Source organism: Callospermophilus lateralis, unplaced genomic scaffold (assembly GCF_048772815.1).
Source record: "Callospermophilus lateralis isolate mCalLat2 unplaced genomic scaffold, mCalLat2.hap1 Scaffold_329, whole genome shotgun sequence".
NCBI lineage: Eukaryota > Metazoa > Chordata > Mammalia > Rodentia > Sciuridae > Callospermophilus > Callospermophilus lateralis.
This window is the reverse complement of record NW_027513853.1, coordinates 841,927-914,015: the sequence shown is the minus strand read 5'-3', so window position 1 is coordinate 914,015 and position 72,089 is coordinate 841,927. Positions and strand designations below refer to the sequence as shown.

The window sequence follows — 72,089 nt, the reverse complement described above, 5'->3', positions numbered from 1 at the left end:
GGCTTTATGTATGTAAAAAAAAATTATTTCCTGCTTTACTATTCTCCTCACTGTGCTTTATCCTTTTTCTTCTTCATGTCTCCCCAGAAGGGGACAGTATTGATTAAAGAATTGGTGGGGAAACATCATGTAATGAAGGATGTTTTTATTTTTCTGCAAAGTAGGTTCCAAAATCACCAGCAGGAAGGAGGTTCCCCTGGTCTGTGAGAGAAGGCTGAAATTAGGTAGCAAGAACCGTGGACTTTGCAGCTAATGAACTTCTTTGCCTTTTCCATGTGAACAATGAAATAAATCATATGAGTTTTTAGCGTAGCTGCCACCCACAAAGCTGTGAAGAAGACTGTGACAGCAGGTGGTATCCACACACAGTTTGATTTGTTTAGAAACCTACATAAAAAACAACATGTGTTGTTTTGTTTTCCCCCTTAATTACTCAAAGCCAAGGAGATCAGTATTCAAAGATGATATAGCGATATATCCAGGAGAAAAAAATTATGAAAGAATACAGACTATGTTTTTAATGTATCATTTCAGTTCTACAGTATTTATTGGGTCTCTGCTTTCAGTAAGGGTCTAGACTAGGCCTTATGTTGAAGGGGCTACAAAAAGAGTGGGTTAAGTATTCATAAGTTCAAAGATGTCATTAGTCCCTTTTATATACCACTGAAGTACTGGAAATAAATTAAGACAGTTTCTGTCCTCAAGGACCTAGTTTATAAAGGAATGAAGGAAATAAAGCAAAGGGACAGTTTAGTGTCATGTAGCAGGTGCTGTAGTAAGTGTGTATTAAGAAGTCCTAGAGGCTCTAAGGAAAGGCAACCAATGCAACCTGGGTGGATAGTGAGGGTTAGAGATAGGAGGCTTCCTGGAGGAGGGAAAGTCCTAATGAACAACTCTGAGTCTTAATGAGTAGGTTAAGGGATTAGGATCAGAGGCAGGAAACATATGGCTGTTTGGGAGTAATCCAAGTACTGTTCATTTTACTGAAGGTAACATCTGTGAGAGATGAGGCTTGCTGACAGGGACCAGGTTCTGGTGGAGTTTGAAGTTACCAGTATGTTCATGTTTCTTTATGTTCTTCATGTTGGCCTCTTGACTGTATGCAATGGAATATCCTAGGTTATTTGCAGAAATATAAGTCTAATCTAGGACATGGAAAACCATCATTCATAAATTATTGTTTCTGTTCAAAATTGAGATTTTCCTGTAGGACTAATACAGAATGTCTTGCATTTGGCGAATTTTCTTAAATGACACATTTTGCCAGTTTAACACAAAAACAGTGTTTATGTAAGAGTGTATGTCTTACATTGGCCTTTGGTGAGGCTTCTGAAAGAACTCTATAGTTTTAAAAGTTTGCTTATAAAAAATAGGGACTGTGTTATAATGTTGTAGGTCAATAAAGGGAGAAAATTCCAAACAAAGTAAGAATTTAGTTCACAATTACATTTTTAGGATATATTTTTCTAATACCAGTTTGAGGCAAGAATTCCCTGAGAACTCTAATACGTAGTGCCCATCTACTATCTGTGGTTGTGAGGGGCTGGGAGTGGGGTAGGTGGAGGGGGGCAGCAGGGATTTGCAGGAAAATTTGGGGAATGAAAAAGTGGAAAATATAAAAAGGGAAATTATCTTTTTTACTATGCAGGAATTAGAAAATAAAAGATGACTACAAAAACAGGCTGCCTCTACCCAAAGCACCACAGAAGTCCACTTGAATAGAGCCCTAGAAGAAGCAGAAAAGTATAAACTGGAGTTAAGTAAATTAAGACAAAACAACAAGGTATTGAAAGATTAAATAGTTTTGGTAGTGATCACTTTTGGTAACTTCCTCTTATGCAAGCATCAAAAATAATAGTTTTAGACTTACAATTCTTGATGTTATAATCAACATCTTTCTTTTTCAGCAAGTTAGGATTATATGCTGGGGCTGTTACCTAATTGGATGATACCACAGTTCTTTAGAGGATTCATTCACTTCTTTATCCAAAAGATCTTTATGGGTGCCCATATTATATGCCAGACACTTTTCTGAGCTCAGGATAAGGAGTGGGGAAAAAAAGTGTGTTTCATGTCTCATGTTGGTTATATTCTTTTCTGAGCCTCAATTTTCTAGTATAGAAAGCAAGGGGCTGTTTAACTTGGCAGTAGCTCTCAATAACTTGGCAGTGGCTCTTAAACTTGAGCATGTATCAGGATCACCTTAAGAGTTTGTTAAAACACAGATTGCTTGGCCTCAGCCTTGGAGTTTCTGACTCAGTAGGTCTAGAGTGAGGCCTGAGAATTTGGAACTTTAAAGAGGTTCCCAGGAGATACTGCTGCTGGTTCTGAAACCATAGTTCAATAACTACTGTCACAGAGCTATTAGAAAAATCCCATCTCCAAGGTCTAGCCAATGCTTGGCATAGGATTAACATTCAATGCCTTAACTAGCTGTTAAATTAATGAAGGTTCAAGTATTGATGTATATGAAGATATCTGTACATTCTGTAAATACTGGCTGTTAGTTTTTTGTTCTGTGTAAACCTGAAAGAACAAAAGTCGATACTCCATTGGAATCTCTTCCCTTAGAAAAATATTTAATAATTTAACAATGACATATGATGAAATTAGGAACCACCTTCATTTCATATGCAGATAATACATTTTGGATTATATTAGTAACAATAGGAATAAACTGGAACTGGCCTTGATTAGTCCTCCAACATGTTTAACAGAGGCAAATACATGACAGTGACTACAGTTTTAACAATATCATCTGTGAGATTGTTTATCCTATTTTGATCAAACTATTTCATGTTCATGGGCCATTAATGGCGGTATCAGATGAGCAAATTAAGTCATCTCTATGGACTTAATAATTAGCATATTAGAATATTTCCAATTTGCATTTTAAAAGGATTTTGAAGACAATAAAAGGAAGAGTAACCATGAGTGATTCAGGAATTGCAATTCTGGTTACAGATTTGATCTTTATATTAGCACACAGTAGACTAGTAGAAAGAAAAATTGGTTTCCAGTAGATGGCTCTCCTCATTGTATCTGGCCATCTTGAAAATTCAGGTGATGAAGACTTGCTATGTGAATAGCTCATTCTAAAACCATCAACACTATAAAAACAACTTGGATGCATTCAACATATAAACTTCTGACCCCAGATCTGCATATGATTGATTGATTTAAATTCATGACATAATATTTGTGAATATATTGCTTATTATGTACTATAATGTAGACACTTGTGGCCAGATTTTTAAAATGTAACTTATTTCAGAATTCCAAAAAACTATGTGTCTTATACTTTTGATTTAAAAAAAAAATTTATGTAGTTGTAGATGGACAGAATGCCTTTATTTATTTTTATGTGGTGCTGAGGATCGAACCCAGTGCTAGGCAAGCTCTCTGCCACTAAGCTACAGTCCCAGCTCATACTTTGATTTTTTAAAAATTATTTTGCCTAACATTTATCTTTGAGGGATGTTTCAGGATTATATAGTAATTCTCTTAGTGTCTAATCTGTATGTGTTTTTGTGTGTGAGAGAGAGCAGGTTTTTTTCTTTCAATTTAATTCTTTTTACTTTGCCTCTCATTTTGATTAAACATATAATTATTGTTAAATAGTCAATTAAAATTATTCAGGTCTATATGTTTAAAAAATATAACAGGGAAATATTAATGTTTCCATAAAACAGAACAAGATTACTTTGTAGTCATCAGAAACCAAAGATCTGTTTTTAAAAATAATGACAAACTTATTCTTAACAGAAATTAGGAAACAAATTTGCTTTTAAAGTAAGAGTAACTTTTGAAATGAAAAGTCAGTTAATTTAAACCAGGTGTTGTATGAATGAAGGGACCTTAGTCCTAATCACTATCATGTCCTCAGGGTCTAGCAAATGGTCATTGCTAAAGTCACACTGAAGGAAGGAATGTTAAAAGTAATGGTTTAACTGGAATTCCACTTAAAAACAGGACATTTGATTTGATAATTACTTGAAATCCTTTTATAATGTGACACCAAAGTCCATGTTACTTCATTTACAAAGAAATAATTTCTGATTCATCATTAATTCATTTAGAAATATTAGGGCCTGATAAGTACTGTACTGGCCAGATCTTTATTAGAAGCTGAAAGATGGAAGGGAGATAAAAATTGAATATATTCTTTGAAGTCTTGCAGCTTTTAGTGGAGAAGTTGGATGTTTAGATAACCCATCAAGCAAAATTAAGGGGCAACTGTGAGAAATTCTGTGGGTAAGCTAAGATCTGAATACTATATAGGAGTTAAGTGTCCAGGGAGATAATTATGGACAGAAGGAATACTAAGTAAAAATGGTTCTCTGACAAGAAAAGAGGACAAGTTAATGAAAGGCAAATTCGATGTGAAGGGAGTGATACAAAGTGAAGCTTTAAAGGGTGACGTCATCTAGATCCTTTAGGCCAGGGTTAAGGATTTTATATTTCATTCAAAGAGCAGTGCAAAACTACTATTCAGTTATTCTTTGTAGGGCAGAGAATCTGGCAAGCATGCCAGAATGGATGCAGATAGATTGGTTAAGAGTAAGTGTGAGAAATGATGATGTAGTTTGGACTAAAGCGATAGTGGTAGAAATGGGAGGGGTTAAGTTCTCAAATACATTTAGGAGCCAGGCTCAGTAGTGCATGCCTATAATCCCAGCACCTCAGGAGGCTGAGGTGGGATGATCACAAGTTCAAAGTCAGCCTCAGCAAATTAGTGAGGCCCTAAGCAAGTTAGCAAGACCCTGTATCAAAATAAAAAGAGCTGGGGATGTGGCTCAGTGGTTAAATGCCCCTGGGTTCGATGCAATAGGGCTTAGTGATAGACTGGATATAGTCTGTGGGAAAGGAGAGCTTAAGGGAGGATAGTACTAGTACTATTCACTGAATTAAGAAACACTGGAACAATTCTGGGGAAGAAAATTATAAAGTTTGAAGTTATTCTGAGGAATCCAAGAGGAAATGTTTTAAAACTTAGAGAAGTCTGCATTGAATAGGAAGACAGAATAAGTGGGAGAAAGAGAAAAGCAAGGCCAGATTGAGCCTTGAAATAGTCCAGTATTTCTAAGGAGTATTCAGTACTCAATAGTATTCAGTACTTAACCACACCAATTGATCACCGAGAAATATTTTGGTAGAATGATAAGGGAAGAAGACAGATTTAATGGGAAATGAAAAATGAATGCAGGTGAGGAAGTGGAGATAGTGAATATATATGTGTGTAATTCTTCAAAGACACAAATGAGTAGAGTTGGAAGGACAGAGCTGAGTGAATTTTTTAATGAGATAATTTACATACAATAAAATGCAGATTGCACATGTATAGTTCACTGAGTTTGGGCTCCTTGTTTTGGTCAGCTTTTTCACTGCTGTGACTGACCAGACCAACTGTAGAGAGGAAAAGTTTATTTAGGGGCTCATGGTTTCAGAGGTCTCAATCCATAGACAGCCAGCTCCACTCCTTGGGGATCAAGATGAGGCAAAACAACATGGTGGAAGAGTATGGTGGAGGCACACAGCTTACATGATGACCAGGAAGCACAGAGACTCCACTTACCAGATAGAAATATACCCTGAAGCCACATCCCACCTGCCTTCAGTTACCGCTCAATTAATCCCATCAGATGATTAATTCAATGATCGAGTTAAGGCTTTCCTAACCCCATCATTTCTTCTCTGAATCTTCTTGCATTGTTTCACATGTGAGCCTTTGGGGGACACCTCACATCCACACCATAATAGTCCTACTTATCTGTATAATGAGCCACTTTATAGAATATTTACATTTCCCCAGAAAGTGCTCTTGTTTCTGTTTCTAGGCCCCTCAGAGACTGCACTGGTCTGATTTCATTGGCTTCTTTCACTTACCATAATATAAGATTGACTTGTGTTTTTATATTTTATTGTTCCATCTTGTTAATGATTTACCAATTACTCTTTCCAAAGACTCAATTTTTGCCTTTATTTTCTTTATAATTTGTTTGCTATTTCACTGAATTCTCTTTATTGTATCCTTTTGTCCACTTGCTTTGGTTTTAATTTGTTCTTCTATTTCTAACTTCTTAAGTTGAAGGCTTAGATCATTGATTTTAAATTCTTCTTTTCTAAAGCATTTAATGGTAGTTTCCCTTAAAATTATGCTTTAGCTAACTCCCAGAACTATTTTTTTGCCTCTTTTAACTAAATATGTCTATTTTAATATACCTACTGTAATACAATTTACAAAAACCTGTACATATTTACTGTAAAATTATTGAGTTTTGACTGTATACCTATGAAATAATCACCCATTATATATATCTGTCACCCCTGAAAGTTTGTGTCCCTTTACAATCCTCCATTCCAAGGTAACTTGTTTTTACATTTTCTAGAATTTTGTGTTCTTTTAAATTTTTTTTCCAATGTGACTTCTTTTATTCAGGACAATTATTTTGAGATTCATCCATGTTGTTTCCTGTGAAAATAGTTAATTTAATAACTTTTTTTACCCATGGTATAAATATACCAGTATTTGTTCATCCATTAACTGTTGGACAAGTGGGTTGTTTCTAATTTTGGCCTATTTTACAAAAACTGCTATGAACATTCATGTATAATTTTTTTATATAGACATACACTTTTTTTCCTGCTGAATGTCTAAGTTATATTGTTAAACCTAAGGTAACAGATTTGTTTTCTTATAGAAGTTGAGTATCTTTTAGCTTTTATATTTTAGCTTTTATGTTTGGGGTTTTTCCTTATGATGCAAGACAAAAGGCATAAGGTTTTTTGGGGTTTTTTTGGCTTTTTTTGGCATTTATTCCAGCACTGTTTGTTGAAAAGATAATTCTTTTATCATTGAATTGTCCTGAAACTTTTGTTGAAAATTTATTGCTCAGATAGGTATGGATCTATTCTGGGAATATTTATTTAATTGGTCTGAATGCCTGCCTTTATGCTAATCATTGTTTTGATTAGAGCTATATAAGTCTTGATATCAGTGAGTCCTCCATCTTTATTCTTCTTTTAATAAATTGCTTGGTTATTCTGGGTCCTTTTCTTATAAATTTTAGAACTACCTTAACAGTTTCCACAACAATTTCTGTTGAAATTTTGATTGGCATTGCATTAATCCATAGATAAATTTTGGGAAATTGGACAATATTGTGTCTTAAATCACAAATAGAGAATATCTGTATTTTAGGCCATCAATTCCTCTAAGCGATATTTTATACATATTAATATGTAGGTCTTGTGTATTTTTTGTCAACTTATCACTTAGTATTTTATATTTTTGATGTCACTATAAATACTTTTTAAATTCAAATTTATCTTTGTTACTAGAATAGAAAAATACTTTTTAACTTCAGTACATTGTATACATCTGCAATTATGCTAGACTCACTTATTCTAGAAGCCTTAGGATTTTCTGTACAGACTATGTAAAATGCCAACTAGGAAATATTTTAGGTTTTGTAGGCTATGTATGGTTCCTTTTTGTGTAGTCTCCACTGGCTTTCTTTTTTAAATTCATCTAACCCTTTCAAAATAAAAAAAAATTTCAGGGGTGGGGGTGGGTACCGGGGATAGAACTTGTGTGCACTCAACCACTGAGCCACTTCCCCAGACCTATTTTGTATTTTATTAGAGACAGGGTCTCACTGAGTTGCTTCCCACCTCACTTTTGCTGAGGCTGGCTTTGAACTCAACATCCTCCTGCCTCAGTTTTCCCAGCCGCTGGCTGTTGTGCCACCGTGCCTGGCAAAATAAAAACATTTTTAACTTATGGCCTATAGAAAAACTGACCAAAGTTCCCTGGAAGATCTCAACAGGAATGCATACAGGATTTCTTTTCAGTTTCCTTTTTCTTGTTCTTTTGAGATAATAATATATTTTTCTTTTAACCTATTAATGTGACGAATAACATTGGTTGATTCTCAAATATTAAGACAAACATATTCCTGGGATGAACCTCACTTGAGATGTATCGTTATCCCCTTTATATAATATTAGGTTAAATTTGTGAAAATCTGCAGGCCTGTAAACTCAGTGGCTCGGGAGACTGAGGCAAAAGATGGCGAGTTCAAAGCCAGCTCAGCATAGGCAGGTGCTAAGCAACTCAGTGAGACCCTGTCTCTAAATAAAATATAAAATAGGGCTGGGAATGTGGCTCAGCAGTCAAGTGCCTCTGAGTTCAATCCCGGGTACCAAAAAAATACTGTGAAAATTTTAGAGACCTTTTTGTTTTTTAATATATGTACATATGGGAACATATTTTTAGTCTGTAGTTGGTATGTGTGTGATTGCATTTGTGGTGCTGGGGATTGAACCCAGGGCCTCCTGCATTTTAGGCCAACACTGGACCAATCAGCTACATCCTCCAGCCCTTGTTTTACTTTTCTTATAAATTCTTTCTCATCTATAGTTTATTTGTAAAAGATCATTGTTTTTGCTTTGGTATAAGCATGTAAGTTATGTCATGGAATTAATTTCCAACTTGTTTTTCTGGAAATGCTTAACTTTCTGAAAAAGCTTTTGTAGAGTTATTATGTTTTTCTTTGAATGTCTGGTATAGTTCACAAGTGAAGCCATATGGACCTACGGTTTTCTTATGGAACTATTTTAAAATTCAAATTCAATTTATTCAGTAGTTAAAGAAGCATTCTATATAGAGGCTATTGTATTTTCTTGTTTTTGGTGTTTCCATCTTGCAAAGAATCTGTTCATTTTACCTATGTTGTTAAATTTTTTGGCTTGAAGTTTTTTTTATACTATTTTTCCTTATTATCCTTTGAATATTCCTCTTACATTCTTATTTTTGATTGTACCCACCCCAGCTTCTTCATTCTATTTTTATTGGTAATTGGCTTCTTATCAGTCTCCCTAAAGACTTACTAATTCTGATTTCATTGATTTTTATCTATTTTGTGTCTATTTATGATTTATGTTTTTTTATTATTTCCTTCTCTTTATTTTGGGTTAAATTTGTTCTCATTTCTTATAGTGGAGTCTGCTGAAATGAAACCTTTCCTAATGTAAGTATTTAATCATTAAAATTTTCCTCTGTGCATTCCTACATCCCATAAACTAAAATTATTCATCCCATAAACTAAAATTATTCATCCTATTTTGAATACTTTCTAATTTTCCCCTTTGACTCATAAATTATTTAGAAGTTTGCCATTTTATTTCTAAATGTTTTGGGATTTTCCTTAACCATCCTTATTGATTTCTAATTTAATTATATCATGGACAGAGAATATATATGGTCTCATTTATATCACTGTAAATTCATGGAGACTTTTGATTCAAAATTAATGGCTTAAATTGACAACTATTCCATGTGTCCTTTAAAAGAATATGCATTTTGCATTTGTTGGGTGGAAAAGTCTATAAATGTCAAATATGTCAAGTTACTTAATGGTGGTATTCAAGTTTTCTGTATCTTTACATATATTCTGTGTACTTCTTCTATCGAGGATTAAGAGAGGTACTGATTCTAAGTATACTTGTATATATATACATATATATAATATGTCTGTTTCTTCTAGTTTTATTAATATTTGCATCATGTATTTTGAAACTCCAATGATGCTCTATTACTATGAATATTAACATTCAGATTGTATGACTTCCTGATGAACCTGACCCCTTATAATACTATAACTTTTATTTCCTGGTAATAGACTGTGTTCTGATATTATTTTATTTGATATTTAAGCAACTCAGGTTTTATGTTAATTGTTAGCATTATCTTATTTTTTCCATCCTTATAATTACTTTGTTTCTTCTTATAAACAGCATATAATGGAGCTTTGTTTTCTGTTTGTTTTATTTTGTTTTTTTTGTACCAGGGATTGAGCCCAGGGGTGCTTAACCACTGAGCCACCTCCCCAGCCCTTTAATTTTTTTTTTGAGATGGGATCTTGCTAAGTTGCTTAGGACCTCAGCCTCCCAAGCTGCTGGAATTATAGGCATGCCACCATGCCTGGCTTGTTTTTAAAATCTGACAGTATCTAACTTTTTAATTAGGGTACTTACACCTTTGCATTTAATGTGATTATTAATATGGTTGGAATGAAATCTATTAACTAGCTGTTTGTTTTTATTCCTTATGTTCTTTTTTAAAATTAATTTTAAGAAATGATCTCCCTTTTTGTCTCATCTCCACTTCTGTGTGTGCATTTTAGCATTCATTATATACATCTTTAACTTATCAGGTAATATAGAATTTTATGAATAATGTAAACCTTTTAGCAGTATACTTTTTTTACACTATCCTTTCCTTTTTGCCACTAAGTAAATTTAAACATTTAAATTATGGCAAACTACAAATGAAAATTACCCTTTTAAACATTTTAAATTTAAAATAAAATATTGTTATATATATTCATATAGTTGTACAACCAATAACCAGAGCTCTCTACATCTTGCAAAAACAAACCCTGTAGTTCCCTCTTACCCTCGTCCCAGCCCTTGGCAAGCACCATTCTGCTTTCTGACTCTTCCTCACATGAATGAAATCATACAGTAGTATTTGTCTTCCTGTAACTAATCAACTTCATTTGACGTAGGTACTCAAAGTTGACCCATGTAGCATGAGTCAGAATCTGATTGCTTTCTAAGGTGCAAAAATAATCCATTATATTTATAATATCACATTTTGTGTGTTCATGTGTCAATGAAAACTTGGGTTGTGTCCGAGTTTTTGGCTGTCCTCAATAGTACTGCTATGAACAAGGTCTACAAATATCTGAAACTGCTTTCAATTCTTTTAAGTGGAATTACAGGATCAGAGAAAATTATCTTTGAATTTTTTTAGGAACTGCTATTGTTTTTGATAGCAGCTGTATCATTTTACATTCCCACTTAGAGTGTACAAATTTCCCAATTTCCCCAGATCCTTGCCAATACTTCCTATCATCTACTTTTTTTTTCTTTTTTTAAATAGTAGTCATCCTAATGGGTTTGAGGCTTTATTTCATTGTGGTTTTGATTTGAATTTTCCTAATTATTAATTAAAAGATGTGGAACATCTTTTCATGTGCTTTTTAGCCCTTCATATGTATTCTTTAGAGAAATATATTACAATAATTTAATGAAAATATTATTATACTTTTAATGTCACATAGCCAAGAAATCCTTGCCACATCCCATGATATGATCTTTTCCTCCTAGGGTTCTAAGAGTTTTATAGCATTAGCTCTTATTCTTAAGTCTTTGATTCACTTGAGTTAATTTTTGCATAGCATGAGATCAGGAAAGAATTCTTTTGCATGTGCATATTCAGTTCCCCAGCACCACTCTGTTAAAGAGATTATCTTTTCCCTTCTTCTTCTTTTTTAAAAAATCTCTTGACCATATATATATGAGGGTTTGTTTCTAAGATTTATTCTATTCTATTGATCCGTATGTCTGTCTTGATGCCAGCACCACATTGTTCTAATATTGTACCTTTGTAGTAAGATTTGAAATCAAGAAATGTGAGACCTTTATCTTTGTTCTCTTTCAAGATTAATTTGGCTATTTGGGGTTCCTTGAGGTGTCCTACGAATGTAAAGAAAGATTTTTCTATTTCTACAAAAACCACTACTGTGATTTTGATAAAAATTGAATTTAATCTGTAGATCTCTTTGGGTTGCTACTGACATCTTAACAATATATTAAGCCTTTCAATCCATAAACACATGATGTCTTCCCATGTATTTGTCTTTAGTTTCTTCCAGCATGTAAGTCTTTTACCTTCTATTTTAAGTTTATTCCTTAGTATTTTATTCTTTTTGATGGTATTTTAAATGGAATTGTTTTCTAAATTTCTTTTTTTGGAATGTTCATTGTTAGTATATAGAAACAATTCATTTCTGACTTTACTGAATTCATCTATTAGTTATGATAGTTTTTTCTTATGGTTTTCTACAAATAAGAACGTGTTGTTTATGAAAAGCAATGTTACTTCTTTCTTTCCAATTTGGATGTCTTTCTTCTTCTGTACTAATTGGTCAAGTTACAACTTATAGTACTATGTAAAGCAGAAGGGACATAAATCGGTGCCTTTCTCTTGTTCCTGATCATAGCTTTGGGGCTTTTCACCATTGGGTATGATATCAGATGTGGTCTTTTCACATATAGCCTTCCGTTATGTAGAGATAGTTTCCTTCTTTCCGGGTTTTTAATTTTTTAATCACAAGCTTTTGAATCTTGTCAAATACTTTTTTGGCATCAATTCAGATGACAATATGGGGTTTCTCCATTCTGTTAATATGGTATGTTAACATTGATTTTGAATGTTTAATTATCCTTGCATTCTAGCAATAAATTCTATTTGGTCACCATGTATAATTCTTTTAATGTGATCAGGGATGTTGGCTTATAGTTTTCTGTAGAATACAGACGTGTTCTATTCAATTCTAGGGAAGTATTTAAGGATAGATGGTGTTAATTCTTCTCTAAATGTTTGGTAGAATTCACAAGTGAAGCCAGACAGTTCTGGACTTTTATTTATCAGAAGGGTTTTGATACTCATTCAGTATCCTTACTAATTATAGGTCTATTCAGAATTTATATTATTCAGTTTTGGTAGGCTAAGTTTCTAGAATTTTTAATTTCATTTTGGCTATCCAAATGTTAGCTACACTGTTCATAGTATTTTTATGATACTTTCTATTTCTGTAAAATTGGTTGTATTGCCCCCTCTTTCATTTCTGATTTTAGGTATTTGAATCCTCTTTATCTTTTCTTCATCAGTCTACCTGAAGGTTCATTAATTTGTTAATCTTTCCAAAGCACCAACTGTTTCATTTGATTTTTTTTTTATTCTCTTATTTCTGCTCTCATGTTTATTATTCTCCATTTCTGCTAGCTTTGAGGTATTTCTGGTTCCTTAATTATTAAGTTAGGTTGGTTTGGGATCTTCTTCATTCTTAATATAAGCATTATATTATTAGTATTAGCAATGTTTATATTCTATCCTATACATTTTGGTGTATTGATTTTCTAATTTCCATAGTTATATCTTCTTTGACCCACTGGTAGTTTGAATGTGCTATAAAGTTTGGATCCTGAATGTCCCTCAAAGGCTCATGTGTTGAAGACATGTTGGGACATCTGCCCAGTGTTGCGACATCTGCAGCGGGTCTGCTCTTAGTGCCCCCAATACCACCACAGTCAAGGAGGACTATATAAATCATGTAATGTTTAGTATGAAGAATTTTTACTGGCAAAATTAAAAGTATCAGTGATTTCCTTTTGGTATCATTTTATTATTATATGAAAGAGCAAACAATTCAGTATTTCAAATACAGAGAGATTATGTTCACTGATTCTCTTTTGCATTGTGTAAGACGATTTTACTATGAGGTAGTCTCCCTTATGAGCAGTGCATGAATTCTCTACTAAGTTTTTAGACTATACCTGTTCCCTTAAACAGGTTCCCAAGAACGTTATCCTATAAAGATGTATGTATGTATGTATGCAGATTTCAAGGGCTTTTTAAAGGATTCCCACATAGAAATTTGTACCATCCTGGCAGTACTGTTAGTCCAAGAAGACTACTGTTTTTGTTTGAGGTCTATCCCTGTGAACCCATGAACTGGTTAAGTACATTCAGTAAAAACTAGGTGAATGAGGTCTTCAACCAGTATATCGTTTAAAGATCATATTTTGCTTAGTAGTGATTACTCATCTATGCCTTGAAATGTATTTTTGGGGTTCAAATATTTGTTACCTGTTCCGAGTTCATTCAATACAAGTTTTTAATTTGACCTGATCATGATTTAAAGCTATCAATAATTTTTACTACTGATGTGAAATAAAATAATTTACTTAAAAAATATAAAGATTACATACTAAAAATTTTTCTTTTGTAGGATATAGCAAATGAAGAACACAAAAAAATTGAAATGTTAAAATCAGAAAACAAGAAGCTAGAAAAACAAAAAGGAGAATTAATGATAGGGTTTAAGAAACAATTAAAATTAATTGATGTTTTAAAAAGGCAGAAGGTGAGTATCAATGAAGGATTATAGATATTATCGGGACCTTTGTATTAGAGTTTTACTTTGTTTCATTTTGGTATCCTTAGACAAATTTTTATCTAAATAAAATCTGTTATACATAAGCTTGTATAATGTAGCATGTAAGTAAATTAGTTACATGGGAAATGGGACTGGTACAAATATTTGCCAAATATAGAATAACAATAACAATAACTATTTAGATGACTATTTTACTTTTCAAACCTTAAAGTACTCCCACTTTCATTTTTAAGGCATTATACAATATTGAATTTTAATGGTAGGTTGGTTCAGTATTACTGTTGGGATAAGAAAGGCTTTTCAAATATTTTCTTATTAAAATGCATGTTTTTCAAACTTATATTTTGATATCTGTCTGACAATATTGATTTCTTTTTAAACAGATGCACATTGAAGCTGCCAAGATGCTATCTTTCACTGAAGAAGAATTAATGAAGGCACTTGAATGGGGCAATTCATGAATGATCTACTTCAATTAGTCTCTATAACTTAAAAAGTTAAATCTTTTTAATTTCACAAAAATCTTCAAAGATTTCCTAACTTAGATGTGGGGATATAAAACTTTTTCTCATATGTAATTATTAATGAAAAAGGAAATATTGTATAAAATAAAGCAGCAAGAATTTTTTAATCTATTTCTTACGACCATTTTTAATTTTTATGACCTTTTTGATATTTTACAACTGCACTTAAAAATATTTTACATCCTGGGAGATGGAGCAAATGGTAGAATAGGACTCTCCAGTGATCCTTCCCACAGGTGTAATATTTGGCACCCGAAACCTACAGGCACTGAGGTCTGTCTGCCTACTGATGAGGTTTGTACATAATCTAAGTCTGCTGCGCTGGCTAGCAGACTTGTCTGTCTTGCAGGGACTATGAATTCCTAAATGGCACTAGGAGTCAAGGGGACATCTGCCCAGTGTTGGGTTTTACTGAAGTGGGCCTGCTATAAGTGCTCCTAATACCACCAGAACCAATGAGGACTGTAATGGTGGAACATATAAATTATGTATGTTTAGTATGAAGAAGGTTTACTGGCAAAATTAAAAGTATTAATTTGTTAAGCCTGAGATGTATATAGGCACAAAGATGTAATCTGACATCAAATATATAAAGTGGAAATATACAGCAATTTTATGTGATCAAAGTTATCAGTTTAACATAATAACCTGTTTTATAAATATGTGCAAGTCTCTTTAATAACCACAAAGCAAAAGCCTGTAGTACACTAAAAAGAATCAAATCATACAATTATGATAATGGAATGTGATGGACATTATTACATAGATGAAAACAAAAATTGGTGTGAATTTTTGTATACAATCAGAGATATGAAAAACTGTGCTTTAGAGTCTGGGGATATAGCTCAGTTGGTAGAGTGCTTGCCTAGCATGTACAAGGCCCTGGGTTCAATCCCCTGCACCACCACTGGGGGGAAAAAAAGAAAAATTGTGCTTTATATGTGTAATAAGAATTGTAATGCATTCTGCTGTCATATATAAATAAAAAATTAATTAAAAAACCAAACCAAAACAAAACAAAAACACAATTAGAGAAAATTACTCAGCCACAAAGGCCCTAAGAATGGAAGATCAAGAAAGCAGAATCACAAAACAGTAGTAGTAAATGCTGATGATAATCATCTGGAATGTTAATGGATTAAATTTTCCAAATAAGAGGAGCTAAATGGATAAATAACAAAATCCACCCGTACACTTCCTTAAGACTCAGGATGTACACAAAGTAAAGAGATGGCAAGAACATATTTCACACAGAGAGAACTAGGATAGTTATGTCAAAGTACACATTAAACACAAACTAGATTAAAGGTCATTATGTAATATCAAGAGCATTAATAAGAAACTGTCAAATATGTATGCACCTAAATACATATAGCAGTTTTTATTAAATGATCTGAAGGGAAAGATGGTATAGGACCTCAATGACCCACATTCAACAATGGATAAATTGAGAGAAAAATCAAAAATTGAATTTGAGTTTCAGTTCTAAAAAACAAAATTCCATCCAAGAACAAAATACATATTTTTAAGTGCACTTAAAACATTCTTCAGGATAGATCACATTAGTCCACAGAACAAATTTTAATAAAATTACATCAAGTATCTTTTTTTAACCACAATGGTATAAAACTATAAATTGGTAACAGAAGGAACTTCAGAAACTTTACAAATACACGGAAGTTAAAAAATATGCTCCTGAATAACCAGCAATCTGTGAGGAAAAGGTAAATCTTGAATTTGAGAGGAAAAATGAAAACTAAAGCATTTCTAAGGGAAGTTCAAAGCAATAAATGCATATTTCAAAAGGAAATAGTTCAAAACACCAAAATTGCACCTCAAGGAATTAGAAAAAACAAGCTCAATTCAAAATTAGTACAAGAAAGGAAATAATAAAGACAGACATAAGGGAAACTGGAACTAGGAAAATGAGCCAGGTTGGATATCCCTACTCTAAAAATCCGAAATCATCAATCCTCCAAAATCCAAGACATTTTGTCTGACCTGATGCCACAAATGAAAACCACTTAATGTGACAGGTTGTAGTTAAAACATTGTTATGCTAAAAATACTGTAAGAAATTGCCTTCAGGTATGTGCATATGGAATATAAAATGTATTTCATGTTTAGGATAGGGTTTCACCTCCAAGATATTATATATGAAAATATTCTGGTCCAAAGCATTTCAGATAATGGATAATCAACCTGTGCAAAAAATTAATGAAAAAAAAGGTTGGTTTTGGAAAAGATTACAGTTATCTAAACTTGAACAAGACTAAAGTTGAATAAAAGATTCAAAATCAGATGAAAAAGACATTAAAAAGTATCATAAGACTAATACAGTTATATGCCACCAAGTTGGATAAGTTACAAGAAATAAATTTCTGGATGCACACAACCTACTATGATTGAATTATTGTTATGGTTTAGATATGAGGTGTTCCCATTGTTCAGAGATGAAGCAATTGGATTATGAGAGGTATAATGGCTTAATCCTCTGATATGGATTAACTGGGAGGAGGAGACAGGTCACTGGGCCTTTAGGGTTTATATTCTCTGCTTCCTAATTGCCATGTTCTGAGTTGCTTTCCTTCACCATACCCTCTGCCATGATGTCCAACCTTTTCTTGGACCCAGAGCTACAGAACCAGCCATCTATGGACTGAGACCTCTGAAACCATCAGCCAAATAAAATTTTCCTTCTCTCAAATTGTTCTTGTCAGCTTTTTTGGTTATAGCAGCCAAAAATACTGATTAAAACAGAAATCGGTATTGAGAAGTAGGGTCATTGATGTGACTAACCTGGTCACATGGTTTGGAAGCATTTGGAGCTAGTTCTTGGAGGGTGGAATTTGCTAAAGTTTGGAGATGCAAACCTAATGGGTGAATCTGGTGGGGTTTCACAAGACTAGAATGTCCACAGGACAGTGGAGAGTAAAGATCGGGCTCATGAGGTTTCAGAGAACGATTCTACTGGAAATTAAACTACAGTCTATAGAAGTTGTCTACATTTTGCCCATGTTCAAAGACTGTTTGTGAGGCTGAATTTAAAATAATGGACTAATTAATCTGATGGAGGAGATTTCAAGGCAGCACAGCATTCAGGCAGTGGCATGGATATTACTGGAAGCTTTTAACCAAGTTTACTGTGATAATTAGGAGCAGAAAGCAAAGATTTGAAAAACTTGGTCAGAGAAGTGTGAGTAAAACTGGGGCTAAGGAAGGTGTGGTTATTAAAGAGACACTGGTAATTACTCAGAAACAATAGGAAAGACTGATGTTCTGAGGACATCTCAGAAATTGACAAGATGACAACCATGTCAGGCTCAAGGATGCAAAAGTTCTTTTGAGAAGAAACCCTGCGTGAACCCTGCTTGCAGGGTGGGGGTGGGACAGGAAGTAGTTTCACCTTGCTCAGCCACTCAGGCTGCTTACAGCCATAGTCCTTAGAGACTGCTGCTCAAGACGGCAGGAGACCTTGGCATCAACTGTGTGGTTCTGCATGAATGCAAGATGCTAGAATTAAGGGGATCATGTAGGATTCCACCAAGATAAACTTTTCTTCCTCTAATTATTCTTGTCAGGTGCTTTGGTCACCGTGATGAAAAAGCTGACTAAAGCAATTATGAAGAAACAAAATCTTAACAGACCAATAATGAGTGTCTTCAAAGAAAAGCACTGATGGTTTCACTGTGAATCATACCAATCATTTAAAGGATAGGAATTCTTCTCACTGTTCCTAAAAATAGAAAGGAAAAGAAAAGGAATTCTTCCAAACTCAACTCAGAGTGACTAGCATCACTCTGATACCAAAATAAGAAAAGGCATAACCAAATGTAAAACTCAACAAAATATCAAATTGAATAGTACATAAACATTATTCACCATGATCAAGTGGCAATCATTCCAGGAATAAAAAATGATTCAACATATAAACATATCACCCTAGTGGAATGAAGAACAAAAACTTTCAACAGATGCATAAAAATACTTGATAAAATTCAATATCCCTTTATGATAAAAATGCTGAAGAAACTAGGTATAGAGGGAATGTTCCTCAGCACAATCAAAATCATATGACAAAATAGCTAACATCATACCAAATGGAAAACTTGATCTTTTCCTCTAAACTCTGGAAAAAGACAAGGAAGCTCATTTGTGCTACTTTTATTCAAAATACCTGTGGGGGTCCTAGGCTAGGGCATTTTATTAGGCAAGAGAAAGAATTGAAAAGGAAAAATTATCCTTATTTGCAAATGATTTATATATAAAGACCCTAAGGACTATACCAAATATCTGTTAGATCAAATAAATTCAGTAAAGTTATTGGATACAACAGTCAACATAATAAATCAGTAGCATTTCAATACACTAATAGCAAAGTATCTGGAAAAAAAAGCAATCCTTTTTTACAAAAGTTATCACAAACAAAGAAAAAAAAGGTAAATTTAACAAAGGAGGTGAAAGATATCTGTTCTGAAAGCTACAGAATATTGAATGAAAAAAATTGAAAAAAAATGAAAGATGTTCCATGTTCACAGAAGAACAAATATTATTAAAATGTTTATACCACCCAAAGAGACATATCAATGAAGTCCACCTCAAAACACCCATTATATTCTTCACAGATATAGGAAAAAATCCTAAAATTCATGTGTAAATACAAAAGACCCCAAATAGCCAACATAAGGACGGGGGGCAGAGGCATATAAAGCCTGATTTCAAAACATATTACAAAGTTATATTAACCAAAACAGCATGGTACTGGCATAAAAACAGACACATAGACCAAGGTAAAAAAAAAATAGCACAAATAAATTAATGCATTTACAACCAAATGGTTTTCAACAAAGATGCCAAGAATACATGATGGGGAGAGGACGGTCTCTTCAAAATACTGGTACTAGGAAAGTCAGATATCCACATGCAGAAGAATGTCAGACCCTTATCTCTCAATATATACAACAATTAATTCAAAATGGATCAAAGACTTAAACGTAATACCTGAAATTAAGAAACTACTAAAAGAAAACAGTGGAAAAGCTTCTAGACATTGATCTGGTTAGTGGTGGCCAATTATTTTATTGGATATGACCTCAAAAACACAAGCAATGAGTTAAATGAACTTAGAATACACTAAAAGCTTTCTATACAATAAACAGTCAACAGTGAAGAGACATCTACAGAATGTCAACTTTTTTTGCAAAGTATACATCTGATAATATCTAAAATACATATGGAATTCAATTTAATAACAATACAAAAAAATCCCACTTTACAAATGGGCAAGACATAATTAGATGTTTCCCATATAACACATATAAGCCAAGTATATGAAAAAAATGCTCAATATCATTAATGATCATGGAAATGTGATAAAAACCACAACAAGATACTACTTTGCTCTAGTTAGAATGGAGTTTACCAAAAAGACTAATAACAACAAGTACTGGGCAAGGGTGTGGAAAAAATAAAAACTTGCACACTGTTGGTGGGAATATAAATTATCAGAGCCATTATGGAAAACAGTATATAAGTTCCTCATATATTAAAAATAGTGATCCCATTATTGGATATATATCCAAAATAAATGAAATCCATATGGTGAAGAAACATGTGCACACCTGTGTTTACTCCAACACTATTCACAATAATCAAAATATGGAATTAACCTATGTGTAACAATGGATGAATGGATAAAGAAAATGTGATAAATATACATAATGTGATACTATTCAAACAAACAATAAGAATGAAATGCCATCATTTGCAGTAACATGGATGACCTTGAGGACATTATGTTATCATAATAAACCAGGCACAGAAAGACAATGCACGATCTCAATCACGCTCATGTAGTTTCTGAGGGGAGGGGGGAAAGCTAATCTCACAAGTATAGACAAGAATTGTGGTTGCCAGAGGATGTGTTAGGGTCTGTAAACAAGTCAAGACGGCGCCTGGCATTTTGCCAGAGGGAGTGGTTTGTGAAGTAACGCCAGCGAGCCATTAAGTGTGAATATTCCTTATTGGTTGACTGCTGTATCTAGTTTATGTTAATTAAGATAAGCTGTGTGTAATGTATATATACCCCTCCTGTCCTACAATAAGCAGCTCCCACTACTGCTGTATCAATGTACACAAGTTGCTCCTCACCCCTCGGTTATTTTGCTGCTGCTGGACTGCAGCAAGGATGAGTGATTGGAGGGGACATATAAATATGTTGGTCTAAGGATACATAATCACAACTAAGAGGAATAAGGTATTTATTACATAGCATGATGACTATATTTAATGACAATATATTATGTTCTTGAAAAATGCAAAAAAATGGTTGTTATGTGCTCTTAACACAAAAATGGTAACTATGTGAGTTAATATATGTGTAAATTAGCTAGATTTAATCATTGCACAATGTATTTATACTTCTAAACACTGTTGAACATGATAAATACATGTAAATTTACTGTCAATTAAAAATTATTTATGTTCTAATAATTTTATATTCATTTATGAACTAGAGAGATTTTTAAGTACCTATGATGATCAAGCTCATTTGGTAATAAAGCACTTTAAATTCTTACTCTCTTTATTTACTATTCTCCTCTTTTATATTTGACAGCAAAATGTACTTTAAAACCAAAGTCTAAATATGCATTTCCCTGGGCAAACCAAATTGGTAAAGTTGCTAAACATAACTAGAGATGGAGGCAGTTCACTAGAACCTAGAACTTGGTATAAACTAAGGTAAATAGACCGTCTAGAAGATGGGATGCAAAAAAAAAAAATCTCTGAACAGTAGGACAGGTACTGAGAAGCTAGCCTCCTAGGTTTGGAGCCTAGGAGCACATATGCATGCATATATGTAAAATAAATTTTCAGTTAAAATACTCATCTGACACTTGTTTATAAATTATGAAATACAGTGATAGAAAATGCAAGAAAACATTCCTACTCTAACTCTAAAACAATAGTTACGCTGACATCTAGTGGTAATGTACAGAAAAATCCAGATTTTACCAAGTTTGATGGTATCACTTTTCTTCACAAATTTCTTTCCTTTTCTGAAACGCTTTCCTAAACTCTTCACCAAGCATATCAATATCATCCTTTTTTCAAATATTCCCTATAAGAAAAATATTTTGTGTTACTTTTTGAATGCCAGAATATTGCACTAAATGCTTTAAGACTAACAAATATACAGACATGAGTTTAGTAAAGTTATCCAAAACAATGAAATTTATTCAATAAATTTATGAAACTTAAATCAATATTTTCCAAAAAATATGACTTTACATTATAAGTATTCTTAGACCTAATTTCCTGACTTATCAGATCCAGAGCAGGAACTTGTGATAGGAATCTGGGATCTTCCACTTTATAATTACAATTTCCTGGAAGGAAAGGAATTTATATTGTACCCTACTCTTGTCTAAAACAGTTCTATAATAAGATGGAGGTTAAAGGTGAAGAGACTAAGCTCTACTAGACTCATACATGGAATCAGTTCTTCATGCCTCTCTTCTATGGCTAATCAGTGAACATTCTATCTGTCAGGAAAGAATCCAGATTTGGAGTTAAGTCATTTAAACAAGCCCTTTGAAATTCTTCATACTTCTATTTATTTTTCTTTTCCCCTATAGAAAACAGCAAAAGCCTCTTTAAAACAAAATTAAACTGAAATATTTATCTTGCATTCTAAAGGAAGAGGTTAGTTAAGTTATCCAAAACAATGAAATCTATTCAATAAAATTTTTGAAACTTAAATCAATATTTTCCAAATGATTGAAACAATCATTTAGGTCATTTGGGGCCATTAGGACAAAGAATAAAGGTCATTTTGGGGTGATCAGGATTATAAGATCATCCTCCTGCCTCCACAATAATTCTCCCCACAAAAAAAATATTGACATCCAGTTACTCTCCTAGAATTTATAACTATTTTATGAAATTTATTAATTACATACAAATTTTTCATTAATAAGTCCATTGAGAATAATAATAAACATAACTAATTTCATTAATTCTAAACAATTAGACCAAAAGGTCCTGAAGCCAGGCAATAATTACTCATATATTTATCTTTCTTCTTCCTTAGTTTTGGACTGAACATTAAACATGCATTTGATTCTATGACATTAGTAAAAAAGCAAAAGATAGATTTATATATTTGAAGTATGGTGATTTTAATTATATGAGTCCAAATGTTGAGGTGACCTATGAAACTCATTATTTTATGAGATATCTATGAAAATTTATGACCTTTTACAATTACTTTTAAAAATTAAAGTTACCTAGACCTACTTATAACCTCCTAATATAGAAAAGATCTGTCTCAAACTCAGTTCAAGCATAGGCCTGTCATTGTGTTACCAATTACAATGTTTTCACATAATTTATTATCTTTGGTACATAGAATATTGTGGTTGCTTTAGGGTGGTTTATTTCTAGATCTCTGATGCTGAAAAGGGAGAAAAAAAACCTAAAATCTAAATTCAATAAATTATCTCATAGCTCAATGTGCCAAGACCAACTCTCTCATTTTAGAGATGTTTAAATATGATCCCGGTGAGATTCAATGCCTGGCCAAAGTTCCACTAATGCTTTATAACAGAGCAAGATATGTGTGACAACTTCATTTTCTGATATTCTACTACACATTTTTTCCACTATTAGAGGCCACAAAGGTTATACCTTGAGTTAATCTCACTTACCTTAGGGAGATATCCTAATTATTTTGTAGCATGTTCTTGGAGAAGTTTTAGCCTTTCTTCCTCGATAATATTGTTAATACAACCTTGTCTTCTTTGCTGTAACTGCCATTCTTCCAGCTCACATTGCTGGAAATGCAAATCAGGTTTTATTAATGGTCATAGAATATGTTAATCTTTTTAAAAAGTTTTCAAATAAAACTGTTCTTTCAGTGAATTAGGTGATAAAATTGATGAATTATTTGTGACAATAAGTTCAAAAGATATTAGTGCATAATATCTCATACTATTTTGTATGTACACACATAAGTTTTTTCATTTTTTAAAGTTACAAGAATAATAGTTATGACTACAATTTTTTAAGGAAACAAGTATATATAGCAAAATGTCAATACCAACTATTAAAGGAATGATTTCCTAATAAACAGTGTAAAAACAGTTTACTGTGTAAGACAAAAACAATTAGTGAATAAAACAGAGTAATCTAAAGGATAAATATTTTCTTATATACATCAAATTTTTTCAAAGTCCATATGAAGCAAAGGAGAAACAGCAAGAATCCCAGCAGAAGAACCAGCATTTCTCAGGAAAAACTATTAACACTCAATCACATTAAAATTCTGTGCCATGTAGTGCAAATGTTATGACTGTAGGTCAAAGTTTGAGGTCTTAATTAGGGACTCATGGAACTGTATCCAAATGTGCCTATTGGATAGGGAAGGATACAAAATGCAGATCACTGAAATAGTAATGCATCTCTACCAGGAATTGCTTGAGAGTAATGCTAAATTTTCCCTTGAAATAATACACTGAGGTCACTACTTATTCAGTCTACTCCTCATCGAAGATACGTAAACCATAATGGAGTATGTGAAAACAAACTTCTATATAAGCTAATAACTCATCTAAGTTACTGGATAAATATAAAAAAGAATACTGGCACACAGCGAATCCAATGCCACTGAAAACTGGAACTGCTTCTCAAAATATTTTTATCTACTATATTAGATCTAATTTTTATTTTTTTACAGAATAAGAAAACATTGATGTTCAACTGAGAAAAAACTTACACTCTCACTCACTGATTATTCTTGCTACTGAATCAAGGGTTGAGTTGCACTTAATTAATTTGTCTCTAGGATAAAATAGGGTATTGGAATCTGCCATGAAATTGTTGTACCTGATTTTTATTTTTTGAGTTACACTTCTAAGGCTTTTTTATAGCCAGCTGTGGCCACAAAGTCAGTGGAATGTAAGTGACCTTCATATGGAAGCTTCCACCTTTTATCACTATCTCTGCTTGAAACATGGATACAAAGGTTAAAGATCTAGCTGAGATCATACACACAGAGTGAGATCATACACATCTATGGCTACACCCATAGATGCCAGAGTGAAAAGCTAGAAAGGAGTCTGAGTCCCTGAAGACCATGAAACACAACCTCCATTTCAGCCCTGGATTGCCTACTTGTAGATTTTCATATGAGAGAACAATAAACTAACCACTCATCTACCATTAATAAGATTCAATTTCTAATCCTAATTGTGACATTCTTAATAAAGGGGAGATGTAAGAAACTCCTGTAATATTGGGGGAAAGCACACTTAGATTTTTGTCCAATAATGCAGAGTATCTCATTTAGGTATAATATAGCAATTTCCTTCCTTGGACACTGGTCACAGTAAGTGTATATCCTAAAAAAAATTCTGGTAAATAGTGTAAATGACTTAGACAGCATGAAACCTATTTACCCATCTAAGAGAAATTCTGAACAGCTCTCATAGTAGGAAATTATGGGGAGTTTCAGATTTTGTCTAATTATAAAACTCTTTAGAGTAAACACTAGCTAGGAACAGTTCTGAACTCTAAAAAGCAGAATCAGAACCTCACACTTAGCAGTGTAAGTCTAATGGAATGATGATTTTTTGTTGCCTGAGGCCAAAACAAAAACATGGCCCAATCTTCCTGACACTTAAAGCTAAGTCCACAACCTCATACTGGGGCTGTCCATGATTTTTTAAAAAAATTAAGACATAAATTTTATAATTTACAATTTATGCATTAGGTGGTTTTCTTTCTTTTTTTCCATCTTCTGCCTCAAAAAATTTTTTTTTTATTTTTTTTTGCATTACAATTCTTAATATACCTTTATACCACAATTTATCATGTCTCTGATTGTATATAAGGTATGTTGAGGTGGTTTTATTTCATTGCCATTTGTAGATGTCTTGCTGACTATCTCTCCAAGCCATAAGAGAGGACAGTCAGTCACTGGTTTTACAGTTTATAAGCAAGATTCAAAGCCTTAAGGGAATTTCCAAAATCTTTTAACTTTCTGTCTTCTTAATTACTGTGCTTCCTAACATTAAGTATTTATCACACATCAGGCACACTGCTAGGTACTTTATAAATAATCATGTCCCTTAATGTATAGAGTAAAATCATGACTGGTTTATATCAAGGCTAAGAAATTGAGATTTTACCCTGTAAGTGTCCACTGAAGTTTAAGCAGGAGAGGGACATGATGAGATCTTTTAAAACCCTAGTAACTTGTGGCAGACAGACTAGTGTTACAAAGTGACCAGTTAGAAGACAATTTCAGTTAGTCTATGGGAATGCTAATGAATGTCTGAACAAAGTTACAAATGAACTAGATTTCAGAGTAATTGCTGAGGTAGAACCAGTACAATTTGGTAACCAACTAAAAATCATTAACTGAGTAAGAGGGGAAATCTAGGAATGCTTCCAAGGTGTGTTAGGCTTTTGTTGCTGTGACCAAAATACCTTCCTTTTCACAGCTTGCAGGAGTTCTGACCATGCAACACTTGTCTGACCTCCCAGTTCTCGTTCAGTGACTCTCACTGGTAAAGGTCCAGCTTCTTAACACAGTATTCCAGGTACTCATGCCCTGTCAGCTCTACTCTGCCAACAACACCATGCATATCTATATAACAGTACATGCATGTGACATATCTTTATAATTAGTTTTTGTATTTTTCTCTCCATCAAGCCCATAAATTCACAGATGACATAGACTTAGCTGTATTTACCTTTATGTTCTCAACACCAAACCATATTTAGCACATACAAAACACCAATAAATAGTTTGATTCCTTAATAAATGCTTGGTCAGAAAATATATCATATGATTGATAAACAGATATCTAACACTGGCATATAAATAGGTCTCAGTAAATGTTTAGTGGATGAACAGATAAGTTGATTGCTGTTGAGTGCCAACAAAAAACCTTTTGTTCTTACCTTGTCTGCAAGAAACTGGTTGTGACGTTCTTCAATAAGTTTTTCCACAGCCCTTCTATGTTCCAGTTGCTTCATTCTTTGTTTCTGAGCATTCATTAATTCTATTCGGTCATCCTCAGCAAGTTTAGCTAGCATTGTTTTTCTAAAAGCCTCCTCTTCTTCTTTTGCAGCCTGTAATACTAATTCCTTCAAAGCCATTTGTTCTTCAAAATCTTGCTTCAATTCTCTCTGTTTTCTCAATTTCTCTTTACTTTTTCCTAAATAATGTAGATAAGTTAATTTAGTAATCATTTTTTTTTAAATCCAATTTACAAAGAGTGAAACAGTTGGCTAAGCTTAATACTACAATATGAAGTCAATTATGAAAAGCTAAAAAAATTATGCCTTTTTATGACACTTTGCCCCACCATTTAAAACTATTTGGATAAAGGACATGTTCCTTTGGATAGCCTTCTATTACTGTATATATTTCTGATCTTGGTTCTATACTCATAATTAACATATAGCACTTTGAAAAAAGTTAATTTTGCACACCTGACTGTATTAATCTGTGGTCTCTGAAATGTGCACCAACTATGACTCATTCTAGAAACTTGCCGGAAACAGCTGTCCAAACCACTAAGTATTTTTCAGTTTCCAAATTCCTGTTTATCAAAGCTGCATTTATCCAACTTTAGTCTTCTAATACTCTCTTCATTCTCAAAATTCTCTAAAATTTAAAAACAATAATCTAACAATGACAATTAGACAATTTTCAGGGAAATTCAAATTCACTTGGAGCAGCAAAACTCTTTTCCTTCAAGTTTTATTTTCCAAACACTGATGAAAAATTTCAAACACACCAAAAAATTTAAAAAATTTTACAGTAATCATCCATATCTAATAACTAAATTCTAATTATGTTTTACTAGTCTTGCTTTATCATCTGTCCATTCAATTACGACTGTTATAAAAAATTATATGTATATGTATACATATATACTTATTATATATAAAGTTATAATTTGCATATACATATAAAGTTATAATTACTTTTTTAAAAATCTAACCAACTTTGCCCAATTCTACCACAAGCTCCATGTAAGCCAATATCCTCAATGCATCTAAAATAACTGTCTTAACAACTGTATTGGTGAGGGTTCTTACAAATAACAGGGACCATAAAACATTTACTACAGGTCATTGTGTCGCATACAGGACTTCTGAAAGGACCAGAAAACTAAGGTTTCCCCATGACAATGCTGTCAAAACTGCCCCCAAATGATCTGCTTTTCCTGTGGTGTGGCTGTTATCTCATTTTGCTCACTTGTATCTTCACACCTTAAAAGGAGGGAAACAAGTGTGGGAGATAATCTAGGTCATATGAAGACCTTAACTAAAAGAAGAGTCGTTTTTACTTTTTAGTTTTTATAATATAGTAAAACAACTGTTTCCAAAAGGGAGGGTAGGAGTAAGTGAACATCAGCTTTATCAACACTGTTCCTATGTATAGCTACATTGAGTATTCATCTCTTCTTTATCCCTTCTTCATTATGTTCCTTGAAGTCCTACTCTGTCTATAAAGTTTTCTCCAGTCTAATATTCATCTTCCTTTCTGGCCTCTTAATTTAAAAAGATCAATTTATCATCTAATTGTATATTATATATATATATATATATATATATATATATATATATATATATATATATATATATAATATGTCATATGTCCTCACTGAAAATAATTTCCTAGAGGACATATTTTGTTTTTCATTGAGATGCTGGCTGCATAAATGTTTCTATGATATATATTTTGTGTTTATTTGCTATGTATTATGTAGAAGGCTCACTGAGGGTAGAGTTATTGTCTCATTTGGTTTGGAATTCCTCTAGAGTTTATCACAACACTCTGCATACAGAAATGTAATATATACCAAATTTAATATAGTAATATAGTTGATATTTCCTGAAATCTATCTCCCATACAAAATTTTAGTTCAATTCAATAGTGAAGACATCTAGCTAAAAAACAGGTAAATGTTTGGCAAAAATAAAATATTTCCAATATAGAGTGTTCCTGTACTCTTTGATAAGTCTAGATCAGTATTATTCTAATTATATACCATGAACTGCATGATTTTCCATTCTGTGGTTTTAGAAACAGCTGTTTATTGAAACCTTGAAATAAATTGCTATAAAACTACTTTGACTCTGGGAACTTTCAGGTAATCTCCTAGTCTGGATTCTCCTACAAAGACTAGATATTTTAATGGGGGAGATAATCCTAGTAAACAGTAATGAGGGACAAGCACAGTAAAACAGAAAAGGAAGAAAAGCTAACATACAAGGTTACATCGCTGAGCTGGTGACCATGGTGGACAACTGAGGCTCAGTCCTGACAGGACCTTGTGAGTTATGTGGATGTTAACTTTCTGCTCCCAGAAACTGTCAGCACCGAGTCAGTCTAAGCTTTCATAAAAGTTCTCCATAGCTGTCACTGAAATTGGAGGTGGGATTAAGAGGACATGAGGCAAGGCACAAAAGATTTTGGAGGCAGGAGATATCCGTCATAATATTTTGCCTGATCATACTACATTTTTTGAAATTATTTTTAATTTGGAAAATCAGCTGGTTTAGATTTCCACATTAATATATAATTGAATAAGTAACCTCTCTTTTTTCCCCTGATCATCTCTATATTTCCTTTGATAGACCACTTATCCTTTCTAAATCTATTTGGACTTTTTCTTTCTTATGTTCTTTTTGATAAAATGTCTTAGTTTTTCCCTAATAGTAAGCAACTGGATTAATTGATGATAGTGTGTTTTCCAAATCTTAGTTAATTTCCACTTGTAATCTTTATTTCCTTATACATTCTCGATCTAATACTTGGATTTGTATCCTTTTTCTAAGTTCACTGCCTATTTTTTTTCCACGAAACTTCTCACTAATTGCCACAGGTATCAGTATTATAAAATCTTATATATTTTGATATATAGAAATAGCATCCTCTGAATAGTTGCAGTTTTTCTCTTCAATCAATAACCGAGAAAGATGTTTTTGAATATTTAGTTAGTTGATTAAAATATTTCTTACTAATTTCTTGTGATGTGTTAAACAACCTTGCATTATGCTGGTAAATTTCCTTTCTATTTCTAACAGCTTTAAAAATTATGTATTTCAAGGCAATGATACATGGAAGATTAGATGTTTCTTTTATTACACCTTCAGTATCAATTATATTTTTTAATCTGTAATACTTGGGATTTGTTTGATGTTCTACTTTATCTGGTGATAACCCTGAATCTATCTGCTTCCTATTTGTTCATAAATACATGATATGCCTTCATTTATCATTTCATTAACTCTTCTGCACAGTTTGATCTTATGTATGTAAATTACATTAAGATATTCTAAAGGGTCTATACATATTTTTTACAATTTATGTTATTAATCAAGAATATACATGCAGTGTATTTTATATTAATACATGTATGTATCAATTTCCTCCTCACTAATGAAACAGTGTATCTAAAAGAACAATTGTTTTGATAAAGCTGAAAATTATTATACAGAACAATAGTACTATATACAATTTATTACATACATATATCTTGTTTTGTGAAGAATATGTTAAAATCTTTTTGCTTACTTAAAGATTGGATTCTTTAAAGACTTCAGTATACATACAGTAAAGTGTTCTTTACAACTTACATAAATGTTTTCTGCAAGATTGAAATATAGGAAATATTTTATCCCATACTGTAGTTTGCATTTCATTTTCCTAGAAATGTTAGGAAGTTATTAATGGTGAAAAAGCCCAATCTCTAAATTTTTCTTTAAAAGACATGCCTTCTTTTAACCTATCAACAAATGCCATTCCCAATTTCATGAAGACCCTCTTGTGTTTGCTTCTGTAAATTATATAGTTCTAGCTTTTTTGTTCATATCTGAGACCCATTTTGAGTTAATATATTAAAAAATAAAATAACAGGATTTGGTAAAAATGTGGAGACATTGGAACCCTCAGACATTATTAGCATGAGAATATAAAATGGTACAGCCTTTGTAAAAAGCAAAGTTAGGCAGTTCATAAAAAAATTAAACACAAAATTACCATACTGGGGTTGAGGTAGATAGCTCAGCAACAGAACTCTTGCCTGGCATGACTGAGGTCCTGGGTTCAGTCTCCAGACCCCCCCACCCAAACACACAAAATGGCCTAGCAATTCCACTTCTATGAATATACCCAAAATAATTTTTTAAAGGCATTCTAACAAAAACTTGTATACAAATATTCATAGTAGCAATATTCAAAAACGTCAGAAGGTAGAAACAAAAACAATCAACTGTTGAATGGATAAACAAAATGTGGTATGTCTATATAATGCATATTATTTAGTCAAAAAAGGAATGAATTACTGATACATGAATGACTTTTAAAAACGTAATGTTAGAACTGAGGATGCAGCTCAGTGGCAGATTACCCAGCATTTGCAAGGTTCTGGGTTCAATCTTCAGCACAAGAAAAAAAATATGCTAAAAGAAAAAAGCTGAGCATAAAAGGTCACATTTATATGAAATAACCAGTAGTAAAGTCTATAAAGACACAAAGTAGACAAGTGGTTGTCAGGGGCTAGGGTAGAAGAGAATGCACACAAATACCCTTCTCAGGTAATGAAAATGTTTTGGAATTAGAGGTGATAGTTTCACAACATTGTGAACATTCTAAATGCCTCTGAATTATACACTTTTATTTAAAATAGCTAAACTGGTAAATTTTATATCATGTGAATTATACCTCAATGTAAAAAATACTGATATAACTGAAAGGCGAAATACACAAATTCACAATATGTTAGAGACATCAATAAACCCTCTCTTAACACTTGACAGAAAAACCAACACAGAAAATCAGTAGGGATGTGAGAGAGTCAACATCATATCACCAAGTAGTACCTAACCAACATGTATAAACTATTTAATCAACAAGAGCAGAATATGCACTCTAGTGCCCCAGAACAAATTTAATGAAATCGAGATCAAACTGAATGTGTTCTCTGACCACAGTTGAATCAAACCAGAAATCAGTAACTAAAAAGATAGCAGGAAAAATATCTGGATATTTGGAAATTAAGCAGCATAATTCTCCATAATTTATGAATCAAGAAAGAAGTCTTAAGAAACATCAGAGCCAAGTATAGTGGTACACACCTGTAATCCCAGTGGTTTGGGAGGATAAGGAAGGAGGATCGCAAGTTCATAGCCAGCCTTAACAACTTAGCAAGGCCTTGTCTCTAAATAAAAATATAAAAAAGAACTGGGGATATGGCTCAGTAGTTAAGCAACCCTGGGTCCAATCCCCAGTACAGAAAAGGAAGAAAAAGAAAAAAATAAGTAAATTTTAGTTAATGAAAATAAGATGTGGCAAAATTTGTGAGATGCAACTAAATAAGGACTGAGAGACATTTATAGCACCAAATACACACACACATTTAGGAAAATGCATATGCAGGTTCAGTATCCCTAATCCAAAAAATACAATACCCAAAATCCAAAGCTTTTACACATCATGCTGGCATGTCAAGATTTGGATTTTAGAGAATTTCTGACTTAGGGTTTTTAGATTAAGGATGCTCAACCAGTGAAGTCCATAAACATATTCCCAAGTCCAAACACTCCAAAATATGGAACACTCTGAAAACAATAAAAGATAGTAAACCTGTGTAACACTAATTGCATGCATGTGAGAAAAGTCTAAAATAATCTCAGCTTCTACCTGTAGAACCTACAAAAAGAGAAGTAAAGTAAACTGAAAGCAAGAGAAAGAAAATAATAAATATATGACCTGGAATCTAATGGATTTAAAATTAGAAAACAAAAAGATAATAATTTATGAAACAAAAGGCTGTTTTTTAAAAAAAAAATCAGTTAAGCTGAAAGACCTTTAATACAGTTAATCAAAAATAAATATATAAATAAATGACGGGTATTGGGAATGAAACATAGGATATCAGTAGAGACCTACAGACATCAAGAGATAATAAGGGAATACTACAAACAATTCTACACACATAAATCTGGCAACTTAGAAAAAGATGGATCACTTTCTTAAGAAACACAAGCTACCAAATCTCACCAAATATCAAAGATAATTTGAATAGCTCTGTAACTATCAAGGAGTTTGAATTAATCATTTAAAACTCCCTCAGAATAAAAATCCAAGCCAATATGGTTTCAAAGGAAAATTCTATAAACATTTAACAAATTAAAATTAATACAAATTCCTTATAATCTCTTCCAGAAATAGAAGAGGAAGAAACATTTCCCCATTCATTTATGAAGCTGAATCACCTTGAGGTCAGTATAAAAAACGAAAACTACAAACTGATATTCCTCACAAATATGGTTGCAAAAATCCTTAACATGGTATTATAAAATAGAATTCAGTCATTTAAAATAAGTATTCACCATGATCAAGTGGGATTTATTCTAGGAATACGAGGCTGGTTTTGTACTCAGCAATCAATCGATGTAGTTCTCCAGGCTAAAGAAAAAGCATATGACCCTATGAGCATCTGTTACAACTCTACAATTAACATTATACTTTACGGTGTAAGACTGAATGCATTCCCCCTAAGATGGGCAACATTGTTATTCAACATAATGCTAGCAAATGATGCTGGAAATATTAGCCAATACATAGGCGAAAAAAAAAAAAGGAATCAAAGGTATACAGATTACAAGGGAAGAAAATAAATTGTCTCTATTCATAGAAGACACAGCTAATAAGTCAATTTAGCAAGATTGTAAGATACAAGATCAACATAAAAAAATCAACTCACTAGCAATGAATTCATGGACACTAAAATGGGATTTGTATGCTGAAAACTATTTAAACACTGATGAAAAAATACAGAGATCTAAATAAAGGGAGCTATGTTGTACTCATGTACTAGAAGATAGAACATGTTAATTCTCCCTAAGTTGATATTCAGACTTAATGCGATTTCTACCAAATTTGCAGCAAGGTTATTTGCAGACAGAGACAAGTTTATTCCAAAATTTATACAGAAAGGTAAAAGAACTAGGATAGTTAAAACAATTCTGGAGAACTACTATACAGCTAGAGTAATCAAAACTGGGTGGTATTGGTGAAGAGAACAAAATAAGAGGTCTCAGGATTTAGACTCATTCAAAAAGCTCAATTGTATTCTAACAAAGGTGCAAAAGCAGCTCAAGTGTTAGAGAGAGTCATTCCAATAAATAGTGTAGAACAACTGGACATCCAATGGCAAAAATTATACTTCAATCTATGTCTCTTACCTTGTAAAAAATATTAACTGAAAATCACAAATTTAAAAAATAAAAATGCAAATAAAAAACTTTTAGGAAAAAATAAATTCTTCAGAATCTAGACAAAGAATTGACACCAAAAACTCATGACTCATAGAGGAAAAATTGACAAACCGGACTTTATTGAAATTGAAACATTTGGCCTGAGAAAGACTGTTGGGAAGATGACAAGACACTTACAGACCAGGAGGAAATATCTGTAAACTTCCTACTTGACAAAGGACTTGTATTTAGAATACAAAAAGAACTCTCTAAACTCTACAAATGAACAAACACCTCAATTAGAAAATCAGCAGACAAGAAGAAATATTTCACTGAAAAAGATGGTAAGTAAGCATATGGAAAGATGTTGGCATCATTAGACATCAGGGAGATGCTACAATAAGATATCTAAAACAAGATATCACTACAATAAGATATCACTACGTAGCTATTAAAATGACTAAAATTAAAAAATAGTGAAAACACCAAAGGTTGGCAAGAATGCAGAGAAATTGCATCACTCATACATTGCTAGTCAGAGTGTTAAATGATATGGCTGTTTTGGAAAACAGTTTGGCAGTTACAAAACTAACAAGAGTTATCTCAAAACCCAGCTAATGTAATCTTGAGCATTTATCTCAGGAGAAATGAAAATTTATGTTTATGCAGAAATCTATACCTGAATGTTTATAGCAGGTGTATTGTATTTGTAAGAGCCCAAACTTGGAGACATTCCAGATGCCAAATGAACTGGTACATGCATATCAAAGACATACTACTCAATAATAAACAGAACAAAATATTGATAAAGGGCAACATGAATGAGTCTCCAGGAAATTATGCTCAGCAAAAAAGAACCACTCTCAAAAGGTTACATATTTATTTCTTCCCATTTATATAACATTCCTGAGATACATTTTTAAAATTAAGAAAAAAATTAAAAGTTTCATCAATACTTTAGCACATATCAGCACTTCATTTCTTTATCATTGAATAATATTCTACTACATGGATATGTTTTGCTTATAAGTTCATTAGGTTATTTTCACTTTTAGCCATTATGAATGCTGCTGCTATGAACATTAATATACAAATTTTTGTGTAGACTTAGGATCACAAATTTTTCATTATTGTTATTTTCTAACATATTTATTAAAACACATGAACTCCCCATTAAGTACTGCTTTAGCAGCTTCACACATATTTGGTATACACTTCTTTTATCATCAATTTGAAAAATCTAATTTCCACTATGATTTCTTCTTGTGCTCACTGCTTATATAGAAGTACATTGTTTATTTAAAATATTTTTAAGGATTTTACAGGTATATTCTAAATATTGATTCCTAATTTAATTATACTGTAGTCAGAAAACATACTTGGTATGTTTTAAAACCCTGTGAATTTATTGAGAATTAGATATGTCCTAGAATATGTCTGTCTTGGTGAATGTTCTATTTGTACTTGAATGGAATTTGTATCCTGCTGCTTTTGGGTGAAGTATTCTCTGAATGTCAGGTCAGGTTTGCTGACATTGTTGCTCAGCACTGTAACCTGTGATTCAGACCACTTAGTCTATATATTAATAAGAAAGGAATATTAAAATCTTTAACTCTTGATTGTGTATTTGTCTATTTCTCTTTTCAAACCTGTCAGTTTTGCTTCATGTATTATGAAGGTTTGCTAGTTAAGTTCATATGCCTTTAGAACTATTATATCCACTACATTAATCTTACAAAAATCCTTGTTCTGAAGTTGACTTGGTCTTATATTAAAATAGGCACTCCAACTTGCTTTTAATTGACTAGGGTCTATGCAGTATGTTTTTCTCTTTTTGCTTTAAATTACATGTTGTCTTCATACATAAATTGTGCTGATTATAGACAACACAGTTACATTACACTTTTTATGATACAGTCTATGAACTGTTCTCTGAGTGAAGCTTTTTTATTCAACTTGAAAATGTCTTTTAACTGCATTGTTTACACCATTTACCTAGAGTGCGATTATCAATAGGTTGGGTTTAAATTTACTCATTCTACTGCTTCATCTCAATATTGTAGTCTTCTATTAATAATTCTTTTAATATCTGAAACTTACTCTTAGTTGCCTCCTGTATATTTCAGCTTGTTCTTCCTGGTATAATTCCTGTCGTACTTGTTCCAGGTCTTCACGTTGCCGCAGCATTTCTGCCAATTTCTGAGTCAGCTATTAAATTAAAAAATATATATATTTATAGGATCCAAATTCGATACCTAATTATTTCAGAAATTCACCAGTGTCAGAGAAGTGGTTATTTTAATACCGCATTCTGAAGCTGCAGCCTTTTTTCCTCATTTTCCTGAACTTTTGCCATCCTATGTTCTTCTCTTTGCTGCTGCATGTTGGCAAACTCTATAATTTTTCTGTTTTCTTCTTCCATCTCCTCACGTTTCTTGTTTCTCCAGATAGTCTGCTCTTTCTGAAACTCCTCAATATATTTTCTAGTTGCATGCATTTTTTCTAATTTTTGTTGTCTTTCCCTAAAGAACAATAGCAGATATAGTTTTATAGTAAAAGAAATAATAAAATATCAAAAAATAAAAAGTTCCTTCTGTTAATAATAATGTATAGGGAAACAATTTCCCTATTTACAGTTTGTTCATTAATACAACAAATGCCTATTACATAACACTACAAATTTTCTCTGGATAAAATACTACTGTACTTCTCTTTTAACCTACTAATGGAGTTTTATGCATCTCATTTCAGAAAGGCTATGACCTATTAATGTGAGCCTTGTAGTATACTATTAAACTGTCTACTAAGGAAATTTATCAGAAAACATGTCCCATAACATATGATATGGATATATTTAAGAAACAAAGATTTAGTCAGTAAATAAGCATTTATTAATTATGAGATACTTATTAACAATCATGCTGACAAAGATAAAGAAGAACTGGTCTCAATTTTTGTGATCATAACTAATATTTATTGAGCATCTACTATGTATTCACACTGTTATATGTGCTTCAACTCTTCACAACAAACCTGTGATCAATCTGAAGTAAACGTTCAGGCATTAAGAATTTTAAGTCTCCATGACAAACTTACATTTGATCTTCTTCATAGATTTTCCTAACAATTTCATCAATCATGAGTTTCTCTTTCAGCAAGTGCTCATAAGCTTCCTGCTTTTTTCTCTCTTGTTCTTCCAGTTGTTTCTCCAAGTCAAGACAGTACAGTGCTTTCACTTTGTTTTTTCTGTCTTCGGCAGCATGCTCTTCCTTCATCATTCTCTCCTGCTCTTCCATCATGGTCTTGGCTATTTCAGCATCACGTTTCTGATATTAAAACAAAATTTACCTTTCTCTTTTCAAATCTGAAACCAGTATGATAGAATACTTTAAATAAATGTAACTGAACATTATAAAGCCTGTTATATAAAATAAAATTTTTCAGCTGTCTAGGTAAAAAAGTCAAAAGAAAGTCATTGTGACCTAAAGGGTCTGAACGATGAGTCAGACCCTAGAAATGCGTGGGTAATACCTGATAAGGATAATCAATAAGTCTGTACCAGAAAAACAGTAATAAAAATTATGAGAACTTTATTAGTAACCATTTTAAACTGTGAAAGCAGTAGTGATCTTTTTCTTTTGTTATAAGTTGATTTTCGATTTTAATTTTTCATAGTATCAGTTGCTATTTGGAATCAAGATGGTACTACCATTTTCATACAGGTCTGCTATTAAATGACTCTTATCAGCTATTAAGTTTCTCCTAGTTGAAGCTTTCTTTCCTGCCATGAGCCCTTGAGTTTTTTCTTTCTCATGAATTAAAGGCCCTTTGTAATCTCTTTTACTTGAAAGGGTCATATATGCTACTGTGCCTGTTTTCTGCAGTTTGAATACACTCACTCTGTACTATTCCCACTAAGTTAGAGACAATCCTTTTCTTGGGTGGATTAAACCCCTTAATTCTTTTGAGCAATTTCAAATCATTTAACATAATATGTTTAAATTAAATATAATGGAGCATTTTTAAAAATTAATGTTTGCCTTTATGATCACATCCTAGCATTTTTGGGTGGGTAGGGTACCAGGGATTGAATTCAGGGGCACTCGACCACTGAGCCCATCCCTAGACCCATCTGTATTTTATTAGAGAAAGGATCTCTCTGAGTTGCTTAGTGCCTTGCTAAATTGCTATGGCTGGCTTTGAACTCATGATCCTCCTGCATCCGCCTCCCAAGCCGCTGGGATTGCAGGCATGTACCATTGCACCTGGTCCACGTCATAGCTTTAACAGCATCAAATATAAAAAGCAGATTAAAATATGAATGATAAATGTCATTTGTTATATAATTAATGCTTATAACATGTATCCTGTTAATGTATCTTAACCAAAATTTCTTTACACTTTTCTTTGTACATGTTGACTAAATTCTTTAAAAAAAAAAACTTTTATGTACAGATTACAACATACTTATAGAAATATATTGTTCTTATTTTATAGATGAGAAAACATAAGCTCAGAGAGACAAGGCCAAATACTAGTACCTAGATATCTGACACCTAGTTAGGCCAAGTCCTAGGAATATTTGGTTTCAATTTTGTGGATCAATTTTGACTTAGAAAATAGCAGCAATTCTTTTAGAAATCAGATTAGAATATCTATAATGATCTTGAATAACCTCAACTATCAGGATAATTAAAACTACAAACCACTGTACAAATCATACATTGTGTTCTAGTTTATTTTGAAAGAATAGAATTTATGCTTTCAAACAGAGGATATCCTTTCAACCTTTCAAATACAGGATAGAGGCAATGAAGCCTCTCAAATTTTCCTACCAGTTGCTATACCTAAGGTTTTCATTATTAATAGCATGCTATATTTATTTCTACAAATGTATGTATATATATATATATATATATATATATATATATATATATATATATATATACACACAAAACATATATACCATTTATAGCCTGCATCTATACCTAATGAATACTGCACTAGTTAACTATTTTGATATCACCTCTATAACTGTATGAACACATTTATGTTGATATACATATCTATGTGTACATACATTCATATATAATTGGCCTTTCTGTGTGATGATACAAACTCAAGAGATAAGGTATACCCTGTTTGTGTTAACTTATGAACTGTACTTTATATTTATACTGTATTACATTTCTTTCCCTTAACTGAGTAGCATGTGAGGAGTTAGAAAAGGGGAACAAATAGAAACTTGAGAAAGTGGCTGCTTTTGTAAAACAGACAAGTTTCCTATACAAAATTATCAAAATATAAATCAACATGCAAAAAATATAGTTTTCAGCTAAAAGAGTCTAATATTAAGTTAAACAATGTTTCCAATGAAATCACTGAAGATTTTGGATACCTTAAGAATCTGAAAGGTATACCAGTATTTGGAAATCGTGCAGTGTAAATTATTTACAGAATGCAACAATTTAAAAAAAAAAAAGGACTCTTTGTTTTTAGTATCATAAATAAAAACAAAAAAGTGACCAGAAACAACATTACCATTCGCTCATATTTAATGGCATCCTTCTCAGCAATCTGGGCTGCTCTTTCTTTATTCATGTAAGCTGCTTTTAATTTCTTCTCCAATTCTCTGAGCTCAATACTGTGGGGAAAAAAAGTCAAATTTAAATCTGCAGATTCTTAAGAGAATTAAGCTCCACAGAAAATTAAGTGACGACATTTTAAATTTTCTCAAAGATAGTATACAACTGGTATTATTTTAGATCCATAGGAGAAATAACTTAGTTCCTTAATGGATGACTCACATTCCTATCAGCAATGTCTGAGGGTTCCAATTGTTATTTTCCATTGTTTTTAACAAGCCTAACTGATGAAATAACACCTTTTAGTGGCTTTAATTTGCATTTTCTTAGTGACTAATAATGTTGAATATCTTTTCATGTGCTTATCACCTATTGTGTATCTTCTTGATATAAATGTCTATTTAAGTGCTTTAGCCATTGTTTTAAAAGGATTGTTTGGTATTTGTTGTTGAATTATCATTTTTCTTTATATATTCTGAATATTAAATCTTTATCAGAAATATGAATTTTTCTTCCAACCAGAATGAGTTCTGAGTTAGGTCAAACAGAGATGAAAATTTTGTGTTAATCCTTCAGGTAGCCTCAAGGCAAGTTAGAACAGACAAAAACAGTACATTGTAAATAAAGTATGCTCTGCTACCTCCTTAAACCAGGGAGCAAGGTCTCACTAGGAACATGGGCTTAAAGACTGCCTTGGAGCTAGGAGGAGATCCGACAAGGGTGAATAAACGTACCACAAAACTTTCCTACCATTTTTAAGGTGCCTTTTTCTTGATTCAATATTTTCTTGGTTGCTATAAATCTTTGGATATTAACCAGAGTTTTTATAAATTTGGTTCTGACTATTTCTCCATGTTTTTTGATGTTTCTGGTAGGGAAAGAGGTGAGGAGGAACAGGAGTTTGGAGCTGCCCATGTTGCTATTTTGTTAATGTCACTCCAATCCCACAACTTCTACTATGAGGTATTTTCATGATCAGTGAAAATACTTTCTAATTTAAATTTTTATTATTATTTTTTGATCCAAAGGTTATTTTGAAATACATTTGAAAATATACTAATCTACAAAGATTGGTAATTTTTTTTATTAATTTTTATTGTTGGTTGTTCAAAACATTACATAGTTCTTGATATATCATATTTCACATATTGAATCAAGTGGGATATGAACTCCCATTTTTACCCTGTATACAGATTGCAGAATCACATCAGTTACACATCCATTGATTTACATATTGCCATACTAGTGTCTGTTGTATTCTTCTGCTTTTCCTATCCTCTACTATCCCTCCTCCCCCCTCCCCTCCCCTCTTCTCTCTCTACCCCCTCTACTGTAGTTCATTTCTCCCCCTTATATTTTTTTCCCTTTCCCCTCACTTCCTCTTGTATGTAATTTTGTATACCCCTGAGGGTCTCCTTCCATTTACATGCAATTTCCCTTCTCTCTCTCTTTCCCTCCCACCTCTCATCCCTGTTTAATGTTAATCTTCTTCTCATGCTCTTCGTCCCTTCTCTGTTCTTAGTTACTCTCCTTATATCAAAGAAGATATTTGGTATATGTTTTTTAGGGATTGGCTAGCTTCACTTAGCATAATCTGCTCTAATGCCATCCATTTCCCTGCAAATTCTATGATTTTGTCATTTTTAATGCAGAGTAATACTCCATTGTGTATAAATGCCACATTTTTTATATCCATTCGTCTATTGAAGGGCATCTAGGTTGGTTCCACAGTCTTGCTATTGTGAATTGTGCTGCTATGAACATGGATGTAGCAGTGTCCCTGTAGTATGCTCTTTTTAGGTCTTTAGGGAATAGACCAAGAAGGGGAATAGCTGGGTCAAATGGTGGTTCCATTCCCATCTTTCCAAGAAATCTCCATACTGCTTTCCAAATTGGCCACACCAATTTGCAGTCCCACCAGCAATGTACAAGTGTACCCTTTTCCCCACATCCTCACCAGCACTTGTTGTTGTTTGACTTCCTAATGGCTGCCAATCTTACTGGAGTGAGATGATATCTTAGGGTGGTTTTGATTTGCATTTCTCTGACTGCTAGAGATAGTGAGCATTTTTTCATGTACTTGTTGATTGATTGTATGTCCTACTCTGAGAAATGTCTGTTCAGGTCCTTGGCCCATTTGTTGATTGGGTTATTTGTTATCTTATTGTCTAATTTTTTTAGTTCTTTGTATATTCTGGATATTAGGGCTCTGTCTGAAGTGTGAGGAGTAAAGATTTGTTCCCAGGATGTAGGCTCCCTATTTACCTCTCTTATTGTTTCTTTTGCTGAGAAAAAAAAATTTTAGTTTCAGTAAGTCCCATTGGTTGATTCTAGTTATTACCTGTTGTGCTATGGGTGTCCTATTGAGGAATTTGGAGCCCGACCCCACAGTATGTAGATCATATCCAACTTTTTCTTCTATCAGACGCCGTGTCTCTGATTTGATATCAAGTTCCTTGATCCACATTGAGTTAACTTTTGTGCATGGCGAGAGAAAGGAATTCAGTTTCATTTTGTTGCATATGGATTTCCAGTTTTCCCAGCACCATTTGTTGAAGATGCTATCCTTCCTCCATTGCATGCTTTTAGCCCCTTTATCAAATATAAGATAGTTGTAATTTTGTGGATTGGTTTCTGTGTCCTCTATTCTGTACCATTGGTCCACCTGCCTGTTTTGATACCAGTACCATGCTGTTTTTGTTACTATTGCTCTGTAGTATAGTTTGAAGTCTGGTATTGCTACACTGCCTAATTCACACTTCCTGCTTAGCATTGTTTTTGCTATTCTGCGTCTTTTATTTTTCCATATGAATTTCATGATTGCTTTATCTATTTCTACAAGAAATGCCTTTGGGATTTTGATTGGCATTGCATTAAACCTATAGAGAATTTTTGGTAATATCACCATTTTGATGATGTTAGTCCTACCTATCCATGAACAGGGTATATTTTTCCATCTTCTAAGATCTTCTTCTATTTCTCTCTTTAGGGTTCTGTATTTTCATTGTATAAGTCTTTCACCTCTTTTGTTAGGTTGATTCCCAAGTATTTTATTTTATTTTTTTTTTGAGGATATTGTGAATGGAGTGGTTGTCCTCATTTCCATTTCAGAGGATTTGTCACTGATATACAGGGATGCCTTTGATTTATGCATGTTGATTTTATATCCTGCCACTTTGCTGAATTCATTTATTAGCTCTAATAGTTTCTTTGTAGACCCTTTTGGGTCTGCTAGGTATAGAATCATGTCATCTGCAAATAGTGATAATTTCAGTTCTTCTTTTCCTATTTTTATGCCTTTAATTTCTTTCGTCTGTCTCATTGCTCTGCCCAGTGATTCGAGAACTATGTTGAACAGAAGTGGTGAGAGAGGGCATCCCTGTCTTGTTCCAGATTTTAAGGGAATACCTTCAGTTTTTCTCCATTCATAATGATGCTAGCCTGAGGCTTGGCATAGATTGCTTTTACAATATTGAGGTATGTTTCTGTTATCCCTAGTTTTTCTAGAGCTTTGAACATAAAGGGATGCTGTACTTTGTCGAATGCTTTTTCTGCATCTATCGAGATGATCATATGGTTCTTATTTTTAAGCCTATTGATGTGGTAAATAACATTTATTGATTTCCGTATATTAAACCAGCCTTGCATCCCAGGGATAAATCCTACCTGATCATGGTGCACAAGTTTTTTTGATATGTTTTTGTGTCTAATTCACCAGAATTTTATTGAGGATTTTTGCATCTAGGTTCATTAGAGATATTGGTCTGTAGTTTTCTTTCTTTGAAGTGTCTTTGTCTGGTTTAGGAATCAGGGTGATGTTGGCCTCGTAGAATGAATTTGGAAGTTCTCCCTCTTTTTCTATTTCCTGAAATAGCTTGAAAAGTATTGGAATTAGTTCCTCTTTAAAGGTTTTGTAAAACTCTGCTGTATACCCATCCAGTCCTGGGCTTTTCTTAGTTGGTAGTCTTTTGATGGTTTCTTCTATTTACTCAATTGATATTGGTCTGTTTAGCTTGTCAATATCCTCCTGACTCAATCTGGGCAGATCATATGACCTAAGAAATTTATCAATGCCTTCACTATCTACTGTTTTATTGGAGTATAAGGATTCAAAATAATTTCTGATAATCTTCTGTATTTCTGAAGTGTCTGTTGTGATATTGCCTTTTTCATCCCGTATGCTAGTAACTTGAGTTCTCTCTCTTCTTCTCTTCATTACATGGCTAAGGGTCTGTCGATTTTATTTATTTTTTCAAAGAACCAACTTTTAGTTTTGTCAATTTTTTCAATTGTATCTCTTGTTTCGATTTCATTAATTTCAGCTCTGATTTTAATTATTTCTTGTCTCTACTTCTTTTGCTGTTGTTTTGCTCTTCTTTTTCTAGGATTTTGAGATGAAGTATTAGATCATTTATTTGTTGGTTTTTTCTTTTTTTTAAGGAATGAACTCCAAGCAATGAATTTTCCTCTTAGAACTGCTTTCAATGTGTCCAATAGATTCTGATATTTTGTGTCTGTGTTTTCATTTATCTCTAAGAATTTTTTAATTTCCTCCTTGATGTCTTCTATAACCCATTGATCATTCAGTAACCTATTGTTCATTCTCCAAGTGATGCATGATTTTTCCTTACTTCTTTTATCATTGATTTTCAGTTGAATTCCATTATGATCAGACAAGATGCATGGTATTATCTCTACTCCTTTATATTGTCTAAGAGTTGCCCTGTGACATAATATATGATCTATTTTTGAGAGGGATCCATGTGCTGCTGAGAAAAAAAGTGTAACTCCTTGATGTTGGGTGGTATATTCTATATATGTCAATTAAGTCTAGGTTATTAATTATGTTATTGAGTTCTATAGTTTCCTTATTCAACTTTTGTTTGGAAGATCTGTCCAGTGGTGAGAGAGGTGTGTTGAAGACTCCCATGATTATTGTATGGTGGTCTATTAGACTCTTGAACTTGAGAAGAGTTTGTTTGATGAACATAGCTGCACCATTGTTTGGGGCATATATATTTATGATTGTTATGTCTTGTTGGTGTATGGTTCCCATGAGCAGGATGTAGTGTCCCTCTTTATCCCTTTTGATTAACTTTGGCTTGAAATCTATTTTATTTGATATGAGTATGGACAGTCCTGTTTGTTCCCGAAGTCCATATGAGTGATATGATTTTTCCCAACCTTTCACCTTCAGTCTATGTATGTCTTTTCCTATCAAATGCGTCTCCTGAAGGCAGCATATTGTTGGGTCTTGTTTTGTGATCCATTCTACTAGCCTGTGTCTCTTAATTGGTGAGTTTAAGCCATTAATATTTAGGGTTATTATTGAGATATGGGTTGTTCTTCCAGCCATATTTGTTTATTTATATTACTAAACATGGTTTGTTTTCCTCTTTGATTATCCCCTCCCTTTACTGTACTACCTCCCGCTGTTGGATTTCATTTATATTTTCCATTTCCTCTTCCTGTAATATTTTGCCAAGGATGTTTTGAAGAGATGGTTTTCTAGCTGCAAATTCTTTTAACTTTTGTTTATCGCGGAAGGTTTTAATTTTATCTTCCATCCTGAAGCTTAATTTCGCTGGATACACAATTCTTGGTTGGAACCCATTTTCTTTCAGTGTTTGAAATATGTTATTCCAGGATCTTCTAGCTTTCAGAGTCTGTGTTGAAAGATCAGCTGTTATCCTGATTGATTTACCCCTAAATGTAATCTGCTTCCTTTCTCTTGCAGCTTTTAAAATTCTTTCCTTATTCAGTATGTTGGGCATCTTCATTATAATGTGTCTAGGTGTGGATCTCTTATGATTTTGCACATTCGGCATCCTATAGGCTTCTAGGATTTGGGATACTGTCTCATTCTTCAAGTCTGGGAAGTTTTCTCGTATTATTTCATTGAATAGATTTCTCATTCCTTTGGTTTGGACCTCTATACCTTCCTGTATCCCAATGACTCTTAAGTTTGGTCTCTTTATGTTATCCCATATTTCTTGGATGTTCTGCTCATGGTTTCTTAACAGTCTTGCTGAGCTGTCTATGTTCTTCTCAAGTTGAAATACTTTGTCTTCATTGTCTGATGTTCTATCTTTTAAGTGTTCTACTCTGCTGGTAGTATTCTCAATTGAGTTTTTAAGTTGGTTTAATGCTTCCTGCATTTCTAGGATTTCTGTTTGTTTGTTTTTTATAACCTCTATCTCCCTGTATAACTGATCTTTTGCTTCTTGGATTTGTTTATGTAATTCATTGTCGAAGTGGTTGAAGTGGTCTTTCATTGTGGTAATATTTTTGTTTCTGTTATCTAGTGTAATTCCACTTTAATCAGAGAGCATACTATGTGTAAATTGAATCCTTTGACAATCTGTTATGCTTTCATTTCAGTACAATATGTCATCTATTTTGGTAAATAGTTCAAATATGTTTACCATAACTACTAATAGAGTTGAGTTGAAGTTGACAAACTCAGTATCTTCTACTTGTCCTTGGTTCTGTGTTCTCTTTTTTCTCCTTTTGCTTCTATGATGGGGTTCCACAACCACCCCCACGTTGGATAATTCACTAAGAGGCTACACAGGACTCAGCATATAGTTTTACTCAACTACTATAAAGAATTCCAGTGAAAGGTAACAGAGCAAAATTGGCAAAGGAAGAAGGCACATGGATGAAATCCAGAGGAAACCAGGTGCATGCTTCCAAAAGTCTTCTCTCAGTGGCATCTCACATAACATGTGTGGTTCACTTAGTAAATTACTGAGTTGTATCAACACATGAGAAATGCTGTCTACCAGGGAAACTCATTAGAAAGTCCACACCTAGAGTTTTTATAAAAAGCTATATTAAAAAACTGCACGGTACTGACATAAAAACAGACACACAGATCAATGGTACAGAACAGAATACACAGGGACAAACCCACACACCTTCAGTCACTTGATCCTTGACAAACATGCTAAAAACATACATTGGAGAAAAGATAACCTTTTTTAACAAATGATGCTAGGAAAATTGGTTATTCATATGTAGAAGAATGAAACTAGACCCTTATCTTTCACACTACATAAAAATCAACTCAAAATGGATCAAAGACCAAGTAATTAGATCAGAAACTATGCAACTCCTAGAAGAAAACATAGGGTCAACACTGTAGCATACAGACACAGGCAATGACTTTCTCAATAGGACCCTTAAAGCTCAGGTAATAATGCCAAGAGTTAATAAATGGGGCAGCATCAAATTAAAAAGCTGTTCAGCACAGAAAACAATTAGGAGTGTAAAGAGAGAGCCTACAGAATGGCAGAAAATCTTTGCTAGCTACTCTTTTGACAGAGGAGTAGAATGTACAAAGAACTTAAAAAACTTTACACCAAAAAGAATCAAATAACCCAATTAATAAATTGCCAAATGAATTAAAAAGTCACTTCTCAAAAGAAGAAGTACAAATGGCCAACAAATATATGAAAAAAATGTTCAACATGATTAGCAATTGGGAAATGTAAATCAAAACTACACTGAGGCTAGGCATAGTAGTATTCCCAGTGACTCAGGAGGTTGAGACAGGAGTATGATGAGTTCAAGGCCAGCCTCAGCAACTTAGCAAATCCCTAAGCAATTTAGTGAGACCCTGTCTCAGAATAAATAAAAATTTAAAAAGGGCTAGGGATGTAGCTCAATGGTAAAGTGCTCCTTGGTTATATACCAGTGTCAGTACCCTGACTCTGCAGAAAAACCCCTACACTACACTAAGATTTCATTTCATACCAGTCAGAATGGCAGTCATCAAGAATGTAAATAATAAAAATGAAGATATTAAATGCTGGAGAGGATATGGAAGAAAAGAAATAATTTTATTATGCCAGCAGCTGGATTGTAAATTACTACAACCACTATGGAAATCAATATGTAGGTTCCTCAAAAGATGAGGCATAGACTCATCTTATGACCCAGCTATACCACTCCCCAGTATTCATCCTGAAGAATCAAAGTCATCATACTACAGTGATGCATACTCAAGTTTATAGCAGCACAATTACAACAACCAAACTATGGAAACAGCCCAGGTGTCCTTCAGTAGATAAATGGATAAAGAAAATGTGGCATATACACATCATGAAGTTTTATTCAGTCATAAAGAAAATGAAATTATGTCATTTACAAAAAAATGGATGGAACTAGAGACAATTATGTTAAATGAAATAAGTCAAACTCACAAGGTTAAGGGTCATATGCTTTCTCTCACATGCAGAAGCTAGAAAGGAGAAAGGAAAATGTGCAGGCATGAAAATCAAAAGGAGATCAATAAAGGAAAGTAGTGGGAGGTGGAGTGGAAGAGGGGAGTGGGAGGTGGGGAAGAAGAGGGGAGCTGCCAGGGAATGATATTGGCCAAATTATGTTGTTATATTGTATATTGTGTGCATACACAAATATGTAACAACAAATGTTGGGTGTAGTGGTGCACACCTGTAATGGTAGCAGCTCAGTAGAACTGCAAATTCAAAGTCAGTCTCAGCAAATTAGGAAGGGCCTAAACAACTTAGTGAGATCCTGTGTCAAAATAAAAAATAAAAAGGGCTGGGAATGTGACTCAGTGGTTAGGTGTCCCTGGGACCAATCCTTTGTATCACCCCCCAAAATCCCTTCAGTGTGTTGAACTATAATGCACCAATAAAAAATGAGAGGGGGGAATATTTTCCTGCATCTAAGAAACATGTATTTTAAAATTCCTTTGGTGAAAATGATTGTATAAAATGGATATAATGAAGGGAATCTATTCACTTCATTAATTGAGAAATGTACATCAAAACTATACTGAGACCAGGCAGTGTAGTTAAAATTTTAACAATAAAAACAAGTATTTGTTTCAAAAAAATAAAGAGCCTAATTTTAATATAGGTGATTCTGAATTGCTTATGATACATTTTAAGCACCACAGCAAAAAGTTCCCTGAATTTAGACCTGCCAATTTGCAGATAAATACATCAATCTAACAAATAATCTATTTCTGCATGTCTGTCAAAATGTCAGCATGGCTCACACACAAAATAAAAAATAAAACTTGAAAATTCTGTCACTGATAAGTGAACATATTCAGTTTCAAAGAATATCCAACTGACTGATTCTGCCCTTAATTCTGAAGAGATTTTTCCACAAAATATAGAATTCTGGATGAGCTATAATTTTTTTCAGCTCTTCAAATCAATCATCTTCTAGTTTTTACTGTTTCAGTTCAAAATTCAGTGATATTTCTTATTATTGCTTATTTGAAGGTAATAGCCTTTTTGTCTGGCTGCTTTATTATTTTTATGTATTTTGTTGTTGTTTTACAGTTCGGGGAATGAATCCAGGATCTTTGGTATGCTAGGCAAGTCCTCTGTCACTGATCTACATTCCCCATCCTTTTAAAAATTACTATTATTTTATATTGTTGGGTTTCAAAAGTTTGACAAGGATGAGTTTAGGTAGAGTTTTTATTATTTTGTGTGTTTGACACTGAGACTTTATGTCTTGTATCATTTTTTCAAAATTTTTGACCAGTATCTCTTCAAATAATGCTTCTACATCATTGTCTTTCATCTGTGCAACCAGGACTAAAATTATGTGTGTTAAAACTTTCCACCATAGCCCATATTTTCTTTTAAGTTTTTATCTGTATTTTTTATCCGTTTATCTCTCCATGCTTTATTCTAGATATTCTACACTAATCTTTCACAAGATATCCATCATGCCTATGTAATAAAATCTAATTAAATTGTATTATTAAGGAATAAGAACTTAAGAGTAAAACTTGATGAATGGTATTGAACATGTTGCCATGAGTTTATCAGCCAAGCTCTGCTTTGTATAACTCTCAGTTATGTTTTCAGTAACAGCAGAAGCCTCCAGGAGAAATGCAGCTACAAATGCCAGGCTCACCAGTTTGGTTTCTTTCCTTTCCTGGTTCTTATTTTTACATTTTCTCCAGACTCTTTTCTCTGAGGGAACAAAAATCGGAATCATCTAATCTGCAATGCTAGATGTGGACAACTCTTCTATTTAACTCTTATTATCAGTGAATTCGAAAAAGGCATGGGGAAATATTTGCTTCATCTTCAAGTGATATAATGCCATAAATGATAGCTAAAAATTATTAGAGAATTAGGACTTGAAAAAGATAGTTTGAGACTAGTATAGCATATAGATTTTGGCAGTAATTTTAAGCCCACCTCCTCCCCTGGGACTAATAATTTTTTAGAGAATATGATTAAATTGTAGATCCAGAAAAATACAATATATTTACTGAATATATATTTTAATGAGGCTCAAAATCCCTGAAGCTCATCCATGATTCCTATGATACACAAAGAAGTCCTTTGAAATAAAAGGAACAATTATCAAAGTAAATTTCCAATATATTCAACTATACAGAAACAGAATGAACATTAAGTTGGCCATAAGTTTTCATCAGCAGGTGACATGGCTGTCCCTAAAAAGTCATTTAATCTTAAACATTAAGAAATCTATTCTATGAATCTGACCAAATTTCCTATCTAAATATATGAAATACCATAGTGAAGCTCATTTTTATGTATATTGACAAAGTACTAATTACAAAAAAAAACTATAAATAAATAAAAGAAAGACCAGTGAAGTAGAGAAAGGGAATGGGGGGGAGGGAGGATGGAAGGGAAAGGAGAAGTATTGGGGACTTACATTTCATGTTTATATGTCAAAGTGAACCCTAGTATTATGTATGAATAAAATGAACTAATAAAAAATAGAAATCTATTCTAGAAATAAGTAAGTCTGTTTTTTGTAACAAGTCATTTTAAAATTTTTGCTTAATGGAAAGAACAGAAAGGGCTGATATTTATTAAATATTCAACAATTACTTCTATGAATACAACTTATTTTCTCAAATGAATATTCTGGGATTTAAAGCAATATTTCCAGGCAAAATATTAAATAAATGCAATGATCTAAACAAAGAAATTTCACTTTCAGGTGCTAAGAATTACTTAAAAGTTTAATAGTAAATTGACTAAATAAATACAGTTAGTAGAAACCACAATACCTGTTTTCTCTTACTTGTTGTCTCATCTTTTCATCCTTTAGAGTTTCATGTTTTAATTTTGCCAATTCCAGAGCCAATTTTTCTTCTTTTTCAAGCTGGAGTTCCCTCAATCTCTTGTTTTATTCTGCCTGAATAAAAAAGACAACTTTAATTATTTGTCCTGAGGAATCAGACTTTTTTTCATCCAAGGTTGAGGTTGTTTATTTTACAATGTAAAACTAAATGCCTTAAAAGCAAAGTTCAATTATTTTTGTTTTACTTTAAAGTATACAATATTTCAATAAGTACTTTTTCAAATATTTTATCATGGAAAGATTTGGAAGAATATTAAATAATGTTGAAGGCTATTCGTCACTTATCTTTTCAAAAATTAGCATTGTGTTAATTGTTTTTTCTCTTGAATTCCATTCTATTTTCTTATTCATTCTCTGCTATAATATTTTACAACAAATCTTAGACATAATGTCATTTACCATGTAAATAATTCGATATGGATTTCTACCTGATAAGAATTTCTTTTTATATAACAACCATGACATTAAACTATCTAAATAAATTAATGATTCCTTACTAAAACCTACACACATTCAAGCTTTCACACCTGTCTTATAGATAATTTTTCTTCTGGTTGTTTGTTCATATCAAAATCCAAACAAGGTCCATATCCTGCATGTAGTTACTATTTCTCTTAAGTTTCTTTTATATTCTATAATGGTCACCTACACATACATGCATGCACTGTTTTTCCAAGTCATTGATTAGTTGTAGAAATTAGAACATACAGCTCAAAGAATGTCCCAAATTCTTCATTTATTTGAGTGATTGTCAAAAGCATGTCACTTGTTTGTTTTACATTTTAAATAAAATGATAGATCTACAAATTCAGATCTGTATTTAAGAAAAATAAAGACTGAAAAAAATGTTCAACATCATCAGCCATCATGAAATGCAAATTAAAATTACACTGACATATCACTACATCTCTATTAGAATGACTAAAATAAAAATAGTAGCAATAATAAAAGTGAGAAAATGAGAAACTGCATACTCATAATGTTGGGTGGGAATGTAAAGTAGTACCTCCACTCTGGAAATCAGTCTGGTAGTTTATTATAAAGCTGACATGCAACTACCACACAAATCAACAGCTACACTCTAAGCATGTATCCCAGGGAAACAAAATTTATATTCATTTCAAAATTAGTACCCAAATACTTACAGAGATTTATTCATAATAGCCACTGCTAGAAATATACTAGACAACCTTCATCAGGTGAATGATCAAGTAAATTTAGGTATATCCACACTTTGGAATACTACTCAGCCATAAAAAGGAATATAAACAACAACTTGGGTGAATCTCCAGGGATCATGGTGAGTGGGGGAAAAAGCCAATTCCCAATATGTTAAATATTGTTTGATGCTACCTATGTAACATTCTTGAAACACCCTTTTTTAAAAATTGAGATAATTTACGTAGAATAAAATTCACCTTTCACAATCTACAACTTAGTAGCTTTTGTATACTTACAATATTGTGCAACCATTACTATTATCTCTTTAAAAAGATGGACTTTATTTCTTCGGCATTTTGGGTTCATAGAAAAATTAAGCTGAAAATACAAAGAGTTTCCATATGTTTTTCAAATTTCTTGGGTATATACTCAGAAGCAGAACTGCTCTGTTAGTATGCTTAACTTTTTAAATTACATTTATGTAACTTTTTGAAAAGAAAAAAATTACAGAGATGGAGGAAAAAAAGTAGTGATTGCCAGGCACAGTGAGGGTTGAAAGAAGTGCATGTTACAACAGAGTATCAGACATGAGATCTGTGTGGCGATAAAATAGTTTTATAATTTAAGATCGTGGTTGAGCACATCAATGCATGTAATAAAATAACATGTAAGTATACATATATATTGTGCCAATGTCATTTTCCAGAGTTTGATATTATACTTCAATTATGTAAGACTTGACCAGTGGGGAGAAATGGCCAAGAGCACAATGGAGCTCTCCATAGCATCTTTGCAAATTCCTGAGAATCAATAATCATTTAAACATAAAAAGTTAAAGAGAGAAACAAAAACAACCAGATATGGGGGGAACAATAGAGTGCAGACTACGGCAAATTAACCTATTAAAAGTGAAACACTTAACCACACCGGAGGAGAACAGGAAATGTGGACGTGAACTTTGGGAAACAGTATTTGACTCGATAATGGGAGACTAAAGACAGAAAGAACTATACCAGTCTGTACTACAGAAGTAAATTTGTTTCTCGTAGTGGTGCAGGTAAGCAATTCCAAAAGTACTTTATTTGTATAGTAGGGTTGAAAGAATGTAGATATCAATAGCCAACCTTCTTTTTGTTGGAGAAGGCAATTACAAATAAGGTAAGGGAGAAGAGTGAAATGCAGCTGACAAGGCAATGGTTTCATTTCCGTCCGAAGGCTTGAGAACCTGGAGGACCTACATATAGTTCCTGTCCAAAGACCAGCAAAGTAAGACCTAAGAAGGGCTAATGTTTCAGTTTGAGGCCAATGGCAGGGAAAAAGCATCAGTCATGCAGAAAGAATTCTCTCCTATCTGGTGAAGGGTCAGTATTTTTGTTCAGTTCAAGCTTTCAACTGACTGGATGAGTGAGGCCCACCCTCACTAGGGAGGACAATCTGCTTTACTCAATCTACCAATTTAAATGTTAGTCTTAGCTCAAAACACCAGAACAATGTTAGATCAAATAACCTGAGCACACCATGGCTCTGATAAATTAAAACAAAATTAACCACCACAAGCCTAAAACATATTGTTCAGATAAAAAGCAAGGAAGATATCAAAGATTAAGGGTGTCTTATTAAAAGAGCACAGAAGCAATATATAAAAGCATTCATTGGCCAAGGACAAGATAATTTGAGCATCAAAAACAATAATAATGTAATTATAAGTATATAAAGACCCATGAGTTCAGATATTTTAAAAAACATTCAAAAGAAAACAAATTTTTTAAACAACATAGGTACCAATCTACTCTAAAATTAACTATTTATTCCCCTTTCCAGTAAGAACAAATGAGTCTAGTTGATGAGGAAAAGTTCATTATGAAGGAATTTTAGCTAATTAAATGTGAAAGGAATAATAGAAAAATCAGTGTATTGCAACTCTTAATGAAAGAAAACTTTTTTGTGTGTGAAACTACCTATGAAAGTTTGATGAAAACTTTTATAATAAAGGAAAGAGGCTCTCTCACTGAACCCAGTGATTAACACTGGTATTGTTAAAAGTGGAATGACCAGACCTCAGGTTCCCTAGGATGTGACACAATGCCAGTATACCTATGAAGCACTCTTGCCAAGAGACCTGATCTCAAACTAATCATTTCTTTAGGGCTAACTTCCATTTAGAGAAAATATAAGAGGTAAAAACATAAAGTAAAGAAAACATGAGGAAACAAAAAGATAAATACAGAATGTGGAACACTAAACAACTGCCCAAGGTAATTTTAACAAGTTAAAAACATGAGGCTAGGGCTGGGGTTGTAGCTAAGTGGTACAGTGCTTACCTAGCATATATGAGGCACTGGGTTCGATCCTCAGCACCACATAAAAACAAATAAATAAAATAAAGGTATTGTGTCCATCTACAACTAAAGAAATATTTTAAAAACATGAAGTTAAAAACACAAAGGATGAAAAAGAAGCTGTTTTAGATTAAAAGGGATTTAGACATAGCAGGCAAATATATTGTATGAACTGTACTGGGCCCTTATTAAAACAAAAAAAGATTGTAAAAGCATATTTTTGATTCAGTCATGGAAATTTGTTTAAGGAATGGATAAAATAATGTCATTAGGGAACTCCATAAAACTATCCATATTTTGTTTGATGCATACTAAAATATGCAAAGAGAGAGAGGGTATAATATCTGGGATTTTCTTGAAAAATTGTAGAAAAAATTGAATAGAATCTTCTTGCTCAAAGTTAAAAAAAATCACATCTAAGCTTTTAGAATTTGGAACACAAAAAGGAATGGATAAAACTTTTAAAACTTGGTTTTGCTATTCCCTGCAATATCCTACAAGATGGGGAATATACAGCCGGCACTCAAAAAACTAGTATCATAATATTTCCTTCACATTTATGAGACTTCATTTCTTTCCTGTATCTCACTTCTTATGAGTTTCCCTTTTTATATCAATTTGATCCTTGAAAATATTTAGAAATAGCATTGAAAAATGATCTCCATATTTTAGGAGTTACATACATATATGTGATACCTGAATTATTCAAGGTAGTATTCAAAATAGGAATCAATTTATACCTAATATGTAAGTGTTCGGTTTCTACCACTTCATAATGTACCTGTTTAATTTCAGTAAATTCAGAAAAGACATCCTTATATTTTTGTCCTTACAAATATACAGAAAGTAACACAATGATACTTACATGAACTGTGGAAGTTAATAATTATGTGTTTCACATTTATGTTAAAAAATCCGGGCGCTTCTTTTTACCAAGAACTATTCTAAGGGTTGTGCATGTATTTACTTATTACTAAAAATTTCTGAGTAGGAGGTACCATTATTACTGCCCAGTTGTAGATGAAGATAAAAAGTAAAAGTAAAATACCTGAGGTTCTGAAGCAATGATATAGTATAGGATTTTAAAAGCTGGTCTAGCTCCAGAAAGTTGGCTCTCTATAACCATACTGGATGACTTACAATAAGGCAATCCTTACCTAACATTTGTCTTTCTAGACAACTACAGTATTAGCAGTTGGCGTTTATCATTTCCAAGGTGAAAATGAAGGGGGAAAATGTAATTATCATAGTAAAACTTACTTTTTTGGATGGCTTCTTCCATATCTAACTCGAACTGTTCATTCTGTAATAATCTGAGGAATCTCCTGCACTCAATACTGTCATCAGTTTTATTCTTCTCCATTTGTTTGCTGATTTGAGTCTGCATCTCTTTTTGTGCTTTAATATCCAAATTTTGCGAAAGTTTTCATCTACTAATTTCTGATGCCTTTCACTAAAGTTCAAAGTTCCCTTGGGGTAGCCTATAATGGATAAAATGTGCATAGTAAAATATTCCAAAGTCTGATTTCAAAAATATATTGAGGTAATATAACAAAATAAATAATAATAATGAAGAGTCTTTGGCTTCCTTCGTAAATTCAGACTATACCTAATAAAAGAGTAAATGTAGTAGCTTAATACTTCATTAATTAAATAGCTATTCCCTATTTCATAGATGAGGCATGAAAAGCAAAAGTAATTAAACCCAAGGTCCCGCAGCTTCTAAGCACCAATACTAGGCTTCAAAGATAGACCATGGAACTACAGACCCTTGTCCTGTGAGCATCAGATACTTGAGGATGCTCAACAGTCAGGGCAAAAGGGCATCAGAAGTGCCACCCTGCCTGCCATTCCTCTTCGCTTCTTGCCTGCAGTGCCACCCAAGATGACAAGAATCATCTAAGGCAAAATAAGCCTGCTTGCTGTTGGGTTAAGGTGGGAAGCTAAACCAACAGGACTGAGTCTCAGGAAAGGTTGCTGGGAAACAGAAATCAAGCTCTTCACTGAAAGTCGGGACTTGAAGTGGAGTCAGAGGAGGGCAGGAGATGAGGGAGGGGTGCGGGAAGAGCTTTGAAGGGAAAACAGCCATGGCCAATGGGATTGGTCACCATGGGACTGTGGACGAGGCCCTGTTGCTCCTGAAGCAACATCAGAGTTGCTTCTCTGATGTCATGCTGTCCTGGGAGTTGTGTTGTGGACTCTGGCTCCATGTTCTTGCACAGGAACACCTGGGGCCCACAGGTGTACTACTGAATTATGCAGGTAAGTTCTTGTGGATTGGATATCACATTTTGAAAATCTCCACCCCTGTCATGGATGACCTTTCAGGGCCATACCTGGAGAGAAGGAAAACCCAGAACTGCCTGAAGTTGGAAGAAAAGGACCTCTGTCCAAGGAGGGGTCATTCTCCATGAAATGCCAGGTGGGCAGATGTCCACACAACAGAGTGGATGAAGAGAGCGGGCTTTTGAATTCCTGAGTTAAAATTCTTACTTTGCAAAGCACCTTGTAGGGAAGCCCTGGTAGGTTTTCATTTTACCTTATTTTTGCAAACAGAATGATCAATGAAAGGAAAGGAATTTGGGGAGCAGAGGTGAGGGAGCATCATGTTGAGAGTCTTCCCTAGTGAAAGAGAGGATCCATAGGGTGTGAACTGAAGGGCATGTGGCATGGGGACATTTACAAATTGGTTCATGAGCTGTGCTCCTAAAACATGGTATTGTATGCCTATAATCTCAATGGCTCAGGAGGCTGAAGCAAGAGGATCACAAGTTCAAAACCAACCTCAGCAACTTATCGAGACTCTGTCTCATAATTTAAAAAATAAATAAAAGGCCTGAGAATGTAGCTCAGTGGTTTGGTGTAACTGGGTTCTAGCCCCAGTACCAAAACAAAACAAACAACAACAAAAAAGGAAGGAAGGAAGGAAGGAAGGAAGAAAGGAAATAAAAAATAAAAAGAAAACTGACCAGATAGAACCAGCAGGTCAGGGTCCTCTGAGCACATGGGTTAACCTGTGGATCAATCCCTGCCCACCAGGGGGCACCCTGTAACCAACCTGGGCTCAGGAGTTGACTAGGCTGAGTCTTCAGCAGGCCTCAGGGCCTAGGGTGGATTGGCTCTTTGACTTGCCCCTTTCTGGATTTCTTGGCCCTTCCAGGGTGCTAACCCCAGAGGGAAGAAAGCCAAGTGGGGGGAAAGGAGAGGTGCAACCCCCACCCCAGATTCAGGAGTTCTGTTTGGTCTGCCCCCAGGACTAGGAGAAGCTGCTCAGGGATCTTTGAAAGATGTTCTAGAGTGGCTGGAGTTGGGACCCAGCAACAAGGGAGCCATTTAGACTAGGACCTGGAAGTGGATGTGGAAGAAATGTAATCTCTTGTCCTAGAAGAGCTTGTTAAATGCCTTTGTCTTCTCTCTTATTTTGTATTTTGTCAGGCACCTCTCACTACAGTAAAATACTTGGAGCACTTTACCTCACTGGGTAAACAACAGAGGCTTTTTGAAGGCTGAGGGGCGCAGGTTAAGGAGCAGAAGGCTCTAATCTCCTGGAGGAGGCAGTGGGACATCTAAAGTTTCTTGCATTGTCTCACTCATGAACTTTTGGAAGATACCTCATATCTAAACCATAACAGTAGGTGCTCTACCACTATGCTACATCCCCAGCCTACCCCCAAATAAGAGCACGTGAGGACTGGAAATCCACCACCTCATGTGTCCACAAGATAACACGTGCTTCGGGTCATGGAGCAGAAAAGCAGAAGGAGACTTGGTTCTTTTTGACCACAGAGCTGCCACACCAGCCTGGGCTTCCTAGCTCCTGACTTCATGTTATATAAAAAACATAATAAATGCCTAATTAGTCTAAGCCTCCATGTCCCCTTCTGTCTGTAGTAGTCTATTACTGTTAGTCAAATGCAATTCCTCCCTGATACAACCACTATCTGTTTAATCTCATGGGTAAAATGATTAAGAAAAACATCTTACAGTCTTTATTGCTTTTTTATCAATATTTTATTCTAAATATTACTATTAAATAAAATGAAAAACCTCTGATTTTCCTTCTCACATTTTCCCTCTCCCCTTTTTATCTTCCAGAAGCTACAAGCCAATTCCTTTTCTTTAATCCCTGGTTTCACAGTCTAGACAAATTTTGATTCTTGCTTTTGTTCTCTAAACTATCAATACAACACGTTTGCCTGATAATCCTCTACTTCTAAGAGTCATATAATTTCACAGTCTAGACAAATTTTGATTCTTGCTTTTGTTCTCTAAACTATCAATACAACACGTTTGCCTGATAATCCTCTACTTCTAAGAGTCATATAATTTACAAATTGGATAAGCATGTATTTTATATATTTTTGGCTATCTCACATATAAAAATATATACCAGAACTAGGACAATGGGGAGGCCTGATGGACACCACTAGAATATTTCTGCCAATAGAAACTTAGCAGCAATCTCTGAATTTGGTTATTCAACTAGTTACCAATGCATTCATTCTAATAATGTACTACCAATATTTCTATACTTTTTCTATAAGAATTTACTGGGCAATTTTTCCAAAAAGACTTCACTAAAGTCCAAATAAATTGTGATTTCTTTATTGCTCTTATCTAACAAGGTTTGATTGATTTATTGACAACCAAATAACAAATCATTTTGGTTGCACGTATTCAGGTCAACATTGTTTACTTGAAAAGCTCACAGATCAATAAATATAAATGTCATTAAAGCATTAACAATGTAGAATTATGATCACCAAGTGCTAACTTTAAAAGGTAAATACTATTATGTTTTATTAAACCTGAAATTATACTATTTGCAAAATAGACTTCTAAATCACACTAAATATGTTATTTTTGCCAGGAAATAATTAACTTAAAGACTAATTCACCAATCAGATGTACAAAGTACTTCACTTTTCAATACAAAGATTAGTAGGCAGTTAATTGTCATCTACCATTCACTTCTTAAAATACGCAGGTACTAATTCAGAATAATTTAACCGTATTACTAATTGTATAAATTTACCAAAATATGTTTACCACTGAGCCCTGGGCATGGTATAGCTTAACAGATATACATTAAAGAATTGGCCATGTCTATAGAATGCAGTAATTTGAGAAGATGATCAGAAGAATAATTCAGAAGGAGAACCAATCCTTTAGGAGGAGGGAAGGGTATTACATTTAACCCACAGAAAAACAAAGGGGCAATCATGTAGGTCAAGACATGTAGGTTGATATAAAAGAATTTTTAAAAGGTTGAAATGTGAGATAGTTTGCTTGTTTTTAACCATAAGAGTGAGAAAAGTCAGAAAGATGACAGAACTCTGATCAGGAAGAGTGGAGCTCACAGGGGCATTGGCAATAGGATCCAGCTGCCTTGGCAAAAGGACTCCCATCTTAAGTAATGGCACTATGATAAGTAACATGCAAACTAATGAAAGGTAAGGAAGACCACACACAGGATGAAGGAAATTGTGGTGAAAGTGTGAGAAATGTATATATGCAGCAGGGACCAAGGCCATGAGGAAAAGAACTTAAAGCATAAATTCTTAAAAAGCTTAACTTGAGCCTCAAAAGAATTCGTGGGAGCTGCAAACTTTTTGTTCCTCTCTGTCCTGAGGTCATGTACAACATGGTTGCATATCTATGTTATCTCTCCTGTTCTACTCATTGGCTTTACTGTCTGAGAGAAACAGAAAGCACTAACTTACCCTCTTGGTGGCTCTGTGTCAAATGATCAGCACTGGGTGAAGCAGCACCCTGTTAGATTTCTCTTTGTGGCACAACCATCTCCCCAAACGGTTGGAGTCTCTGTGGTGTGGGTAGGAGATGGGGATAAGTTGAGAGCAAAACACCTGCACTCAATGGAATGTGAGTTAGAATTTAATTCCAAACAGCAACAGAGCTGTGCTGCAGAATATTTTAGCAAACAAGTATTCCTTTTCATTATTATTTGCTTTTCTAGTTGAAGACCTTTGGTTCTACAGGGAATGTTAGTCATAGCTACTCATTTCTAATCTATCCATGAGTGTTAGAGAAGAATCCATGTACTTTAATAGGTTGTATCTCCAAGAAAAAGACTTTGGGGGCAAAACAGCCTAACAGTTATTACTTTTAGAAAGTTAATAGACTTCACAGTGTTAGTGCAGTTTTAGGTTTTACAGAAAATTTGACAGAATACATCAAATTTCCCTTTGTTCTCTACACCTGTATTTTCTCTTATTATTGGCAATATATGTTTGTGTGGTACATTTGTTGTAAATTATGAACCACTATCAATACTTTATCATTAATTAAAGTCCATAGTTTACATTAGAGCTCACTCTGTTTTGTACGGATATATGGGTTTTTACAAATGCATAAAGTCATGCATACACCATTATAGGATCATAAAGAATAGTTTCACCACCATAAAAATCCTCAGTGCTATACTGATTCACCTCTTCCTCCCTCCCTCCATTCCTTCCTCCCAGGTCCCAAATCCCTGGAAACCACACATCTTTCTACTGCCTCCATACTTTTGCCTTTTCTAGAATGTAATATAGTTGGGATCAGACAATATGTGGCCTTGGCTTCTTTCTCTTAGCAATATTTAAGTTTCCTCCATATTTTCTTGTCTTGATAGCTTCATTTATTTTTATCACTAAATAATATTCCATTGTATATCATTTTTAAAAAGAATTATTATATTTAAAGATTATTTCTAGTGATAAATTATTGCTATCATAAATGATACTTATTGTTAAGGGAAGATTTATGCCCTCCCAGCGTTAAGGCAAAAATCTTCGGTTCATTTCCCTTTGGAAAATAGCTTTTTACCTACAGGTCTATATTAAAGGTCTAGGGTACTGAGAAGAAAGAGATTCCCCTACTGTTAAATGATGGATTATACTGATTAATGTTTCCCAATAGTTACAACATAACAGGGTTGAACACATCAGAGTTGTCTGTCTGAAACAAAGCATGGGTATGCAGTATAACTTGTTACTGTACAGTGAGAGTTATTTCTCCAAATTCTATTGCTTTATGAAATAAAGCAATTAGAATGAAACAATTTTTCTTTCATTCATAAAAATGCCCAAATCTAATCTAATTTGCCACAGCTGGACCCCACCTGCAGATGACTATTTAAGCACTCTGAACATTACACACTTATCTTTTAAATATTGATAATGCCATTTTTCATTTCCTCGACATGAAATCCCACTGGGAATAATTATGCTAATAAACCTTAATGATTCTTGCAAATAAATGATCAAACCAAATTGCTACTGTTGATTTATATTAATGGATGCCTTTAGGATGAGATTTGCCAGTACGGTACTGCCTCTTGAATCTCAATTTATCTTATTTAGCTGAAGAGTGTACATAGTTTGTTAAATAGATGAAGGGTTCAAGCATTACCATCTTGCCTCCTGGCAAATATTCACTTAATGGCATCATTGTATATAACTTCTTTTCCTACTTGTTTTGTTACATGCAGTTAGAAAGTGACTACTTTCTGGTTGATTCAGAATAAACCAGTTTCCATATGTTGAATCTGATTGTTTCATTAAGACAATAAAATGTATTTCTTGATATATTAGCCACCGCAATCTTGAAATCACATTGCCTATATGATGATGTGATCAAGTGTTAAACTGTTTGGAGGTTAAAAGGACTCTATTAAATGGCTTGTTACTTATTTGTGATCTTTCCTGCTCTCTCACTCTCACTTGCTCTTGTGTCTTCACTAAGTCTACCAGAAATAAGAGAATGCTGACTTTGTGAATTCTTAAAAAAAATTAAGAATGACAGACTTATTATATCCTCATTTTCTGATAGTGAGGAGCACTATACAGAAAAAGTGCTTATTCATTGTGGATATGAATGCAAATTTATCTGGGTAATTTCACTAAATTTTCTTAAATTTAATGAATTTGTTTAAAATACCACATAACTGAGAAAAATCACCTTAATCTAGATAATTTGCCTCAATTATCCATTTTTACACATTAAAAGTCACATTCTAAGCATAGGAGAGAAACAATACACACACACAATAGTTGTAGGCACAGAATCACGTTAAAAAGGTAGGTAAGTCAGCAGTAAAATCGGAGACTGGAATATACTTATATACACATATACAGAGTATAGAATTTTTGAGGTCAGATTGTCACAGAGGGATTTGTCATGAGGTATACAGAGACTGTCATTTGATTAGTGGTGAACATGACCACATTATATATGATGGTGCACACCTTAAAACCAGCAACTTGAGAGGATGAGGAGGGAGGATCCCAAGTTCAAGCAAGCCTCAGCAACTTAGCAACTTAGCAAGAACCCATCTCAAAATAAAAAATAAATTAAAAAGGGCTGGGTATGTAGCTCAGTGGTTACACACCCCTTGGTTTAATCCCTGGTACTAAAACAAACAAACTAACAGCAACAAAAACACCTGTAAGTCTTATTGATTTAAAAAGCAGCATACCTACATTGATGCATATGTTCATACATGTATTAACTACCTTTAAAAGGTTTTTTTCTTTTCTTAAAAAATAGTGCCCAATATGATTAAAATTTTCTATTTATGACATTTTTCTCTTGGACAATTAACCAGACCAAAAACTTAAAACCACTAAATGCATAATTTTATTAATTATGGAGTTTTCAAATCTAGCAAAAAAAAATTAGGGGAGGGCAATCCAAAAACCGAATAAGGGGATAGCTAAGTCAATCACAGTATATGAGCTCCTTGCCTGAAAAATGTGAGAGCGTGCAGCGGGCCAGAGGGGCAGACCTAGGAGGGGTGACCTGCGAGGACAGGGCAGCATCACCAGAAAGAAGAGCCAGGCTGTGAGAAGCTCAGCACTGACTCTAAGGCTTTGGGAAAAGAGCGACACAATGCCCTCCAGGGAACAGAAGACAGTGGCCAATGAGAAGGAAGAGTCAAAGAGCTCAAGTTTGCCGAGAATACAGAGCAGGAAAGAAGTACTGGACCAAGCTGTGTGCATTGTCCTAAGACCCTGACACCACCCCGACCATTGCTAGATTGCAGGGAGATAGAGAGGCTGAATCAATTAACTGAAAGAGAACGCAGACAAGAAGAGCTTCAAGGTAACAGATGACAAAGTGTGCAAAGAAGTGCAGTGTAAAGCACCATCCTGCTACCATACCTTTTATTGAGCACCTATCACATGCTAGTCACTTCAGATATAATTGTCTTTAATCATCACAACAACATTTTCATTTGAAAAAAATGAGTTTCAAAGCAGTAACTAGTCAAGTTCAAAAGTGGGGCCACTGGATAGGACAGAGATTTATACTAAGTCTGATCCCCCAGCTCATGATCTTTTCATGAGTCCAATGTTTTTAAAACTGTGGATCACAAATGGAAGATAACAGTCCAGAAAACATTTTATGGAATATTTTCCTCAGTATCTCAGGCATCAATCTAGCACAATACTTTTTCAACTAGTCACTGAATCAGACATTTCTAAACTGTTTTCAACAAACTATACTAATTCTTCCAATGATTGTGGCATTATAAATCAAAGCAACCCCTCATTTATTCTCTCCTAGATAGGCCTAACTTTATTTTATTAAAATATGCATGACTATAATTATAGTGTATATTAATATAATATTACACTGTTGATATACAATAAAATATGGAACATACAAAAAGCATTATACGACATATGTTATACAGCAATAATAACTATTTATCAAGTATCTAGAGCTGGTTGATTTGTGTCCAGATAAGTATTAATTTTCTCAGAGACAGAAACTTCCCTATGTTGGAAATATGAGGAATACTAGGGGAAACTGAGGCAAGTACATAGGCTGCTTCTGGAGAGAAAAGAAATAACAATTTCTTTTTTTAATTTATTTTTTAGGTATAGTTGGACACAACACCTTTATTTTATTTACTTATTTTTATGTGGTGCTGAGGATTGAACCCAGGGCTTCACACTTGCTAGGTGAGTACTCTACTGCTGAGCTACAACCCAGGCACCAGAAACTACAATTTCAATTCTAAGTTTAGAAGCAATCAGTGCCAGCGGATTCCAAATAGATCAGCAGATACAGTGATGAAATCCAGACAAAAGATCCTTCCATCAAACCCATTTCTCTGAGACAGTTGGTAAACTTACTTAATTTGTTTGGTTGTCTACTTCGTGACTGCTGGTCACATAGAATGAAAACTTTTATTATCATTGGTCTCTTGTTCTATAAGATGCTGCTGGGAAAATGGCTAATAAAGAAGCATTAGTCATTAAAATACCCAAAAAAGGAAGAAGAAAAGTTTAAAGAAAATTAAAATGGGGTCATAAGTGTCAATAGCACATGTTCTACTCCCTGTGCTTTTTTGATTCTTTTTTGGTTGCTTCCTTGGTTCTCTATTTCCAGATTAATGTATTCATATCTCTCCACCACATTCTGTTCTCTAGGACTTTCCTTTCTTAGTAGATATTCCTAGGAAATAGTCAAATAATAATCCACAAAGGCTAATCTAGTCCCTTAATTTTTTAGAATTTATTAAGAAACCTGGCATTTAGTGACTGGAACTGAACTAACTTTAGTTTATCCATCAATAAGAAGAAAAACCCCTGCTAACCAAGCCATCATGAATCATCTATTTTAACACCCATCCCAATAGCAGAAAGGTTATTTTTTTAATGTATATCTTAGAATCTGAGACATGGATTTTTTCCCCTAGAAGTTAATGTTATTCCCATACACATATCAGAATGTCATGCTACCATGAAAGAGTCCAAATAAGGAACTGTGATAATGGCAACTACAACAACCAACAGAAAGTAGTGCTGTCAAGCCCTCACTAGAAGAGCAGGTTCCTAACTCTTTTATAGTTATCTTTTTATTTTTCCTCCTTGGCATCAACCAGGGTAATCCTAAACTATGCATCGGCTAGGGGTTTTCCGAGACAAATACCATGACAGAATTGAACAGTCAAGAGATTTCTTTGGAGTACAGCTCAAGAAGAATAGAGGGAGTGGGGAGCAGGGGAAGGCACTGAGGGCCTTCAGACATTATCTGGGTCTGACACCTGTAAAAGGAGAGAGGAATAGAACAAGGAGGTGCCTCAACTCTAAGGAAGACTATTGGAAAGTCCCAAGAGAAGACTTCCCATTAGAGATGTCCCATGTTGAGCCCTCAGGAAGAGACTCCTCTCGGTGAACATGCAGCTTCTGGAGGTTTTTGGCCAGAGACTTTCCCTAAGGACACACCTGAGCAGGACACCTCCGCACCTGCCACATGGGGTGCACACTGACACATGGGGTGCCTCAATGTTTCCCACATTTAGAGTGGCAGTCATTTCCTCTGATCTCCTCATGTGTCATCTTTGTCTCTGTTGTTCTCCTTCACTCTTTTCTAAAAACACTCTCCATGCTAGTCTGTTCTGCTCGCATTTTGTAATCAGGCATATAGAATCCTTGAGGGATAGCAGAGCCAGTAACATACTACTAGGACCAGGCATCACTCCTGCTGTCAACCCAAAACCCCGGTTTTTCCAGGAGTCCTACCCGAATTCTCCTCTATTCCCAGAGTTCCCCTGTTAGGTATGCAAATTAAAACATAATCCCTCCCACTCCCCTTTTGCAACCCTTGCTGCATAAACAGTGCTGAAAATATTTAAATTTTAAAAACTGAGACTTGGAAATAGGAAATATTCATGAGATAAATCTTCAGGTACTTAATGGAAGATTATGAAGAAAGAACAAATATTCAAATAATATTTCAAACACATACTCATAGGATCTTTAAAGATGCAATACGGAATCAATTTGTAGAATACAGTGGCAAGAATAAACAGTATCTTTGACCTTGAACAAGTCACTTAACCTCCCTGACATCTGTTTGTTCCTCTATAAAATGAAGAGGGCGAGCTAGATGATCCTTGAGGCCTCTTCTAGTACTAACGTTCTATGACATAAAAGTCAACTTAGAGATTAATTGGGTTTCTGAGCCTAGAGCAATTAATTACATTGTTGCTGCCCTTTAACAGACCCATCACAGAAGAAAATTAGCTTCAACTGACAGATTTAATCTTCACAAACTCATGTTGATTTTAAGTCCAACGTTATTTTTTAAGATTTGCAAATTGATGCTCTCACAAAAGGTTCAATAGCTTTCTGGGCAAGGAGTTAGACCTGATAGACAAACTGCAACACTAAGGTCATTCCTTCCCATTTAAAAAACGTTGTCATTGTGCTGACATTTTTTTTCTCTTCATTCTTTTAGTACTCAGAATCTCAGCAGGATTATATGATTATATCATGTGCAAGTACGAATATGTAACAATGAATTCTACTGTTATGTATAATTATAATGCACCAATAAAGAAGAAAAAAAACCACAGAAGCTCAGCAGGTACTAGACCAGAGTTTTATAGAATGATAGACTCTGGTTTTGTGAAGTTCTTGCCAATTTCTAAAATGCTCAAGGATATTTGATCAGAGACTTTAATCCCATTGTGTTTTCTTATTGAGTTTCTGCATTCCCCTTATTTTGTCTTTACTATATTTGGGTCAACTTTGAACTGTTTGTAGAAAATGTGGTTAATTTTCCAGCAAATTTTTTAGCAAACCACAAAATCAGTTTTGATTTCCAGTTATAAGGAACTATTTTATTTTATCCTCCTTTTAACCTTTATATTTAAACAGTGCTGATATTTTCTCACTTTCCTCTTGAATATTATAGTGTAAACCTACTTAAGATTTATTTAGGTAAAGAAGATTGAACCTAGAGGTGCTTCCACTGAGCTACATCTTCAGCCCTTTTTGAGACAAAGCCTCAATGAATTGCTGAGGTTGGATTTGAACTTTCAATCCTCCCGCCTCAGTCTCCTGAGCCACTGGGATTATAGGAATGTGCCACCATGCCCAACAACCTACTTAAGATTAAAAACTTAATCCTACAACTTTGGTTTATTGAATGTTTATAGCTTTCTGACATCCAGTTTCTACCACTATCTCATGTACCCTTGCATTGATAATTCTGACATACAGAAAGATATGGAGAATACAAGAGTACCCGTGTACCTATAACTTGACATGAAAACTATAGAAGCCATTTTTGTGCACCCTTTCTCCCAAGAGGTAACACCATTCTGTATTTAATAGATGTCATCTCCTTCCATGTCTTTATGCTTACAGTACCTCTAAAAAATCGTGATGTTATTTTGCATGTTCTAATAAAATTGAGACATACTTCTTTAAACTACTTTTGATTTCATATCATCTGTGAGATTAGTCAATGATATTACATGCACATCTACTTAGCGTTTTCATTAAGCTATGGTTTACATTTTTTACTTTCTCTTAGATGCCTTTGAATGAACAGAAAATTTAAACTTAATATCAAAGTTAATCATTTTCCTATGTCTTAAGCTTTTGTCTTAAACAATCCTTTAAAATATGAAGATGTAGCTCAGTGGAAGCACCTCTAGGTTCAATCTTCTTTACCTAAATAAATCTTAAGTAGGTTTACACTATAATATTCAAGAGGAAAAGCCTTAAGTGACACAATTTTAATTCACCTAGGATTTATATGTATATTTTGTCAAATGTGAGGTAGCCATTCAAGTTTCTTATAGACATGCCTTGGAGATGTTGTGGTTTTGATTCCAGACCACTACAATGAAAAGAGTATCACAATAGTGTGAGTCATGAGTTGTTTTGGTTTCCCAGTGAATATCAAAGTTAATTTATATTATGCTCTTTGGTATACAGTAAGTAGTCCACTATGTATATGATAGCATTATGCTTAAAAAATAATGCATATGCCTTAATTTAAAAATACTTTGTTGCTAAGACATACCATCATGTGAGCCTCCATAAAGTTGTCATTTTTTTGCATGGAGTGTATTGCCTGTACACTGATGGCTGCTGACTGATCAGGGTGGTGGCGGCTGAAGTCTAGGGTGGCTCAAGTGATTTGTTAAAATGAGACAGTGAAGTCTGCCTCTTTGACTGACTCTTCCTTTCATGCATGATTTCTCTGTAGCATGCGATGCTGTTTGACAGTATTTTACCCACAGTAGAACTTTCCAAATTGGATGCAATCCTCTCAGTCCTGTCACTTCCATTCCTTATAAGACTATGTAATACTCCAAAACCTTTTGTTGTCATTTCAATAACATTCATAGCATCTTCACAAGGAGTAGAGTCCATCTCAAGGAACCATTTCTTCACCTGTTCATAAGAATCAATTCCAAATCTACTAAAGTTTTATCATAAGATGGCAGCACTTCCATTTCATCTTGAGGCTCCATTTCTAATTCCAGTTCCCTTGCTCTTTCCACCTTATCTGCAGTCACTTCCTCCACTGAAAACTTGAATCCTTCAAACTCATCCATGAGGGAATCAACTTCTTCTAAACTCCTGTTAGAGTTCATATGTTGACTTATTTCCAGGGATCACACATGTTCTTAATGGCATCTAGAATGGTTGATCTTTCCAAGTTTTCCATTTACTTTGGAAATTCATCAGTGAATTCACTTGAAGGAAGCTACAGCATTATGAAATGTATTTCTTCACTTTATCTTGGCCAAAAGGCTGAGAAGCAATGCAAAATATATTTCTTTAATCATAAATCTTGAGAGTCAAAATAACTTTATCCCTGGGCTGCAGAATGGATGCCCAATTCAATCCTGCCATTATGTCTAACTATAAAGAGGAAAGGGTCTCATTGGTAATTATCAACTCTACGTGGGAACTATTTTTTATTGCTACTTTATTTACTTTTTGGTATAAATTCAAAGTATTTTCAATTTCACCAGGGCTGGTTGTGCCAGAAATCGTCCAAATGATTCTTCACCTCATTTCATGCCTGTAAACTTAATCCTAACAAATAGTATCCAACATTTACTCATTTTACTATTGCTATTAGCATTTCACATGCACGAACTCAACCTTTTCAATAACTCTGTGGGTAGGCACTATGATTATTATTTGATAAAGACAAAAATGAAGACCCAGATTAGTTAACTTAGGATATCTAAGATAATTCAACTGTGAAGTGATAAAGCTAGGATTTGCTAGTCCCTGTGCCACTGGTCCACAGTGCTATCCAAACAAAACGTGAATAGCAATAAGCTGTATGTAAGCAGATGAACTTTTCTCAGCACCTCCAGATGCTGGGAGTAGCGCAGATAGGAGCTGGGCCTAAGAAGTTCCTGGTACCAACTCCTAGCCCAACCACAGAGTTAGATTTTCAGACAAAAGTAGAACATAATAAAAATCTGATTTTCCAAATTCTTGTTCAGACATATGCAGAATTTACTATAAGTTCCTTACTCTTTCATGTACAGGTTTTTGCAGAAAGATAGAGTAAGATATGCTAAGAGCCATAGCCAAGTAGAATGATGCATGGCATTTTTGGTTGAAAGGTGATGCTAGCAAGCTATTGCGATGATATGATTATGTTAAGATCTGCATTCATATGGATATTAGACCCCTGCTGTCCACCTCGGCCTGCTAAGGGACTCCTGGAGAGTTCCCATTGGTTGGGGAAGTGTGGTAGGAGGGAATTCCGGAGGAGGGATTTCCTGTTGGTGTCCAGGAGAACGCTGTGTGTGTGTGTGTGTGTGTGTGTGTGTGTGTCTGTCTGTCTGTCTGTCGGCATATTGCCCGGAGAGCATACAGGGCATTGGCGGGAGTTTTGAAATAAAGTTTGTTCCTGTTTGAGTGGCTCGTGATTTTGTGCCCAGGCAGACTGCGGCAAAGATAAAGTATAATTTAGTCTTATTTCAGAGACTAAACTTGCCAGGGTAAAAAAATCGAGGTAAAAGAGGCTGTTTTGTTTGCATCCACTAGCCAGGCCTGAGTAATAAAGCCTTCAGTCATTTGTTCTTATTGCTTCACTGACACAAGAATCCATTTTTTCCTCATGTGGGCTGCCTCCACCTTATTTCTCACCTCTAAGTTACAGAACACATTAATTCTAAGTTATGCTTTCTCAGGGCCCAATCTGCAGTTCTTACATAGGCAAAACTATAATGGGAAGCCTGAATAATTAGTTCTTCCAGCATCATCCAGGCTGAGGGTTTTATTTTGTTTATTTTAAAGAAAACTCAGGGGACATGAATGTAGATGAGGCTGCAGCATTAGTAAGAGTTGGATTTTATTTTTCTAATCAGCCAGACTGGCTACTGCAGGTGACCAGGAAAAGTCAGGAGTTTGGATCTGTAAAATCTGAATTGTCTACATCTCAGAGATTTTGAACAGGCAGTTGTATGTACAAATCTATAGTCAGAGAAATGAGGGCTAGAAGTATAGACCTTCAGAGTAGATAGTGAAGAAATGGATATAGCTGCTGTCTCTTATGTCCCAAGGATGGGATTTGGGGGCAGGACCACTCAAATTCAGGACTCTATTCAAACATTTCTGGCTTCCTCTTGTCCACGGGCTTGGATATCCAGTGCCCTTCAAATAACACTACCTTGGCTACTTACCTGCCCACGGGTATTCCACAACTCACTTAATACATATTTAGCACTTGTATGTGCTAGTTATTATTAGGTGGTGGGGATGGAAAGCCAAATAAAATACTTTCTGTTCTTATGAAATTTTCAATTTACTGAGGAAGAGGGTCACAAATAATTACAACAAAATAGTTATCTTGATTCTTCATCAGTATCAGTTTGTTTTCCATGCTCATTTCTACTAACCTAGTTTAGGTCTTAAAAGTGACTAATAATGCCCTAACCACTCCATCTGTTCAATCTCTCCCATCTTGCTTTTCCAGTTTAAACCTTGCTGCCAGATTCCTCTTCTTGAAACACAACACTGTTCATGCCATTTGTTAAGTAAGGAAGCATTCATTGAACAACCTACTAAGTACACACACACACACACACACACACACACACACATAAAACAACGACAACAGCAACATAAAAAAAAACAACAACAAACAAACAACAACAACAACAACAAAAGAAAAACCCAAGGTCTTCCCGTAATGTAAGGTCAATTTCTGGTTCAAACATCCGAACTACATAATCCATTAGAAATAACCTTCTAGAAGTAACGAGTCATTATCTAGTCCACACATGAATGCCCTTTAAATGGTATTAAATGTAAATTGAAAGCTGAATAAAATCACATTTACCTTAAAAACTTCTAAAGACACACAATGAAGTTTTATGAAAAGAGCCCAGTATAAGTTAAAAAAGCTAGAAATTTGTGTATGTAAGTCCTTCCTGCTTACCAGTGAGAGCATGTGGTAAGCCATTGTTGTAAATTGTGGCCGCCATTAGAAGATGGTGCCGGCTTCCACTGTGGCCTGTGATAAACAAATTCCTTTGTGGAGAGTTGGCACGCTATCTCTTGCCACCCTATAAGAAAGATCCACGCGGCGGCTTAAGATTGGTATGTGGGAGGCTTTATTAGGCTGTGCTTGGGCCCTCGGGGAGAAAGAAAGAAAGGGAGTCACTAAAAGATACTTAAATCAAGGCCTGAATAAACTGCTGAAAGAAGATTCCTGAGTTGCGTCTTCCTTGCAGGCAAGGGGTCGCGACAAGTGGTGCCGAGACCCGGGAACCAGAACTTTCAGCAGTCAGGGGTGGTGCACCAATTAGTCCCAGGTAAGTGGGACCCGCAGGTAAAGCGGAGATCAGTCCCAGGTTAATTGGGACCCGCTGTTAAAGCGGAGATTAGTCCTAGGTAATTAGGACTCGCTGTCAAAGCAGCAGCTCCTCTGTAAAGCCAGAGAGAGCATTAAATCTTATTGCAGCTGCACTGTGTACTTTTGCTCTTACTTTCACTCTTGTTTTTTGTGTGTCTTTTGTTGTGTCATGGGTGCCGTATCTTCAAGTCCGCTTCTCCTGGCCCTAGATAACCTGTTACGTTCCAAGGGCCTAGAAGTGAAACGTAGTACTTTACAGAGATTTTTACAGAAGACAGATATTGCTGCATCGTGGTTTCCGTTCTGGGGCAGCTTTACTCTACCTAGCTGGGATAAGTTAGGCACAGACCTTGACTTTGCTTCTGAGCAGGGCATATTAGAGGGTGGGGTGATACCCCT

The 72,089-nt window shown here is 34.1% G+C and overlaps 1 protein-coding gene and 1 pseudogene across 1 annotated transcript; one reads left to right on the top strand and one right to left on the bottom strand.

Moving 5' to 3' along the window:
• The window catches only part of LOC143388398 (testis-expressed protein 9-like), a 23,131-nt pseudogene extending 8,640 nt beyond the window's left edge, over nucleotides 1-14,491 (top strand).
• Nucleotides 14,492-23,280: 8,789 nt separating this feature from the next.
• On the bottom strand, nucleotides 23,281-50,496 carry LOC143388399 (meiosis-specific nuclear structural protein 1-like). Its single transcript, XM_076842190.1, has 8 exons — nucleotides 50,471-50,496; nucleotides 39,380-39,482; nucleotides 36,935-37,164; nucleotides 36,144-36,360; nucleotides 35,935-36,046; nucleotides 27,430-27,446; nucleotides 26,522-26,764; nucleotides 23,281-23,388 (listed from the first exon to the last, which is right to left on the bottom strand). The coding sequence occupies exons 1-8, from the start codon at nucleotides 50,494-50,496 to the stop codon at nucleotides 23,281-23,283; spliced, it is 1,056 nt and encodes a 351-aa protein (XP_076698305.1).
• Nucleotides 50,497-72,089: the final 21,593 nt, after the last annotated feature.

What these genes read in the sequence shown, in the direction of transcription:
- LOC143388399 (XM_076842190.1), bottom strand. Translation starts at nt 50,496, where the DNA reads ATGAGACAACAAGTAAGAGAAAACAG. An exon ending in CAACAAGTAAGAGAAAACAG is followed by an intron (nt 39,483 to 50,470) that starts GTATTGTGGTTT and finishes TTTTCCCCACAG; the next exon opens with TATTGAGCTCAGAGAATTGG. An exon ending in ACCAGTTTCTTGCAGACAAG is followed by an intron (nt 23,389 to 26,521) that starts GTAAGAACAAAA and finishes TTGCATTTCCAG; the next exon opens with CAATGTGAGCTGGAAGAATG.